The following is a 72089-nucleotide window of genomic DNA, read 5'->3' as shown; positions in this document are numbered from 1 at the left end:
CATGCTATTGCAAATATGTAAGGTGGATCTGGAGTTTGGGATCAACCTGAGCTTTATAGAAAGACCCTGTCAACACACATGCACAGCATGCACACACACAAGCACGCATGCACTCACATAGATGCATGTATACATGCCCTCCCCCAAACATACTCAAAGCACCCCCCCCCCCCCCCCCCCGCCCACGGCCAGCAGCAGTAGCAACAACAAAAACAACTTCTTGTAACAACAGATTTCCTGGGGAGCAGGTTGAGCATACGTCCTCTTCTAATGACCTTTAGAGGTCATTTTAGAGCACTCTTACCCTGACTGCCTGATCTACAATCCTTTATGTCAGTGGTTCTCAACCTTCCTAAGGCTTCAGCCCTTTAATACAGCTCCTTTTCATGTTCTGGTGACTTCCAACCATACAATTATTCCTGTTGTTACTTCATAACTGTAGTTTTGCTCCTGTTGTGAATCATAATGTAAATATCGGATATGTAACTACCGATATGAGAAAGGATCATTTGACATCCCTTCCCTGCAAAAGGGGTGGCCACCCATAGGTTGGAAACTACTGCTTTCTGGGTTTCAAGAAATTTCCATCTATGGGAGACTCCGGTTTTGGCCTGACATTTTTGCCTGAAGGTGGTTCAGGCAAAATAAAATGGTAAACTAAGCTGTGAGGGCCTCCTCATCCTTCAGGAAGCACCAGCAATTGAACGTTCTCCCTGGTATTGCCTCATTCCCTGCTACAGCCATGTTTGCCATGGAGGGGTTCACATCCTAGTTTAAGAGAATGCCAATTTCAGATCCTTCCTGTGGCTCAGTGTCCCATCTCTGGGCCGTTTCCCCAGCCCTGCCTGGAGCTCTCTGCTTGTAGTGCAGAGAGCTGGCACCTTGCCCATTCTCCCGCGGTAAGCCCGCCCTGTTCTGCATGCTTGTTTTGCATTTGTCATTATCTTTTGTATGCAAGGAGCCTTAATGTGCAATAAATGTAAACGGGCAGTGTATATTCTGCACTTTATTGACTCGTAGATGAGCCTGTTGTTGCTTGCAACTGCTCTGCCTCACCAGGTTTCAGAAGAGGGAACTCCATCCTTTTCCACTGTATGCCCCATCTCTCTTATAAAAGCTGCCTTACTTCATGGTCTGCACTACAGCTGGACACTCTTCTTGCTTTCATGGGATGAGCATACTTGCATTTCTGAGACTATTTAGTGCAACCATCAGCCAGATGAAGAAGTAGAGGACCAAGGTATTTGTTACTAGTGTCCTACATGTGAACCTAGAAATAATTATAACATTGAAAACATACTCCAAGTTCAGGTATAATCAAGTGTCACCACTCAGATAGGAGCATAAATCCTTAACCCCTGTGTAAACACTTTAAACAGACCCCCGTCTTGTAATAATTTTCATTCACTTGTAAATGTGTTCAATATGCTAAGTGAAATGATAATTCAATTTATTCTCACGGTAGGAGTCTTTCTAAGGTACAAGGGAGTCAGGACTGTGCCTACAAAAAAGGAAATTGAGTCTGTGGGGGTCGTGGGAAGAGCTTCCAGGGGTGTCACCACTCAAAAGTCACCGGGTTTGATGTACCTCCTTAAATTGTTACCTTATTCCTGGGGTTGCTTCAGTGAATGGAGAGAAATTGTCATTCTAACTTTTAGGTGAGATTTCAGAGTTGCCAATCCCAATCGATGGAGAATGTGTTTTCTATCAGAGAGTGAATCTATTAAAGCAAAGGTGTGGCTACATGCAGGAGTACAGGGAGCTCATAGTCATAAGAGGGCAAAGGTGTGTCTTTACATGTCTGGTAAGGTCTTAAAGGAAGGCACGTTCAGATTCCATTTATTTATTTGTTTATTTACTTATTTATTTTACAGATGGGGTCTTGTCATGAAGTCCTGGCCTCCTGCCAACTAGTACTCTTTCTGTCTTAGGCTCCTGAGTGTTAGGACTACCAGCATGTGCCACCACCATGCCTGGCTGTGTGTAGGCGCTTTTGGACAGATCCTCATATCTGCTATAACATGGTTGGGAAGCCTTCTGAGTGGCTGAAAAGAAGAGGGGATATGGGTATCAGAAGAGCACCAGAGCATTCCAAACTCCACGAATTTTGACTGTCAACATTCTGGCCTTCTCCTACATCTTCCAAACACACAATTCAAATGATTTTATACAGCTATTCATGGAGTTTCTGTCTTGCAGTCAACATTTTCTTGAACACAGGCTTTGGGTGCGTGTGGAAAACCACACGCAACCTTCTTTGACAGAATCAGAACCCAGATCTACTAAAGCATTGCATAAAGTTACCTCACATTGTGTGTCTATAAAACACAAATGGGCCGGGCGTAGTGACACATGCCTGTAATTCCAACACTTGGGAGGCTGAGGCAGGCAGATTTCTGAGTTCGAGGCCAGCCTGGTCTACTGAGTGAGTTCCACGACAGTCAGGGCTACACAGAGAAACCCTGTCTCTAAAAACAAACAACAACAAACAAACAAAAAACCACAAATGGGTTTTATAGTTTGACTTAGACTCTGTCACCAAGATGAACAAGCACAGGAGGACATGCTTGTTCTAGTTAGGGTTTCATTGCTATGAAAGGACAAATGACCACACAGCTCTTATAAAGGTAGACATTTAATTGGGGCTGGCTTACAGTTTCAGAGGTTCAGCCCATTATCATCATGGCAGGAAGCGTGGCAGCATCCAGGCAGATATGGTTACTGGAGGAGCCAAGAGTTTTATATCTTGATCCTTAGACAGCCAGGAAGAGATTCTGATTCCACGTGGGAGGAGCTTGAGAATAGGAGGCCTCAAAGCCCACCTATACAGTGACACACTTTCTTCAACAAGGCCACACCTTCTATAGTAAAGTCATACTTCCTAATAGTGCCCTCTCTATAGCCAAGCACACAAACATATGAATCTACGGGGGCCAAGCCTATTCAAACAACCACACTCTGAAGTTTGAAAGAGTTCAGGGTCTGAAACACTTCTGATCTCAAGGATGTGATGCACACTGAAATCAGATAGCATTCACACACTCCATCTTGGGACAACTTGAAGTATATAGCTTGTTGCTTCTTCATATTCTTCACAGAGCTGGGTTAGCAACACACATCCGTTTTAGAATATTCTCAACACATCCATAGCTGGTAGCAGTTACCCCTCAGTTCCTGGCAGCTGTTAATCAACTTTCTGCCTCTATAGATTTGTTTATTCCTCCTCAGCTTCTTCCAGCTTTTCCCTAATTCAACCACAAGGGTCACCAGCTTCTGTCCATTGGTTGGGTGTAAATACCTGCATCTGACTCTTTCAGCTGCTTGTTGGGCCTTTCAGAGGGCAGTCAGATAGGCTCTTGTCTGTAAGCACACTATTTATTGTATCAGTAATAGTGTCAGGCCTTGGGGCCTCCCCTTGACCTGGATCCCAATCTGGGCTGTCACTGAACCTCCTTTCCCTCAGGCTCCTCTCCATTTTTGACCCTGCAGCTCTTTCAGACAGGAACAATTCTGGGTGAGAGTTTTTGACTGTGGAATAGCAGTCCTGTCCCTCCACTTGATGCCTTGTCTTTTGTACAGAGCCATATTGGGGCAGTCTTGCACTTGGTCAGAGTTTGACTTTGGTCAAGGTTAACTTCTCCCAGTTAGCCAGGATCCTGCTCCACCTAGGGTGGAGTGCACGTAGTAAAGGTCAAGCTCATTGTTCCTCCGTGTATAGGGATTCCTGAATTAAACAGGTGACCCACCCAGCTGCCGGAGCAGTCAAGACGAAGACCTCCAAGAGAAGCTAGACAACTTCCACCGGAACTCAGCCTGGAGTCTGGGGGGAGGGTTTGCCCAAACTGTTAAAAGGTCCGGCGCCATTAAAGTTTAGGGCTTTGATCAGTGAACATTGACTTAGCCGTACTTTCTTTTCGCCGCTCTTCCCTATGACCCCAAAATTCTCTCAACAGGTAACCCAGTTCACATGTAGCTGCTGGCGGCTACATAGTGGCGCCTGAACGTGGGAAGACCTGGCACGAGAGAATTTCTTGAGGTAGCCCTATCCAGCGAAGCTTCGCAGAAAAAGGTGAAAATTAATGGTGTCCGCACGGTAAGCAACATAGAGGGCAAAACTAGCGCTAGTGAATTCATGTCTATTGTTGTGAGTGCAGGAATGGATACAGTTTTTCAAGCATACTGCGTGGACCCAGCGCAGAGACTGCTTGGGTTGATAAGATAGGGAAATATGGGGAAGGAATTTGGTAGGCATTTGCCCAAAGCTCGTAAGAGCTGATTTCGGCGAAAAGAAAGGGGTTTTTAAAAATAGGCATATGTCCACAGCTTCTAAGAGCTGTTTAAAGAGGAAAATGGATGCAATTGCTTAACAAGCACGCTTAACTTTCTGTGTATCTTTCCGTGTTTGTCCCGGTGCACCGACTGTCTATGTGTATGTTTATGTCCTCTCTGTGTCTTTGTGTGAATGACTGTTTCATGTTAAAAAGAAAAAATTGGTAAAGATTACATCTGCTGGTAACCTCTTGAGCTAGCCACAGTTTGTGTGGGGATTGATTCAAAGCCACGCTGCAGCAGCGTAGCTCACTCACCCAAGACAGAAACATGGCTGGGGAAAAAGCCGCTCTTAAAGCCCAGAAACCTCGAGATTTGGGAAGACCTTGGTTTGGCTTGTGAAATTCATGTAGTCGCTTTATACTTGTTTCTAATTGGTTTTAATGATATAAGGCTTTACATTTCTTGACTAAAAAGTTATAAATTAATTGGTTATTATGTAAAAGGTATAGTGTTATTAAGAAAAGGTTAGTTTAAAACTGGTGATTCAGTGTTAGAGCTATCTTAACTAACTACACGTGGCCTAACGCCACTCATGCCTTGTTCTTGTTTATAATTGGATTTAAAGGTATATTTTGCATGTCTTGACTATAGAGTATTGGCTTAAGTCACTGCACATGATTTAAAAGGTATAATGTTATTAACAAAAGTTAGGTTAAGGCTGGTAGTTTAGGGTAGTCGCCATTTTGAACACGTGGCATGACGATTAAGGCTGGTAGTTTAGGGTAGTCGCCATTTTGAACACGTGGCATGATGGTTAAGGCTGGTAGTTTAGGGTAGTCGCCATTTTGAACACGTGGCATGACGATTAAGGCTGGTAGTTTAGGGTAGTCGCCATTTTGAAGAACACCACGTGGCATGACGCAATCCAGGAAATACAGGCCTTTGGGACGCTCCTAAATTGGCATGGTGTTTCATGTGAATCTTGGCCTGGAGATTAGACTTAATGAAGATTAAGATTTAAAATATTGTCTCTTTAATAAGTTACACTGTCATACACTTGAACATAAGAACTGGCATACAAACCTTGTGCTGTAAATATGTGTTTGCCATTGATTTTAAAGAAAATAGATTGTTTAAAATTGAGATTTGCTTCCAAAATTACAATTGTGCTCTAATATTGCAAGAAAACATTGAGTTACAATAAAAATCAGTGTGTCATTGGCTACAGTTTTCAGTTTGCAGGCTCGTAATTGTTAACATTTTGTAATTAAGATAATTTTGAGAGTGATGCAGCTATGGGTTTTAGAGGCCCATTGCCACTTTTCCACAAGTTTATAGGCTACAATGGTAGGAGCAAAATTTAACCCTCCAAGATTAAAAAGGATATCTCTGTAGAAATGTATTTGATATCAAGTAGGTTCCCTTGACCATGGAATTACTGGTTTCTTTTGTTTAATCCTCAAAATGTCCTTGCAGGACAGATAGTTTGGGTCTGGTCTTAGATAAAAGGCTCAGATTAGAAGATATTTACATTTGAGGAATCTCATACAATGTCCTTGCCAAGGACTCGAGGTGGATCCTAGGGCAGAAAAAAAAAAAAAAATTTACATTTGAGTTAATGCAAAGCTTAGAGCTGCCTCAGGGGAAGCTAGTGAGGAAGTTTTGAGAAATTGTTTCTGCCTTACAGGCCCCACCTAGGGAGTTTTTGGCTTTAAAAAAAAAAAAAAAGGTTTTTGACTTATCCAGGTGTGGGTTAAAATGCAGTTCAAATCTATGAAAGGTCAAGGAGGCTATAAAAGCATTAACATTTGGCCTGTCTACTCCCTATAAAATTATTGTAAATTTAAAGGGTTGGTTTTTTGCTTTACATTCTGATAATTATAAAAGCATTTGCTTCTAATTTTAAAGAGACAACAAAACAATTTCATTAGAAAGTTTTGCCTCAAGGAATGGCTAACAGCCTTATGTCTTGTGAGAAAAAGTGTTTTGTCTCTGTTTCAATACTAGAAGTTAAGATCTTAAAATTTTCAGTGTATAATGTTCATAGAATGTTTGTTACAGGCCCTTGCTCCTATAGACTTTTAGAATTTTTAGGTAAATGGCTTTCAAAGGTTGTTAAGATATATTAATTGGCTTTATCTTATTTACCTCATTTTAAGCTTGCCACAGAAGGTCTTAAACCTCTGTTTTCAAGGTAGGAAACATTTGTTCCTTGCTTCAAGCAACAATCAAATTTATTATTAATGGTTGGTCTATTACATGGTAAGCATTTTTAGGCAAAATTAATAATTGTTATCCAAAAGATAATTTGTACTATCAGATCACATGTTTATTCCTTTAAGTTTCTCCCTGCTTCAACACAGATACCTGAATTGGGTGCTATAGCAGCTATTTTTAAGATGTTAAAGGTCAAGCTTTTAATAATAGTAGATATACATAGCTCATGGTTTATAATTGCTTAAAATTGGTCCATTTTTAATACTGCTAATTCTTAATTTCTTCAGTTTGTACAAATGTGATTCAAATTTCTAAGAACAAAGGATATATTCTCTAAATGACTGTCCTTTAGGTATTTGAAATAATTTTATATTTTGTGCACATCAAATTATAAAGATTTGTTCTTGATGTCCTCAATTTCTACCTCTACCACGTAATGGTGTTAATCCTAGAGGACTTAGTTATTACAGATAAATGATATTCATATTTCTAATTTAAAAGATTAAAAAAAATATGTACATGTGACTAATGATTCATTTTTAGGCTGTCTAGTTGCAACTGCTCTAACAGAAAAAGCAACTATATTTTATATAATTACATAGTTATTGCCTATGTTATGGTTTATACTTTGTGTTCCAACTTAAATTAATAAAACAATATCTTCTTGGAAGAAAGAAGAGAGGGGAAATTGTGTCCCTGTGCATATAATTTAAATTATGCTTACATGTTTTTAAGAAAATTTTAAAATTTTAAAATTGGATGCCAAGAAACTCCTTGCTAAATGTATATGACATCTTGTAATTAGGCATATTGATGTCTAGGTGAAATGAAGGAATTCACTTACTAACATATGCCATGATCCTGATTTAATATTGGGGGAGAAGGCATGTCCTCTGTTTTTTCCACAGAATGCTGCAGAAGATATGCTGACTGTGCTTGCTGAATGCCCAGACCATGGTAACATAAGAGCTATATTGGATATATGTTCTTGACTTACCTCAATTGTTAAATGTCCCAGGTTAGATAAATTGCCTAGCTTCAAGCTTTTAGACTTTGTGGGACAGAACATGGAGACTGTTATGCTAGCTTAGGAAAAATTAATTAAGAAGAGTTAAAATGACTCTTCTCCTTATTGTGTTCAGCTGACTTAACCATAGACTAGTCTAGAAATAATCCCAATATTGAAGATTCCAATTTTGAAGATGGCTAACAATCTTCAGCCAGCTGTGTTAATTTAACATATAGTCTCCACTTTTCCTGAGAAGTAACAGCTTAATTCTTGATTCACAAGGCTACCTCTCCCACCTCAGAGGCCAAGCCTTGGGTCCTTAAAGTTGTTAATTTACAACTGAATTGGATACTTCTGGGACAAGTTAATCCTATTCCACCTTTAACTCTTGACCTTGTCTGTTAAGCAGACTGGCTGTCTCCACCCAGGCTCACCTGGATGGAGAGATTACATGTCTGTTAAAGACACTTGCAGACCCCCCTGGCTTCAAAACTTACACAAGTGGATCTCCAAAGAGGGAGCCACATAGAACTCAGATCTATGTGTGTTTGTTTGAACAAACATGGGTACCAGCGAGACGTGCGAGGCAAAGCACTGCATGGGGAGGTGAATTTCTGCTTCTGAGTCCCCAGGAAGTACACCTAATTGCATAGGGGTTAACGTCGAGAGGCTGTCCTTAAAATAATAAGGGAGCCTATTACCCCTCCTCTGAAAAAGACGTTATACAATATTTAAGAGGAATTACGGTCAATGCTTCCCCTCCTGGTTAAGGCCCGCCTTCTTATGAAGGATATTTATCCACTTGTTTTCTACCTCCTCGTGTTCAAATTAATAAAAAAAGGGAGGACATGTACAGAGCCATATTGGGGCAGTCTTGCACTTGGTCAGAGTTTGACTTTGGTCAAGGTTAACTTCTCCCAGTTAGCCAGGATCCTGCTCCACCTAGGGTGGAGTGCACGTAGTAAAGGTCAAGCTCATTGTTCCTCCGTGTATAGGGATTCCTGAATTAAACAGGTGACCCACCCAGCTGCCGGAGCAGTCAAGACGAAGACCTCCAAGAGAAGCTAGACAACTTCCACCGGAACTCAGCCTGGAGTCTGGGGGGAGGGTTTGCCCAAACTGTTAAAAGGTCCGGCGCCATTAAAGTTTAGGGCTTTGATCAGTGAACATTGACTTAGCCGTACTTTCTTTTCGCCGCTCTTCCCTATGACCCCAAAATTCTCTCAACAGGTAACCCAGTTCACATGTAGCCGCTGGCGGCTACAGTCTTTCTACAGGAGTTGGACTCTACAAGTTCCCTCCTCAGTCCTTTCTATGTATTCTGAGGAAGTGACAAACTGCTTTTCAGAGTGGCTGCAGTATTGTGCACTGATGCCGGTAACTCACGAGTGTAACTGTTGTCAGGTTCTTATCAAGGCTTGTGCACGTCTGTCTTTTTGCTGAAGCCTTCTATTGGGGATCATATGACACCTCTGTGTCTCTGAGGTTCCTTGTAATGGAGCAACATGTGTTTATTGCCATTTACCCTTTAAAACATGTCTTTTAAGACCCTTTTCTCATTTTAAAGTGGGACTATGTATTGTTACATTAATTGTTGAATTATGAGTACTTTTTATATTGAAGATACAAAGCCCATATCTGGCACAATTTGGAAATACCTTTTCTCATGCTGAATTTGAATGTTTCATTTCCTTGAGGTGTCATGAAATTATAGCTCAAAAATTTTAAATTTTGATAAAATCTAATTTATTTGTTTGTTTTTTCTTTGTTGTTTGTGTACTTCATGATGTGTATGAGGGGCAGCTCATAATTAAGAGAAATAGTGCGCCCCCCTCCACACACAGGAAGGGTACACTGGAAAGAAGCTGAGGCACCAGGGAGGCAGAAGCCCCCTGGTGAGTGAACAGCTTCCTCAGGTGGATGAGTTCCTGCCTGTTGTGTGAAAGGCTGTGTTTTTCAAAGGCTTCTGTGGTTAAACATACTTTAGATTCATACAAGGATTTTGTTTGCACGTGTTATTTTTTCATTTGAGGAAAGAGGAAGTGTTTAAATGTTATATATTTACCTCTTACTCTGTCAAATCAACTATGATTTAAATAAGACGTCTCTGTCTAGAATTTAAAGTTCTTTCCTTCTGAAAATCAATTTCATGATGCTCTTTTCCTAGGAATGCCAATCTGCACCTCCAAGCTGTCCTTGTACCAAGCTCATGAAGGCTTCTGTAACCTTTGTTCTCTGGTGACTGAAAGGACTCAATGGCTCTGTGATTGTAAAAGTGGGTCACACCAGGCTAAGTCAAAATGTGCATATCAGATGGGAGAATTAAAATAAAAAAAAATCAAACTCAAACACTTAAAGGGTTTGGTTTAATACATTTGGAAACTATTTTGTGTCAATATAGTACAGAGTAAATAGAATTACTTCAAATTGTTCAAAATACACACACACACACACACACACACACACACACCTACACCTCCTCTCCTACACATAGTACATATATATTTGGTAGGAGTTTTCAATGGGAAAATGTTAAAAACAAAATCAATATTTTCAACCTATTTTATTTACATGTTTTGATGTTTTACCTGTATGTATGTCTGTGTATCATATGTGTGCCTACTGCCTACAAAAGGAGGAAGAGGGAATGGAAAATCCTGGAATTCCGGAGTTTACAGATGGTTGTGAGCTGTCAGGTAGGTGCTGGGATTCATGCCCAGTTCCTTTGGAAGAGCAACAAGTGCTCTTAATTGCTGAGCCATTGTCCAGCCCAGAACTGTTCAAAATCAATATCTGTTCCATGGTTATTTGCAGAACTGTGGGTGATCTACACTTTTTAGAAATTAGAATTTCTAAATCTCATTTAGACATTGCATGCGTGAGTGAAGGATTAGGTTGTGTTCATATCAAGATGAAGAACATGGCGTAACAGAGGCCAGAAAGTAACAAGATCCACCACAGTGTATGAGTTTGGGAGCCAACGGTGTTGATAGTGGAGTTCTAGGAGAATTCGGATGGCCGAGAGGCACCTTAAGAAGTGCTCAACATCATTAGTCATTAGGGAAATGCAAATCAAAACAACCCTGAGATTTCACCTTACACCAGTCAGAATGGCTAAGGTCAAAAACTCAGGAGACAGCAGGTGTTGGCAAGGATGTGGAGAAAGAGGAACACTCCTCCACTGCTGGTGGGGCTGTAAGATGCTACAACCACTTTGGAAATCAGTCTGGCGGTTCCTCAGAAAACTGGACATGACACTTCCAGAGGACCCTGCTATACCTCTTCTGGGCATATACCCAAAGGATTCCCCAGCATGCAATAAAGACACATGCTCCATTATGTTCATAGCAGCCTTATTTATAATAGCCAGAGCTGGAAAGAACCCAGATGCCCCTCAAAGGAGGAATGGATACAGAAAATGTGGTATATTTACACAATGGAATACTACTCAGCAATTAGAAACAATGAATTCACAAAATTTTTAGGCAAATGGTTTGATCTGGAAAATATCATCCTAAGTGAGGTAACCCAATCATAAAAGAATACACATGGAATGCAATCTCTGATAAGTGGATATTAATTAGCCCAGAAGCCCTGAATACCCTAGGCACAAATTGCATAACAAATGACTCCCATGAAGAAGTATGGAGAGGGTCCTGATCCTGGAAAGGACTGATCTAGCATTGGGGAATATAAGGACAGAGCAAAAGGAGGGATGTGATTGGAGAATGGATGGAGAGAAGAAGGTTTATGGGACATATGGGGAGGGGGGATCTGGGAAAGGGGAAATCATTTGGAATGTAAACAAAGAATATAGAAAATAGAAATATTTAAAAAAAAAAGAAGAAGGCCTGAGAAGAGGAAAAGTTGATGCTTTGAGTTCCAGCCAAGTTCAAAATCAGGAGAGGACCAGATACTAGCTCAGAGGAATGCTCACTTACCCTACTTGGATCTGTTCAGATCTTCAATTGGTTGGACACTCACTTACACTGGTGAAGGCAATCTGAGTTCCCCAGTCTAACAATTCAAGTATTTACATCATCTAGAAGTGACTGTCAGAAACACACCCGGGATAATGTTTAGCCAAGTATACATGTACCACATGGCCCAGCCAAGGTGCCACATAAAACTCACCACACCATGAGTGTGATCAAAAGCTTAGCTTCATTTTTTTTTTTAAAAACTAAAATCTCTAGAAAATAATTTCTTAAAAATCATCTGGAGTAAACAATGGGACGACATACCGTTATATCATGGATATGGAAGCCTTCTAAAGAAAGAAATAGTTCAAGGTGACAGGGTGAATTTTAATTGGATCTTTCTCTCCATCTATGCAGCCAACATCTGAGACCACTCCTTATAATAGATTCATAAAACGGGGTAAGGTTGGAACTGTGCCCAGGATGCAGGGCAGTTTATAAGTCTGCAAATCCTTTCAGTGGGCAATCAGGATCTCCTTCTGTACACATTTGGGAGTCAAAAGTTCTCCATGCAGTGATTGCTAGTGGTCCTGAATTTAATTATCACCAACCCTTGCATTAATAAAAGGAAACATGGCTTCAGTAGGCCAAGAACATAGCCTTCAATCTGTTCCCAGGCTTAGAAATCATGGCACCTTCTGAGAAGCCCCCTTCATCTCACTACTGTTGCCATTTTGGAAATGTCAACGGCTGCTCAGTGTGTCCCAGGGAGGGTTTTGGCTCTGGGATGTGAAATAAGAGCTGGCCTCCATTCTGCAAGCCCGCGTATAGCGTGGCTGCTCTTTCTGCCCTCGTATCTGTATGGTTTTGAGTGTTGTAAGCTCCACTGGCAGCTGAGTGTTCCATTCTCTGTAAAGTATTAAAGGGTGTCATAAACAGAGAACCAGGAAAAGCAATTGGAAGGAGAAATGTGTAGGTAAATAACTAGCTACAGTTCAGAGGAGGGGGCCAGAGAGGCAGCATACAGTAAGGCATGGTGACATTGTATCAGATAACTCTTAGTTCTTATTCCCTTCAGTGAATTTATAGGATGTGTGTAGGTGCCTACAAAAGCAAAGCAGCTGATTGTCATGGTCATTCAGTCAATTAACAGTGACTTCTTTTCAGGTTTGTTCTCTGAGGTGCAGCATAAATTATACAGGATATGGTTTGGGGCAGGGCAAAACTTTCCAGAGAGTGGTGTCTTAGTCCTTTCTAAATATATTATATGTTCAGTTCCAAAGCTCGTGTAGTGTTCTGTCATGCTGTGGTTTGGACACATCTGAAATCCTTTCTAAGTGTGTGTGTGTGTGTGTGTGTGTGTGTGTGTGTATAAATGCTAAGATTCTAACCCAGGTCTTGGGAAGGTTGGTCTAGTGCTCTGTCACTGAGCTCCTCCTTCCCTGGCACAACACAGCACAACACAACACATTTACACAACACAACACAACACAACACAATACAACACAACACATTTTCAGGAGAAAATGGATCCACTGGTAACCAGTGTAGCCATTGACCCATTTTAACCAGACAAACCTGGAATATGAGGAAGAGGTTAAAACACTTCTTGCATGTTTTAAAGACCAGGAGGTAGTAATTTGAGACTAACCCCAGCCCTGGTTGCTTTGAATTCCCTTGTAGTATGGAGTTGTTATCTTCATTACTTCTGGCTTTCCATTCTGATAATATAACTATATGAATATACTCTATAACAATGATTTTTTCATATATTTTACAAATGACTGAATGAATACATATCCAATTTAGTTTGAATCATAATAGATTACATATAGAATAAGAGAACAAATTAAGACTTTTAAAGAGGCAATACATTCTAAAACCTTGGAAACTGAATTGAATTTCAAAAAAATGCCATTTTAAACAAAAGTTTTCTCAACAATTTACTACTTATGTTTATATTATGTGAAGGACCTTAACATAATACAGTACCCCCTCTTCTGAACTCTGAACTGTAGCTAGTTGCCTAGCTACATGTTTCTCCTACCAATTAGTTTTCCTGGTTCTCTGTCTATGAAACCCTTTAATACTTTAAGGAGAATGTAACATTAAAAATTTGAATGCTTTTGTCCCAAATCAATCAATGTACCAAATATCTTTATCGCATGGCCTAAAGTTTGTCTTCTGAAACATGCCCTGTATGCAAAAGGGGTAGTAAAATGAATCCACCATTTCATTTCATTCATTACATGAATTTTATAATCATAGTTGAAAGTCCAGTGGTGGATTTTTATTGAACAAGGCCTTAATTGAAACTAGAAATAAATGATGCTATTAATGTATACCCAAGTCATTGAAAAGAATGACATGACACAACTCTCCATGTATCCCTATCCCTGTGGGTCTGCATTTTGCTTTGCTGTCGGGGTGTCGGTTATGTTTTTTTCTCAACGATGGGGTGCCGGGCTCGTGGAACTCTGACATGCCTTTCACGGGAGGCTAAACACAGCCTAGGATAGGGGTTAGGGTGGGGGGTTCCAGACTGTGTTTCTCCAGGTGAGAAACGGAGGCTGTGGCTCTCAAACTCTTGGGGACCCAAATGCCGCTTGGGAACTTGAGTTGAAAACAAGTGTGGGCAGGCCTGAGATAAGCAGGGTGCAGGGGAGAATTCGGCTTAGCTGAGAGTGTGTGGCAGGGGTGTGGAGGGGCCTTCTGCACCTCCAGTTCTGTATGACGAAGGTCTCTCCTTACCGTGGACCTTGATTAGAGAGACAGCCCTTTCTTGTCCAAACTGTTCATTCGTGGCAGAAAAAGATGCGTATGACTTATTCAGGGTGAACCAGAGATTAAATATCTTTTGCAGGAAGGGATGCCCAGGAAGGGAAACTTATTGGCTAAACCCTGAGGGCCCCATCTAGATACCTCATTATCAGGGAGAACTTTGGGTTTCTGTGCTACTGTGAGCAGCTGTCATGGTCCTCTTAGTGGAGTGTTGTAGTCACGTGTTGCAGGACAGGAACGTGGTCGGGAGTAGATTCAAATGTCTACTATTCTCAATTATGAGAATTGCTGGCTTCCTTAATCTGCTCGACCTTACCAGTTTCTCTGTCTGGTGACACAATTTAACTGACCCCACTATACCTGAGTGTGAAGTACACTCAATCTAGAGGTCACTCTGTGCTCTCCCCTCAGACTTCCCACCATGCACCCTCTTTCTTTTGCTGTTGCTTATACTTTTATTTTCATTTGTATCTCTATGAGTGCACACCTGTGAATAAATAAATAGCAAGGAGGTATTGCTTGGCATCTTCTAAATCATTTACAAATAATGTTCCTGGCTGAAAGAATAGTATAATAACAGCATCATTTATTCCTGGTTTGAATTAGAAATGTTTTAAATTTCAAAATAAAAAATCTCCTGTGGAATTTTAAAATATGATCATAAAATCTGTGTAGTATATAAAAAGCAAAAACTGCAAACGCTTGTGAACATTGGAATAACATGTATGTGGATACATGGGTGCTTTGCCTTCCAGTTGTCAGAACAAGTAGACTGGAAAAAAAACCATTGCTGTATAATAACTTGATCTAAAGGCCACTCTGCAGACCACAAAGAAGGAATGGAACTACCTAGCAAACAATCATCCACATGGACAAAAACAAACTTATGTCTCCATTCAAATCATGCACAGTCCTGCATACTTATTTAATGAACAGGGATATGAAAGCCAAGAAAGTTAAAATGCTTAAATTTGAGAAAATATAATGGAATGTCCTAATGATGTTGGGTTATTAAGGAGTTTCTTCACAAGTTTAATGAACAAACACAAAACTAAAGGAAAATAGATAAATAAATTCAGCTTAATTAAAAAATAAAACTCCATTTTTGAACACATCCTATAAAGAAACAGTAACTCTCAAATATGCTTGGAACAAATGTAATAGATAAAGATTTAATGGCCTGAATGTTTTAAAGACCTTCTATGAGTAGCCAAGAAAAAGTCAGCTAAATTTAAAGATGTACAAAAGACATGCATGTAAATTAAAAAAATCTATATCCATAAACATAAAAACGATGTGCAACCTTGTTATAGTTTGTGAAATGCAAATCAATATCACAGTGAAACCATTTCATGTCTTCTGTATGATATGAAAGGGATGCTTCACCAAATACTTTTGAAAATGGAAAGAAACAGAACAGGGTCTCAGCCATCTGTGATGGGACATAATCTAGTTCGGAAGTGGTGATATGCAGAAACACAAAGTCTGCATATTGTCATGTTTGTTTGGAAGCTAAAATTGCTGATCTCATAGAAATAGAGAATAGAAAAGCGTTTACCAGAGAATGAGAATGATACAGAGGAGAAAGTGATGCAGAGAAGATGGCTTACAACACAGGGGTTCAGACATAGTGTGTAGCAATTTCCTTCAAGATAAAGCATCCCACTTTGGAGGAGAGACACTGGACATCAAGAGGGAAGAGAACGACTCTGTTGCAGAAAGAGAGTCTTTAAGACATGGGATGTATACTGGCTGGTTTTGTGTGTCAACTTGACCCAGGCTGGAGTTATCACAGAGAAAGGAGCTTCAGTTGGGGAAGTGCCTCCATGAGATCCAGCTGTGGGGCATTTTCTCAATTAGTGATCAAGTGGGGAGGGCCCCTTGTGGGTGGTTCCACCTTTGGGCTGGTGCTCTTGGGTTCTATAAGAGAGCAGGCTGAGCAAGCCAGTAAGGAACATCCCTCCATGGCCCCTGCATCAGCTCCTGCTTCCTAACCTGCTTGAGTTCCAGTCCTGACTTCCTTTTGTGATGAAAAGCAATGCAGAAGTGTAAGCTGAATAAACCCTTTCCTCCCCAACTTGCTTCTTGGTCATGATGTTTGTGCAGGAATAGAAACCCTGACTAAGACAGGATATTAAACAGGAGATGAAGTGGCAGGATGTTCTAAGGGAGATGAAGCATTCCATCCTGAAAACACTGACAGACAGACAGACACACACACACAAACAACAACAACAACAACAACAGCAACAAAACATTTGTTAAGTTTAGGAAGTGAACAACTTAAAGGCTTCGGAAGTCCCTGGAACTGATCGGATACACTCTGTCCTTCCCTCCCCAAGCATATATACATAGTAAGGTCTGTCAAGAGATACTCTTAAGACAGGTTAAGCTTCCCCAAAAAAGGAAAATCAGCCAAAGTGCCTGGAAGAAGCAGAATGAAGATGAGATGCTTAGAAGAGGTTCTGAACAACTGAGCTTCCTGCAAAGGGCATTCTCCAACCAACTGAGTTGCCTACGGACTGCACAGTGCTCTTCAGGTTTCTAGCTTTTGTGAGCCATCACCCATGGCTGGGTGGGCTTTGGTGAGATGGCTGTGCTTGAACCATTTGTGCCTCTGTAAGTAAACCCTCACCTTACTCCTCTAAGTGACCCCTCACCCATATTCTTGGAAGTAAACCCATGAAAACTCACTGGTTCACCAAGTTGGACTTAGGTGCTATTCTTGCTTTGGTCTGTTGTAGGCTCCCTATCTGGTGTGACTGTTTATTCACGTCTTCTCAGGAAGTGTTACATAACACATATAAAAAATGTTTTATAACACAGTAGGATAACCACTATTGACAAAGTTGGTTGTGTATTTCAAAACAGACAGTACAGATAGGTTGAATTTTCAAAATTATCTATTTATTTCAAGTGTGTGTGTGTATGTGTGTGTGTGTGTGTGTGTGTGTGCAAATGCACAGAACTTGTGGGGTTAGAGGACAGTTTTGGGTATTAGTTTTCACCTTTCACCTTGTTTGAGACACACTCTATTTGGGGTTCATCCCTGCGTATGCACAGTTCTATTGCACCAGGCCTTTTATGGGTTCTAGGATTTGAACTCAAGTCCTCACTTTTGCTTGTGGTTGATGTAAGAACTAGAGTAGAGCAATCAAAAATGTATTTTTGTACCTACTGTTAAGAAAAATTGTAATACTCTCTGTGAGACAAAGGAATTGAAATGGAAATGGCAAGCACTCACAACTAGTGTGAACTGATGGACATTTGAAATAACCATTTCTCATGGAAGTAACTAGCGGTCCATGGAAAGATGCCAAACTCTGAGCACGAGTGAGAAAATGCAGAGGGTTAACCTGGAAAGTCTTGTCTGAGAAGATAGCAAGGAAGCTCCCCAAATCCACTGAGGCTTTGCCAAAACATTTCAGAAGATAGCTTACATTTGATCAGATGAACTTTAATAAGTGTAATACATTTAAATGAAAAGATGATTAAATCCATGAACTCATGAGTTTCTAATCTTTCTATGAAAAGAGACATACCTGGTTACCATAGAAGGACAAGAGGGAACCCACTCACAAATTTCAAGACTGAAGCATGAAGGGAAAAGGACATACATTTATCCAGATGTTATCATGACATATGTTATTGGGAAATTGAACATTAGACAGATGGAAATTAACCTTTGTAGAAGAATTTCTGTGAATAAATGAAGGGATATCTTAATTAGAATATTGCCATTTAACCTCTCCTGTTGATCTCTTGTATCTACGCATCAAACACTAGTGAGTATATTGACATTATAAAAAGAGAAGTAACGCTATATATATATAGCCTTAATTGAAGAGGCCATCACTGTTCGTGAAGTCAAAAGCAATCAGATCTGAAGCAAAGAAACCCTCCATATCTGCCCGGAAATATAAGAGGAAAAATATGGATAAAGGCACCATGGGGAAATGATCAGAGGAGTACAGATAATTGGAAATTGTGCAAATGACATGGTTTCTTTCCTTAACAGATAAATTGCACAAAAGAGTAAGAGGGGACATTTATAAATTCAGCATGTCAACCATTTGGCAAGTGTGAGATTCACTTGGGTTTTTGCAGCAAATAAGCAAACCAAAAAGTTAAAGAAAACCACTACCTTTGCTTGATTCAGTGTTCCAAAAAAATTCGTATCTTCCACAAATGTCAGGTTTCTCCTGTAGACAAAATAGAGTTTCACCAACATGTTTTCTTCCTGTGTCTTAAATTAGGATGAAATGAAATTATGTTTGGGAAGCCTTTGACTCAACACCAACGGGATTGTAAGGACAAAATAAGTATGTTACTATTTTTATTATTATGGTTGTCACTGAAAGCTTGGTAAAAGTCTAGCTTCTGATGACCATATATAAAACTGGGGGGAAAAGGAGAGCCAACTTGGACTGCTAATCAGGTAGGCAATAGGAGTGGCAGATGAAAGGGGGGAAATAAACATTGCATGTACCAGAAGGAAGGGTAAAGAACACCTTTGCCTAGAGTGTTCAAATTATTCCCAGTCTGCTACCAAGTATTCAGGGCTGCTGGTATGACTTTGCTAAAGGCAGAGGATACAGCCACAGAGGAGGGGCCACAGCATCCAGCAAGACATTTGTTCAAGGCCAATGATCAAGACTGATAAAACAGAACTCAAATCCAGGTCTCAAGGCTGTTTGAGGTCAGGGCTTGCTTCCCTCCTCAATCCCTCCATCCTCACAGGCAGATTTTCTTAATGTCAAAATGACAAAGTGGGGGTTGGTGCATGAAGAACAAGTGCTGTCTTCTCTGCAATGTCTCCAGAAGGATCTTGGGACAGGAAAACATGCCATAGGTTGTGTAAAGAGGGAAATTGGCTGCCTTCTATTCTAAGACCCTGGCTTTACTCATTTAATGTTTCCTGAAGAGTAAGACCAGACTAAAGTTGGCACATGAATCTCTACACATCTAGCAGGAAGGATGGGTGCATCTATAATGTAACAGCAAGGGATGAGTATGCATGCTTTAGTCCTCGAAATGCCCTTGAGGACCTGGTAATGTGACTACTATAGTAAATTTTTGTTGGGGAAACTGAGTTATTAAAGTGAAGGACTTACTAAGAGCAAATATGCAGAAAAGGTCTGAGCATGGTCTCAAACTAAGCTGTGCATACAACATCATTGCTGAGATTTAATGGAGCCTTAAAAGGGGGAAGGCTCTAGAAGAAAAATCTTTCTTTCTAGTTAAGGAAAACCATGTGGTTCTCAGTATTTCCTTCTGCCATTTGCAAGCATGATTGTGAATCCTGAAACTGGCTAGTTACTTGGCTGGAGGTCCAGCTGGATGATAGTACACTCACCTGATATGTGCACAGCTCTGGGCTCAGTCTCCAGCACCACAGAAACAAACCAGGTGTCTTAGTCAGGGTTTCTCTTCCTGCACAAACATCATGACCAATAAGCAAGTTGGGGAGGAAAGGGTTCATTCAGCTTACAGTTCTGCATTGCTGTTCATCACAAAAGGAAGTCAGGACTGGAACTCAAGCAGGTCAGGAAGCAGGAGCTAATGTAGAGGCCATGGAGGGAAGTTTCTTACTGGCTTGCTTCTTCTGGCTTGCTCAGCCTGCTCTCTTATAGAACCCAAGAGCACCAGCCCAAAGGTGGAACCACCCACAAGGGGCCCTCATCACTTGATCACTAATTGAGAAAATGCCCCACAGCTGGATCTCATGGAGGCACTTCCCCAACTGAAACCCCTTTCTCTGTGATAACTCCAACCTGTGTCAAGTTGGCGCACGAAACTAGCCAGTACACCAGGAAAGAAAAAGTATTTCATGGGAGCTAGTGACCACAATATGATTTCAGTTCTTCCCACTTTCAATTCCGTGTGTACCTCTCCTTCCTTTAAGACCCTCTCCACTGCTTGCATGTGGTCTGTCTGACATGCTCCGCTGGGCTGGCCATTCTTCCTGTTCAATTCCTTACTCATCATTATGCGGCAGGAGATGGCGATCCATCTCACTGAAGACATTACCAGTGTTCAAACAAATTTCTCTCTTGTTCTTGTAATTTGCTGTTATAATCATTATGGAAATCATGCCATCTAATGACAGAAGGAAATTTTCATTTCTGGTGGTTTTAAGAAAACAGATTCCCAATTGTTATTTGAAACTGGATTTAGAACTCCACTTGGGTTATGAAGTTAGAAGGGACATTTCCAATCTTGAGTCATGTTAATGGGACTGCTCAGATGTGGTCACAAACCACTCATTTTTCCCCCTTTTATAGATCTGTGATAAGGGCAGCAGTCAGAACACAAATGTTACCTCTCAGGCTGCATTTCTTCTTCCTACAACACTACTGTATTGGTGGCTGTTGTGTTAGCTCCTCATGATGGAGGAAGGTTTGTTCTGGCTTATAGTTCAGGGAGTCATTCCACCATGGTGGGGAAGGCATGGTGGCAGAAGCTGCCATGAGGTTGGCTTGTCACACTACATTCGTACTAAATAGAACAGAAAAATTTGGGAAAAGGGGGATAGGCCATAAAACACCAAGGTCTATTCCCAGTGAGTCATTTCTGTCAGTAACCCCCCACCATTTACAGGTTCTGCAGTCTTCTTAAATAGAAACATCACCTTGGGACTAAGTATTCAAATCCATGAGCCTATGGTGACGTTTTACACTCCAACCGCATGAACCATTAAATGGTCAGGAGCTATTTTTGGCTTTGCTTACAGCCATCCACATTACTGAGTTCAGCCTCTACACAGGGATTGTATCTAGCTTGATCGTATTGTCAGAATTGCTGTGAGTTCATACAGACAACTGTTCTCTTGTGTCCAGAAATTTCCTTGAAGTCAATCACTGTTTCTATTACTGAATTTCCCACTGTTTGAGAGAAAAATCTTACAAAGGAAACTAGAGATGCTAAGGAAGAAAAGCTTTTCTAACTTTCCCTTCCGATGGTCACAGATGGCTGTCGTGTTATCAGGCACCTCTGGTGATTCTTTTCCATGTCTTAATGCTAACACACTAAGTATTCTAAGCATTGAACTAGACTCTGTCTTCAACTTATGGCACTTTCTCAAAAGTTGAAAGTAGACCTTTAAAATTCAATATGTTTTTATTATGATTTTCTCCCCCTCAACTCTGCCCAGATACCCCCACTTCCTTACTTCCTCAAATCCACAGTTTTTTAGCCTCTCATTAAGATACAAACAGCATCTAAAAAATTAGATAAAATAGTAGATAAAATAGAAATCAACCAGAACAGGACAAAACAAACAAACAAAAACAAAAAAACAAGGAAAAAGTTAAAAGGAAACCATATAGATGCAGACACACACACATTTACATGCAGAGAAATTCCATAAAAACACAAAATCAAGTCTGGGAGCCCACAGCTTGCTCCGGTGGCACGGAGCTTAGGTTCCAGTCAGGAGGCCTCTGGCGGGAGCCCTCAGATCTCTCTGCTTCCGGATCCAGATCAGCCTGGGCGGCAACACCACATCCCCAGGTCCTGCAAGAGGCAAGAGGGGCTTCCAGGAGGCTGGCTGGGAGAAGTCAGTGTGCTCTGGTGAATCCAGCGGGCCCCGGCAGGAGCCTTCAGGTGCCTGCTTTGGGATCTGAACAGCCTGGGCCACAGCACTTGGTCTCCAGGAAGTGTGGGAGACCTGGTGTGCACCCAGAGGCAGTCTGGGAGCACACAGCTTGCTCCAGTGACACGGAGCTTAGGTTCCAGTCCTGAGGCCTCTGGCAGGAGCCCTCAGATCTCTCTGCTTCCGGATCCAGATCAGCCTGGGCGGCAACACCACATCTCCAGGTCCTGCAAGAGGCAAGAGGGGCTTCCGGGCCAGCGGGGAGGAGTCAGTGTTCTCTGGTGAATCCAGCAGGCCCCAGCAGGAGCCTTCAGGTGTCTGCTTCGGGATCTGAACAGCCTGGGCAACAGCACCCTGTCTCCAGGCAGTGCAGGAGGTGAGCTGTGCACCAGAGGCCCCCTGGGAAGGGGCAGCTTGCACTGGTGAGTCCAGCATTGACAAGACCAACTAATACCAGTGAGAACTAGGTGGCAAAAGGCAAATGCAGGAAAGTCACTAACAGAAATCAAGGCAATATGGCAACACCTGAACCCAATTCTCCTTTACCAGCATGTCCTGGATACCCCATCACACCAGTAAAACAAGATTTGGATTTAAAATCACTGGTCTTGATGCTGGTACAGGAACACATGAAGGACATACTTAAAGAAATTCAGGAGAAAATGGATCAAAAGTTATAAGCCTTTGCAAGGGAAACACAAAAATCATTGAAAGAAATCCAGGAGAATACAAAAGCCAATAATGAGGAAACACAAAAAACACTTAAAGAAATACAGGAGAACTTTGGACAACAGGCTGAGGTCATGAAAGAGGAAACACAAAAATCTCTTAAAGAATTACAGGAAAGCACAAACAAGCAAGTGAAGGAGCTAAGCAAAACCATCCAGGATCTAAAATCAGAAGTAGAAACAACTAAGAAAACTCAAAGGGAGACAACTTTGGAGATAGAAAGCCTTGGGAAGAAATCAGGGGACATAGATGCAAATATCAACAACAGAATACAAGAGATAGAAGAAAGAATCTCAGATGCTGAAGATACCATAGAAACCATGGACTCAACAGTTAAAGAAAATGCAAAATGCAAAAAGCTTGTAACCCAAAATATCCAGGAAATCCAGGACACAATGAGAAGACCAAACCTAAGGATTATAGGCATAGATGAGAGTGAAGATTTACAACTTAAAGGGCCAGCAAATATCTTCAATAAAATTATGGAAGAAAACTTCCCTAACCTAAAGAGAGAGATGCCCATGAATATACAAGAAGCCTACAGAACTCCAAACAGACTGGACCAGAACAGAAATACTTCCTGTCACATAATAATCAAAACACCAAATGTTCTAAACAAAGAAAGAATATTAAAGGCAGTAAGAGAAAAAGGCCAAGTAACATATAAAGGAAGACCTATCAGAATCACAGCAGACTTTTCACCTGAGACTATGAAGGCTAGAAGATCCTGGGCAGATCTCATGCAGACTCTAAGAGAACACAAATGCCAACCAAAACTACTATATCCAGCAAAACTCTCAATCACCATAGATGGAGAAACTAAGATATTTCATGACAAAACCAAGTTTACCCAATATCTATCCACAAACCCAGCCCTACAAAGGATAATAGGAGGAAAACACCAATACAAGGAGGGAAACTTCACCCTGGAAAAAGCAAGACAGTAACTTTTCATCAAACCCAAAAGAAGCTAACCGATCAAATTTAAAAAATAACAGGAATTCAAAAATGACAGGAAGTAACAATCACTATTCCTTAATATCTCTTAACATCAATGGACTCAATGCCCCAATAAAAAGACATAGACTAACTGACTGGATACGTAAACAGGGTCAGCATGCAGAAGAATGCGAATTGATCCATCTTTGTCTCCTTGTACTAAGCTCAAATCCAAATGGATCAAGGACCTCCACATAAGCCTACAGAACTCCAAACAGACTGGACCAGAACAGAAATACTTCCTGTCACATAATAATCAAAACACCAAAGGTACTAAACAAAGAAAGAATATTAAAGGCACATAAAGTCAGACATTCTGAAGCTAATAGAAAAGAAACTGGGGAAGACCCTTGAGGACATCGGTACAGGGAGAAAGTTTCTGAACAGAACACCAATAGCGTATGCTCTAAGAGCAAGAATTGACAAATGGGACCTCATAAAATTACAGAGTTTCTGTAAGGCAAAGGACACCATCAAGAGGACAAATCGGCAACCAACAAATTGGGAAAAGATCTTCACCAATCCTACATCAGATAGAGGGCTAATATCCAATATATATAAAGAACTCAAGAAGTTAGACTCCAGAAAAACCAAACAACCCTATTAAAAAATGGGGTACAGAGTTAAACAAAGAATTCTCACATGAAGAACTTCGGATGGCGGAGAAACATCTTTAAAAATGCTCAACTTCATTAGTCATTAGGGAAATGCAAATCAAAACAACCCTGAGATTTCACCTTACACCAGTCAGAATGGCTAAGATTAAAAATTCAGGAGATAGCAGGTGTTGGAGAGGGTGTGGAGAAAGAGGAACACTCCTCCACTGCTGGTGGGGTTGCAAATTGGTACAACCAATCTGGAAATCAGTCTGGTGGTTCCTCTGAAAACTGGGCACCTCACTTCCAGAAGATCCTGCTATACCACTCCTGGGCATATACCCAGAGGTTTCCCCACCATGTAATAAGGATACATGCTCTACTATGTTCATAGCAGCCCTATTTATAATTGCCAGATGCTGGAAAGAACCCAGGTATCCCTCAACAGAAGAGTGGATGCAAAAAATGTGGTATATCTACACAATGGAGTACTAATCAGCCATTAGAAACAATGAATTCATGAAATTCTTAGGCAAATGGATGGAGCTAGAGAACATCATACTAAGTGAGGTAACCCAGACTCAAAAGGTGAATCATGGTATACACTCACTAATAAGTGGATATTAACCTAGAAACCTGGAATACCCAAAACATTATCTACACATCAAATGAGGTACAAGAAGAAAGGAAGAGTAGCCCCTTGTTCTGGAAAGACTCAGTGAAGCAGTATTCAGCAAAACCAGAACGGGGAAGTGGGAAGGGGTGGGTGGGAGGACAGGGGGAGAGAAAGGGGCTTACGGGACTTTCTGGGAGTTGGGGGGCTAGGAAAGGGGAAATCATTTGCAATGTAAATAAAAATATATCGAATAAAAAAAAAGAAAAAAAAGGTGAATCATGGTATGCACTCACTAATAAGTGGATATTAACCTAGAAAACTGGAATACCCAAAACATAATCCACACATCAAATGAGGTACAAGAAGAAAGGAGGAGTGGCCCCTTGTTCTGCAAAGACTCAGTGAAGCAGTATTCGGCAAAACCAGAACGGGGAAGTGGGAAGGGGTGGGTGGGAGGGCAAGGGGAGAGAAGGGGGCTTACGGGACTTTTGGGGAGTGGGGGGCTAGAAAAGGGGAAATCATTTGAAATGTAAATAAAAAATATATCGAATAAAAAAAAAGGAAATGGAAAAAAAATTGACTTTCAACCCAAAGTCATCAAAAGAGACTCTGAGGGACACTTCTTGCTGGTCAAAGGAAAAATACAACAAGAAGAACTCTCAATCCTGAACATCTATGCTCCAAATGCAAGGGCACTCTCTTTCGTAAAAGAAACTTTATTAAAGCTCAAAGCACACATTGCATCTAACACAATAATTGTGGGTGACTTCAACACTGCACTTTCCTCAATGGACCAGGAAAACAGAAACTAAACAGGGACACAATGAAACTAACTGAAGCTTTGGACCAATTAGATTTAACATATATATAGAACATTCTATCCTAAAGCAAAAGAATATACCTTTTTCCTAGCACCTCATGGTACCTTCTCCAAAATCGACCATATAATTGGTCACAAGACAGACCTCAACAAATATAAGAAGATTGAACTAATCCCATGCCTCCTATCATATCACTATGGAGTAAAAGTGGTCTTCAATAGCAACAAAAACAACAGAAGACCCACATACACGTGGAAACTGAACAATATTCTACTCAATGATACCTTGGTCAAGGAATAAATAAAGAAAGAAATTAAAGGCATTTTAGAACACAATGAAAATGAAGACACAACATACCCAAATCTATGGAACACAATGAAAGCAGTACTAAGAGGAAAACTCACAGCCCTGAGTGCCTCCAAAAAGAAAATGGAGAGAGCATACACTACCAGCTTAATGACACACCTGAAAGCCCTGGAACAAAAAGAAGTTACTTCACCCAGGAGGAGTAGAAGGCAGGAAATCATCAAATTCAGGGCCGAAATCAATCAAGTAGAAACAAAGAGAACCATACAAAGAATTAACAAAACCAGGAGCTGGTTTTTTGAGAAAATCAACAAGATAGATAAACCCTTAGCCAGACTGACCAAAGGGCACAAAGAAAGTATCCAGATTAACAAACTTAGAAATGAAAAGGGAGATATAACAACAGAAACTGAGGAAATTCAAAAAATCATTAGATCCTACTACAAAAGCCTATACTCAACACAACTGGAGAATCTGGAGGAAATGGACAGTTTCCTAGACAGATATCTGACACCAAAACTAAATCAGGATCAAATAAATCAACTAAACAGTCCCATAACACCTGAAGAAATAAAAAGGGTCATAGAAAGTCTCCCAACCAAAAAAAGCACGGGACCAGATGGCTTCAGTGCAGAGTTCTATCAGACCTTCATAGAAGACCTAACACCAATACTCTTCAAACTATTCCACAAAATAGAAACAGAAGGAACTCTACCCAACTCGTTCTATGAAGCCACAATTACGCTGATACCAAAATCGCACAAAGATCCAACAAAGAAAGAGAACTTCAGGCCAATTTCTCTTATGAATATTGATGCAAAAACACTTAATAAAATTCTTGCCAACCGAATCCAAGAACACATCAAAACGATCATCCACCATGATCAAGTAGGCTTCATCCCAGGGATGCAGGGTTGGTTCAATATAAGGAAATCCATAAATGCTATCCACCACATAAACAAACTCAAAGAAAAAAACCATATGATCATCTCATTAGATGCAGAAATAGCATTTGACAAAATCCAGCATCTTTTCATGCTAAAAGTATTGGAAAGAACAGGAATTCAAGGCCGATACCTAAACATCGTTAAAGCAATGTACAGCAAACCAGTAGCCAACATCAAACTAAATGTAGAGAAACTTGAAGCATTCCCACTAAAATCAGGGACTAGACAAGGCTGTCCTCTCTCTCCATATCTTTTCAATATAGTACTTGAAGTTCTAGCTAGAGCAATTAGACAACATAAGGAGGTCAAGGGGATACAAATTGGAAAGGAAGAAGTCAAATTATCACTATTTTCAGATGACATGATAGTCTATGTAAGTGACCTGAAAACCTCCACCAGAGAACTCCTACAGCTGATAAACAACTTCAGCAAAGTGACTAGTTATAAAATCAACTCAAGCAAATCAATTGCCTTCCTATACTCAAAGGATAAGCAGGGTGAGAAAGAAGTTAGGGAAACGACCCCCTTCAAAATAGCCACAAACAATATAAAGTATCTTGGTGTGACTCTAACCAAACAAGTGAAAGATCTATATGACAAGAACTTCAGGTCTCTGCAGAAGGAAATCAAAGAAGACCTCAGAAAATGGAAAAATCTGCCATGCTCATGGATTGGCAGGATTAATATAGTTAAAACGGCCATCTTGCCAAAAGCGATCTACAGATTCAATGCAATCCCCATCAAAATCCCAACTCAGTTCTTCACAGAGTTAGAAAAAGCAATTCTCAAATTCATCTGGAATAACAAGAAACCCAGGATAGCTAAAACTATTCTCAACAACAAAAGAAATTCTGGGGGAATCAGTATCCTTGACTTCAAGCAATACTACAGAGCAATAGTGTTAAAAACTGCATGGTATTGGCACAGTGACAGACAAGTGGACCAGTGGAATAGAATTGAAGATCCAGAAATGAATCCACACACCTATGGTCACTTGATCTTGACAAAGGAGCCAAAAACATCCAGTGGAAAAATGATAGCCTTTTCAACAAATGGTGCTGGATCAACTGGAGGTCAGCATGCAGAAGAATGCAAATTGATCCATTCTTATCTCCATGTACTAAACTTCACTCCAAGTGGATCAAGGACCTCCATGTAAGACCAGACACACTGAAACTAATAGAAAAGAAACTGGGGAAGACCCTTGAAGACATGGGCACAGGGGCAAAGTTCCTGAACAGATCACCAATAGCTTATGCTTTAAGATTAAGAATTGACAAATGGGATCTCATAAAATTACAAAGTTTCTGTAAGGCAAAGGACACTGTTAAAAGGACAAAACGGCAACCATCAAATTGGGAAAGGATATTCACCAACCCCACATCTGATAGAAGGCTAATATCCAATATATACAAAGAACTCAAGAAGTTAGACCCCAGGGAACCAAATAACCCTATTAAAAATGGGGTACAGATCTTAACAAAGAATTTTCACCTGAAGAAATTCAGATGGCCGAGAGGCACCTTAAGAAGTGCTCAACATCATTAGTCATTAGGGAAATGCAGATCAAAACAACCCTGAGATTTCACCTTACACCAGTCAGAATGGCTAAGGTCAAAAACTCAGGAGACAGCAGGTGTTGGCGAGGATGTGGAGAAAGAGGAACACTCCTCCACTGCTGGTGGGGCTGTAAGATGGTACAACCATGTTGGAAATCAGTCTGGAGGTTCCTTAGAAAACTGTACATGAGACTTCCAGAGGACCCTGTTATACCTTTCCTGGGCATATACCCAAAGTATTCCCCGGCATGCAATAAAGACTCATGCTCCATTATGTTCATAACAGCCTTATTTATAATAGCCAGAAGCTGGAAAGAACCCAGATGCCCCTCAAAGGAGAAATGGATACAAAAAATGTGGTATATTTACACAATGGAATACTACTCAGCAATTAGAAACAATGAATTCACAAAATTTTTAGGCAAATGGTTTGATCTGGGAAATATCATCCTAAGTGAGGTAACCCAATCACAAAAGAATACACATGGAATGCAATCTCTGATAAGTGGATATTAATTAGCCCAGAAACCCTGAATACCCAAGGCACATATTGCATAACAAATGACTCCCATGAAGAAATATGGAGAGGGTCCTGATCCTGGAAAGGATTGATCTAGCATGGGAAGGGAATATAAGGACAGAGAAAAAGGAGGGATGTGATTGGAGAATGGATGGAGAGAAGAAGGTTTATGGGACATATGGGGAGGGGGGATCTGGGAAAGGGGAAATCATTTGGAATGTAAACAAAGAATATAGAAAATAAAAATATTAAAAAAATAAAAATGCAAACAAATATTGTAAAAAAACCCCACAAAATCATTAGAAGCCCTAATATCAGCATAATTGTGGCTTTGTAGAATGAGTTGGGTAGTGTGCTCCACTATGTTCATAGCAGTCTTATTTATAATAGTTAGAAGATGGAAAGAACCCAGATGTCCCTTAATGGAGGAATGGATACAGAAAATGTGATATATTTACACAATGGAATACTACTCGGCAATTAAAAACAACAAATTCATGAAATTCTTAGACAAATGGTTGAAACTGGAAAATATCATCCTAAGTGAGGTAACTCATTCACAAAAGAACACACATGGAATGCAGTCACTGATAAGTGGGTATTAGCCCAGAAACTCTGAATACCCAAGATACAACTCACATATCAATCATTCCCAAGAAGAAGGAAGGAGAGGGCCCTGGTCCTGGAAAGGCTTTCTGCAGCATTATAGGGCATTACCAGGACAGAGAAGTGAGAGGGGGTTGATTGGGGAATGGGTGGAGGGAAGAGGGCTTATGGGACTTATGGGGAGGGGAGAACCAGGAAAGGGGAAATCATTTGGAATGTAAACAAATAATATAGAAAATTTAAAAAAATTTAAAAAAATAAAAATAAAAGAAATAATATGTAAGCAAAAAATCCTGGCAAAGCATTACAAGACAAATGATGTCCAAAATACCATTGAGTTTTGTGTTGGCCATTTACTGTTAGACATAGGACATGGCCTTTGTATGTAAGAATGCCTTGTATGCAAAGAATGCTTTGTATACCCAGTGAGACTACATTGGAGAAGCAAATCTTTCATTTGTGAGGAGCTTTCAACTGGAAATAGCTTCTGAGTTAGGGATGAGGGCTTATGTCTACACCCACTTTCAGCCAGCTCCATCTGTCTGAGACCCGTGCAGGCCGTATGTGTGCTCTGTGAGTTCTCTGTGAGTTCACGTGTGTATCCATCTTGCTCTGTTTAGATGGCCTTGTTTTCTTGGTGCACTCCATCTCCTCTGTCTCTTAAAAATCTTTTCTCTTTCTCTTCTGCAGGTCTCTCAGCCTTTAGGAAAAAGAATTAATAGAGACATCCCACTTAGGACTGAATGTTTCAAGGTCTCTTGCTCTCTGCATATTGTTCAGTTGTGGGTCTTTGTATTGTGTCTACTGCAGGGAGAAGCTTCTCTGATGATGATCAAGAAAGACACTGCTCTATGGATATAGGAGAATATCATAGGAGTCGTGATATTGCTATGCTCCTTTAGAAGAACACTGGTATTTGGTCTTACCCTAGGTCTCTATCCTATGCAGTTTCAGGTTCTTGGTCAATAGTGTTAGGAATGGGTTCTGTCTCACATAGTGAACTTGAAATTTGATCAGATATTGGTTGGTTACTCTCAACGCTCTGTGCCACCATTGCACTAGCCTATCTTGCAGGCTGGTCACTGTTTTAGATCAGTGTTTGTAGCTGGGTTTGTGTTGACCTCCTTTCGTAGTGTGCTGCTATGAATGCTAGACAGGGTTCTATGTAGGCATCAGTTCTACCTCTTCATGTTCAATGAGTCGTGTGGGTGTTGAATATAGAAATAGAGTCTTACCATCAGTTTGTAGAAAACAGCCAATAGCCTTTGCAATAGACTGGGCTGTTAGAGGTTCTATAGGATCCCTTTGGCTAACAGCTCAATTAGACGTAACCCCATTCCTGGAACTGGAGACTTCATTTAGTGAAGAGAGATGTCCAGTTAAGGCTCTGTCTCCTTCATTACTTCATGATTCCATTTAGATCTTCTTCGCATATGTATATATTTTAGGAAGCTTCTGTTGTATTAGGTTTCCATATAACCTCTCAAATGGCCTTTATTAGTACCTATCTCTCCCCGATCTACTTTTCTACTTCACTTCCTCATTTGACCCTCCCATTCAAGGACCCTGTTTATTTCATTCTTCTAAGGAGATCCATTCCTACCCCTGGTTCCTTCCACTATGCTTTACCTCTGAGATAACATAGCTTGTCGATAATATGATTCCTTATCAAAGACACAAGAGCGACCATCTACATATGTGAATATATACTGTATTTCTCTTTCTAGGTCTTCTAGGTCTGGGTTTTCCCACTCAGCACAGTGCCTTTGTAGCTCTATTCATTTACCTGTGAATTTCATCTTACAACATGGCTGAGTGATATTTCTTTTTGTAAATGAACCACATTTCCTTTATCCATTTTCTATTGATGGGCATGTAGTCTGTTTCCATTTTCTAGCTATTATGAGTAGAGTACAAAGAACATGAATGAACAAATGTCTCTGACGTAGAACTTGAGGAAGATCTATTCCCATGTTTCTGAGAAGCTGCCACACTAATTTCCACAGTGGCTGTACAAGTTTGCAGTCCTGCAAGTGATGAGTGAATGTTCCCCTTATTCCAAGTCCTTACCAGCACGAACTGCCACTTATTCCATTGATCTTAGACATTCTAACTGGTGTAAAATGAAGTCTCAACGCAGTTTTGATGTGTACATCCCTGCTGACTGAGGATGTCAAACATTTCTTTAAGCATATTTCAGCCATTTGTAGTCCCTCTTTTGAGAATACCCTGTTTAGATCTGTACCCAACTTTTAATTGAGTTATTTGTTTTCTTGGTGTCCAGTTTTTTTTTAGTTATTTATGTATTTTTAGACATTGGATGTGTAAGTGGTAAGATCTTTTCCCATTTTGTAGCTTGTTGCTTTGTCCGAAAGATGGTACCCTTTGTCACATAGAAGCTTTTTAGTGTCATGAGGTTTCATTTCTTATTTGTGGTTCTTAGTGCCAGTTGGTGTCAGTGTTCTGTTCCAGCGCCAACAAGTTCAAGACTCTTCCTCACTTTCTGTTCTAACAGATTCACTGTGTGTGTGGCCTAATGTTGAGGTCTTTGTACCATTGCACCTATGTTTTGTGCAGGATGGTAACTATGGATCTATTTGGATTTTTCTACATGCAGACATACAGTTTGACCAGAACCATTTGTTGATGAGACCATCTTTTTGCCATCGTGTATTTCTGGTTTCATTATAAAAAAAAGTAGGTATCTATAGGTGTTTAGATTTTATGTTAAGGATTGTAAACTTGATTCTATCTATCAGTGTGTCTGTTTTTATGCCAGCACAATGGTATTGTTATTGCTGTAGTTCTGTATACAAGTTGAGGTTGGGGATGGTGATGACTTCCTGCAGTTCTTTTATTATTTAGAATTGTCTTAGCTATTCTGTTTTGTTTGTGTGTGTTTCCATATGAAGGTGAAGATTGTCTTTACAAGTTCTGTGAAGAATCATGTTGGAATTTTGATGAGGATTGCATCTAATGTGTAGATTGCTTTTGGTAGGACAGCCAAAGCTGAGCATGATATATCTTTCAGTCTTCTGATATCTTGTCTTTCATGTGCTTGGTTAGAGTTAACCTGAGATATTTAGTTTTTGAAGCTATTGCAAATGGGATTATTTCCCTGATTCCTTTCTCAGTCTATTTGTCATTTGTATATATTTTGTTATGTGTTTTAATTCTGTATCCAGCTGCTTTGCTGAAAGCGTTTATCAGCTATAGGAGTTTCCTGGTGGAATTTGTAGGGTCACTTATGTATACAATCATATAATCTGCAAATAGAGACACTTCAACTCCTTTCTTTCCTTTTCATATTCGCCAATCTCCTTCTTATTTCTTGTTTTATTGCTCTAGTTAAGACATCAAGTACTATCTTGAATGGGTAAGAAGGAAGTCTTGTTTTGTATCATTCCTGATTTTGGTGGATATACTTTGATTCTTACCATTTAGGTGGATTTTGGCTATGTGCTTGCTGTAAATTTACTTTATCATGTTGAGGTAAGTCCCTTATATGCCTAGACTCTTTGGCCCATTTATTATGAATTGGCACTGGATTTTGTCTGAGAATTTTTTGGAATCTAATGAGATGATCATGTGGGTTTTGTCCTTCACTTTGTTTATATAGTGGGTTACATTCATTGATTTATATATATTGAATCATCCCTGAAGGTTTGGGATGAAACTTACTCGATCATGGTGGATGATCTTTTTAATTTGTTCTTGGATTTTGTTTGTAAGTATTTTCTTGAGAATTTTTGCATCTATATTCATAAGGGAAATTGGTCTGTAATTCTTTTTCTTAGTTGGCTCTTTATGTGGTTTGGTATAAGGATAACCATGACTGTATACATCAAATTTGGCAATGCTATGTGTCTCCCCCTATTTTGTGGGATAATTTGAATAGTATTGGGGTTATTTCTTTGAACGTTGGATAAAATTCTGCTCTAAGATTTTTTTGTTTGTTTTTGTTTTTGGTTTGGTTTGGTTTGGAGACTTTTGATTGCTACTGTTTCACTAGGGTTTATAGGTTTGTTTAAATTGTTTATCTGATCTTGTTTTAACTTTGGTAGATAATATGTATCAGGGAAATTATACATTCCTTTTAGTTTTTTTTTAATTTAGTAGAGTAGAGGTTTTTAAAGTGTGACTTAACAATTTTCTAGATTTTTCTCTGTGTCTGATGGTCTTCTTTTCATTTCTATTTTTATTAATTTGGATATTCTTTCTTGGACTTTTAATTAAGTTGCATAAGGGTTTTTTAATTATACTGATTTTCCTTAAAGAATGAACTCTTTGTTTCATAGTTTTGTTTTTTAAAATCATATTGTTTGTTTATATTTTACTGATTTCAGCCCTGAGTTTGATTAATTTTTTGCCATCTACTCCTTTTGGGTGTATTTATTCTTTTTGTTCTAGAGCTTTCAGTTGTGCTGTTAAGTTACTAGTATGAGATTCCCCCCCCCCCCCCTTTTTTTTTTAAATCTAGGCACTTGGTGCTATGAGCTCCCCTCTTAGAGATGCCTTTATTATGTATCATAAGACTGAGTATGTTATATATTCATTTACATTCTAGGAAGTCTTTAAATTTCTTCTTATTTTTTTCTTGAGCCAATTTTTATTCAGTAGTGAGTAGTGAATCAATTCCCATAAGTTTGTAAGTTTTCTGTTGTTCCTGTTGTTGATGTTTATCCTTAATCCATGATTGTTATATAGAATGAAAGGTGTTACTTCAATTTTCTTATGTCTGTTGAGACTTGCTTTCTGGCCAGGTATGTGGTCATTTTTGGATAAAGTTCCCTAAGGCCCCGAGAAGAAGATATATTCTTTTATATTTGGGCACGGTGTTCTGTAAATATGTGTTAGGTTCATTTAGCTTATGATGTCAGTTAGCTCTAGCATTTTTCTGTTTCGTTTTTTGTCTCTGAGTGAGAATGAGCATAGAAGTCTTCAACTATCAGTGCATGAGTGTAAATATATGATTTTGCTATAATAGTGTTTCTTTTATGAACTTGGGTGTCACTCTGTTTGGTATATAGATGAGATGTTTAGAGTTGCAGTATCCTCAGTGATTTTTTTCCTTTGATGAATATATAGTGCCTCTCCCTCTCTCTTTGGATTAGTTTTAATTTCAAGTTTATTTCATCAAATATTAAAATGGATATACTGGCTTATTTCTTGGGTCTATTTTCTTGGAATATCTTTTTCCATCCTTTTACTCTGAGGTGATGTTGCTTCTTGATGTTAAGAAGATGTTAAGGTGTGTTTCTTGTATAGAGCAGAAGGATGGTTGCTGTTTCCATATACCTTCTGTTGTGTGTCATTTTATTGGGAATTGAAACTCAATTGAGAGTTACTAGTGAGCAGTGTTTATTTACTCCCACTATTTTGTTGTTGTAGTTTGGGATTTCTCTCCCCCGTTTTAAATTGTGATCATTTATTCCTCCTGTTTTCTTGGATGTGGTTACCCTCTTCAAATTGAAGTTTCCTTTCTATATTTTATGTAGAGCTGGATTTGAAAACAGATACTGCTTGAGTTTGGTTTTTATTGTGTAATGTCTTTTTTCTCCCTCCATTCATTTTGTTTGAAAGTTTCATAGTAGCCTGGACTGATGTTTTTGGTCTCTTAGAGTCTGTAGAACATTTGTCTAGCACCTTCTTGACTTTGGAGTCTCCACTGAAAAGTGAGGTGTCACTGTGATATTCATAACCATTGTATTCACTTCAGGACTGGAGATGAGACTGTGGAATTGGAATTGAAGGAGAATGAAGGTTGCTTAGCTGCCTTCCTGGCTGCCATGGTCATCAGGTTCCCTGAGAGACTGCCGGGTTGTTGGCTGCTAAAACTAAGGGGTGGCATGAGGGGAGAAGACTTTGGAGGCTCTGCCTAGATCCTTCCCTGGCGGGGGAATAGACAGGAGAAGCTGCAGCAGGTGGCTTGTTACAAAGCTGAGGATAACACTGAAGAGTTGGAACTGGAGAAGGGGAAGGTGAGTTAAGATCTTCCTCCTCACTGCTTCATCAGTGTGGCTAGCAAATTCTCAGGGTGAGAATTGTGACATTTTCGAGGACTGAGATTTGTCATAAATGGTTCAGAAACAACTGAAAGGTATTAAATTATGTCATAGGGTGATCAAGCATGTCAAAAGGGATTGTTTGGTGGGAAGGAAGTGGATTTCAATACTATTATTATGATTAAATATCTGTAACTCCCATAGTGTTGTCATCTCTCAGAAGCCATTGTTGAGAAATTAATACTAATTAATTTTCAATTCTGAACATTTTATGAAATACCGGGACTCACAGGATTCTAATTTGCCACAGGTAGGACTTCAGGAAAATGTTCCAAGTTTATTGAGTGAGTCACAGTAATATACCCAAATAAACAAACTTCCCTAAACATTGGTTCCTTTGTGTGGCAGGCGTAGAATCTCTAGGAACTTGTCTTTCATTTTGCAGCATCAAAATTAGGGCACAGATTTGGAAGGCTGAAGTGCTAAAGCAAGAGAGTAAAACCGAACTTCTGGACTCACTCTGAGTGAGTTGTGTTTTATACATAAAAAACAAAGCATTTTGCAGTTAATTAATGCCAGTTGCCAGGTGTGTCAGCATGTGTCAATCTGTTTCAGCAAAGAGACCACCTCTGGATCAACAGACTAATTTTCTGATTAACTTGGTAATAATTTACACTCTTTCGTCAAGACACATCTGCTCTTTGCTCAAGCCAAACCAGAGCTGAATGGGATTCTGGGAGTTAACATCTTGCACATCTCATGGCTTCCACACTAGTGCTAATTTGTTCAGTTCTTGGGATGAGGCTTTGGCTCTGGTTTACTATGTGAGAGGGATATGAGGCTCAATGGCCTCTTGAAGTTCTTCTTGTGCTCTGATCATTGTGCCACTAGGCTAGGGAGCTAGTGTAGGAGGTTTGCTATTCATGGAGCATACCTACTCCAGACATCTATTTAAGCAGCCTAGAGGAATTGATCGTGGGTTTAAAGCTGATCTGGAGCATCATGAGAAAGACTGTAGACAACACTGACCAAGGTGCTTATAGATTCCAGAATCATCTTGGATGATAAAAATTTATTCAATGCTGGTGTGCTCAATAGACCCTAAAAAGGCTGTTTACCCCATTAACTTAGAAACAACCATGCTAGAAGTACCAACAGGTCCCTTTGTGTTAGACTGCAAAGATTTTTTTAAATTTTATTTTTATTTGATGTGTATGGGTATTTTGCTTGCATGCGTTTCTGTGCATTGTGTATATACAGTGCTCACTGAGGTCAGAAGATGGCATTGAATCTCCTGGGATGGGATTTATACACAGTTGTGAGTGATCGTGTAGATAGGTGCAGGAAATCAAGCACAAGTCCTCTGGAAGAGCAGCCACTTCTCTAAACTGACCAGGAAGAATTTTGGCAACACATAAATGTTGGTGTATTATATGGGCCTGCCTCAGTTATACAGAAAGTTTGCATTATTCTTGAGTCTATATCAATGAACAAATCAGGAATTAGAGAAGGGAGTCAAATTAAGCAGCTGGCTTCTTGGTTTCAAGATGTTCCATAGCTAAACCAAACAGTTAGGATGTTAGAGGTTTGTTTTTTTTTTTTTTTAAAGTTACTTAATTTGTGTGTGTGCAGTACACACACACACACACACACACACACACACACACACACACACACACACAAGCACATGTACACATTCTACTGTATAAATGTCCAGGTCAGAGGACAATCTGTGGAGCTGGTTCCCTTCTTTTACCACGTTGGTCCTGGGGATGGATTCAGGTCCTCAGGGTCTGCAGCGAGCACCACTGCCCAGGGATGGATTCAGGTCCTCAGGGTCTGCAGTGAGCACCACTGCCCACTGAGCATCCCACAGGCTCATTTGTTTTCTTCCCTATCTATTATCCACTGCCAGAAATACCTTGTCGAGCCTTTTGACCTCTGCAAAGCCCTGATGCCTGTTTTGGTGGTTGTGCCCACCTGACTGTAATAGTGACATTTGCCTTCTACCTGGCTTTAATTCGATCTCCACAGCAATATGAAAGCTAATTTCAATGGTAGTGCCTCTCAACTTTATCTATGGCCAGCAGAGTGCAGCCAACATAGTATTTCAGAGGATTTCAGAGTTCCAGTCTCAAAACTGTGATAAAGGGAGATCCCTGTGGCCCTCGTAGGAAAATGTGGTGAGAGCATAGAGAAGCAGACACCTGGGATAAATCCATTTCTATGTGTACTTCTCCCTCTCCAACATAGCCAGTGATTCTTAGCAGCTCAGCGTCATTCCTTACAGAACACACAGTGTAAGTTTTTATCACACATTTACATAGACATATGTGTTACATACATAAATAATAGGAGTGGTCACTACTTCTAGTGGTTACAGGCTCACCAGCCTTTAGAATGTAGATGGGAATGAAGTTATCAAAAACTGTCAAATATCTTTATTCAAATTCTGAAGGTACCATGCTTTAATATAAGGGTTTATAATGTATCTTGGGTAATGCAAGATGGAGTGTTCAATTTGAATGGATGCCAGTCATAACTAGAAGAGAGAAAATATCTGAAGAACATAGATATTATAGATCTTTGCATTGAATGCATAAAACATGTCTCCCCTTCCTTCCCTCTCTCCTTGCCTTCCTTCCTTCTTCCCTTCCAAGCTCTGCTTTCTGCGTGCTATTCATCATGATCTATGGTACTTGTTCTGCAGTCCTTTAGTCTTGCCTTAACTGGGCACAACATTCCTTCATGCACAGATGGCTACTTAAATAACCGTTTTAAAACACGATTTATTTATTTTTTAAATAAATATCATTATTTATAATAATAATTATTTATTATAATTATAATATCACAGTCAGATCCCATTACAGGTGGTTATGAGCCACTATGTGGTTGCTGGGAATTGAACTCAGGATCTCTAGGAAGGGCAGTCAGTGCTCTTAACTGCTGAGCCATCTCTCCAGACCCTTAAATAACCATCTTTATCCCTGTGTTCTACACAATGCCAGTAGCTCATTCTTGAGGGTACCATAGGTGTTCACTAGCTTGAAGACCCCAGTTGACTCAGGAAGCAGAGTGATGACTCATTTCCTTGAGGCTTTCTCAATAGCCTTTTATGTTATAAATATAAGCACAAATCAAGTTGTTTCAGGGAAAAATGGAGACTCCCTCATATACTGTTCAAATACAAGATAATTAGGTCATTATCATTTTCTGCTCAGTTATGCATACTAATGCATGATGGGGCAATTTTACTTCTTTTCTTCACTAATGTACACTGAGTGCCTAGGATAGTGTTTTGATGACTGTACAATAAATACTGAATGAATATTTTTAGAAAAAAAGGAATAAATGCATTTAAAATAGGATTTATGTCATGTAGGAGAGAAAGACAGGAAACATACTACTTCCCAACTGAAATAGACATTTGAGTCTGTGGTGAATTGGGTTGAGTTATTCTGCTATCAAGTCAGTTTGGATACAGATGATATCACAACCTCTTCATTATTTATTATTTGTAGGATTGCTTTCTCTGTGGGCTGTGGACTAGACAGAGGTGACAGCTCTATACTTCTCCACAAGCACCTTGCAGGCTTCCCTTCTGCAGATTAGCTTCTTTGGTTTCCTGGGTTTCTGTGGAAGATATAATCTTCTCACCTCTTCTGGACCTCAGGAGAACTCTCCACTGACTTCCATTTGAGTCGGGTAACCCGTTTCCAGATATTCACTTTCCAAGCCCCATTACAACTGATGTGAAATTCCCATTTTAGACTCCTTCCTCTGTAACACTCAGACTTTGCTTCTCAGGGGAAATGTAAGAGATGTGGCAACTTTGTGTGGAGATTGGCTATGAAGAGGGCTGTCTGAGCGAGGGATGTTTGGAAGGAAGGACAGTGGGAATGATAATAAAAGCAAAAGACATAATTAATCAAAAGAAACAAAAATATCCAGCTCAGAGAAAACAGAATACTAATTATGGGGAGTGCAGAAACAGTCAGGGAGGAAGGCTAGTGTGAAAGCAGAGAGGTAGAATAGTGTCATGGTGGGGGAAGGGCAAGATAGTAGGAGGGATCAGGTTACAGAACACTTAGAAAACCACCAGGAGGATGTTAGGTGTGTGACACATGATCATATCTATATTGTATTAGTGTTTCTTCAGCATCACCATGGATAATCATTACAAAGGGCAAGGATGGATTCATGCGGACCAGTTAGATGTGTTTATTTTTTTTCCCTTGGGAGTAGACGATTATGACTTGTCTGGTTATGGTAGAGATAAAGAGTATTACCTGGTCTGAAATGATCATGATTTGGGGTGTGCTATAGTTAGTTTGGATCCTTATTTATATATTTGCAGTGTTGGAGGGAGTCACAACTAAGCCTCATACAAGTTACACAGCAAATATTGCACTACTGAGATGTATTCTCTGTCAAATTTTGGTTGATTTAGGGGGTATTCAATAGAAACTTCTATTTAAAGAGGTGCGATCTGGCTTTCAGCCCTCAGGTCTGAGCAGGAGACACAATTTTAGGAGGCAACTAGATACATGTAGTTCAGGTGAGGTGGCCAGGTTCTACTAGGAAATTTCACTACAGTTAGTAAGCCAGAACAGAGAAGTTTCTTTCCCTATGAACAAACAGGGGATCTTGGCACAACTTTCTTCTCACTTTTCCATTCAGGAAACCACACCTTATACTGAGCAAGGCTTCAGAGATATGAATCAGCTGTTTATTACTTTAACACAGCTTCTACTGTGAATTGTTTCACTATGTTGAATGTAACTCTCATATCTAAAACATAGCTTTCATATAACACCTAAATCAAGCCAACTTCTTCAGAAAATAAAATATCTTCCAATATTACACAAAACCAAATCTGTGCTGAGTTTGCTGAAAGATCACACACCAATTTTAACCAAACAATTCCTAAGTGTTTCTTATTTTTTTACTGTATCTTACTACAAGGCTGATATTGGATGCTAATCTTTATATGAGGAAACAGCATGGCTGCCAAGAGGCAATGAGATCATTGAGACAATATAGAGAAAATGGAGAGTCTCTATGGTCAATCCTTGAAATGTTCTAGAACTTCTCAGCCTGACAAATGTGCATATGTTTGAAATACAGGAGTCCTGACCTGAACCAGAGGGACCTCAAAGGTGCGACTCCTGGTGTGAGCGGAAGCAAAACCAAATGGTACACCTAAGCAAGACCTCTGTTCCTCAGGTAGAAATCTGACAGCAAGACATCTTGTACTTTCACAAGCTGGGTTGGGTTGAAAGATCTTAGATAGCTGGTGAGCATCTTTTTTGTGTACCTGAGACTGACATTTGATTTGATAGATTTCATGAAGCTTGTCTACTTTCAGAAAAGTATTATGTAACCTTTAAAAGGACGAAGAATCTGTTCTCTCTGCTTAAGACACAATATTTGCCTTTCCCTGATTGTGGTGGTTTGAATAAAAACGGTCCTCATGGGTCCATAGGGAGTTTCACTCTTCAGAGACTTGTTGGAAGAAGTATGTCTCTGTTCATTTCCTGCTGCCTATGGATCAAGATGTAGAATTCTCAGCTCCTTCTTCAGCACCATGTCTCTCTGCATGCTGCCATGTTTCCCACCATGATGATAATGGACTGAAGCTCTGAAACTGTAAGCCAGCCCCAATTAAATGTTTTTCTTTATCAGAGTTGTTATGGTCATGGTCTCTCTTCACAACAATAACACCCTAAGACACTGACTGGATTTTTGGGTAAAGACCAGGACTTACAACGTCAGCCCAGATTTTAGGCCTTGGATGCAGTCTGAACTATACTTCTAGTGTTCCTGCTTTCCTGGTTTACCCTTCTCTATCATAGTTGACCAACTAGCTTCTGTATCCACCACTTCTCATTCATATTCCCACACATTCCATTGGTTCTTTTGCTCCTCATAGATCATCTAGAGGGAGACAAACCGAAGAAGATGTTTTGGGGATTTTGGATGATTGAGCTCTTTTCTGAGGGTAGAAAACAAGTATGTGTGTGTATGTATGTTACAGATACCTATATGTCTTCGATTTTGTATTGTTGCTGAAACAGTACCATCAACAAAAATGGGCTAAACTCGTACACATTTATCCTCTTATAATTCTGGAAATTCAGATATTGACTGAATCTGGAAGTATTGAAGGAAAATATATTTATTGGGCCTTTGAGCTTTCAGAGACTACATATATATCTTGTATCATGGCAATTTCCTTGTTCTTCAAAGCACACTAGTTTAACTTCTGGTTCCTTTGCCATGCCTACCTTTTAAAACTGACCCAAGAAACCCTTCATATCCTAATATCATTAATCATATCTACAAAGTCCCCTTTATCACATGAAGTAACTTACCTGCTAGAGATTAATGAGATTTTGGGGAAGTTATATTCTTTCACCTGTCACACTACTTATAAATGTCTAAAGAATGAAAACAGTAGAATCTCAAAGGCTATGAGCTATAACAACCTGTGAGTAACCACAAATATTTGAAAAATAACTAAATGTAATTAACAGTTAAAAGTTAGAAATAGAACTTATGGGTTAGTTCAAATAACAGTACAGGGAAAGGTAAAGGGAGAATTCAGGTCTGGAGGACAGAAGTAAAGACTTATTTCAGATTGCCACACAAGAAAGCTGTAATGGAAGGAGATGTGGAGAAAAGTGTGGGAACATCTAACAAGATTTACTTAAAGCCCCAGGAAGAGAGAGTCAAAGTGTTTGGGGGAATTCATGTTCCAAGACACAGTGTCTGCGAGTGGAAGACAGGCACGAAGCCATGGATCTCAGAAGGATGGTTTGCTTTCCAGTCCTGGGGAGGGATCAAACTTGAGGCCCCTGGCGTTCTCTGCAAGCACTCTACTACCAAGCTACACGCCATGCCCCGTGGGAGAGACAATGTTTTTTTTTTTTTTCATTCTTTTTTTTTTATTCGATATAATTTATTTACATTTCAAATGATTTCCCCTTTTCTAGCCCCCCCCCACTCCCCGAAAGTCCCGTAAGCCCCCTTCTCTTCCCCTGTCCTCCCTCCCACCCCTTCCCAGTTCCCCGTTCTGGTTTTGCCAAATACTGTTTCACCGAGTCTTTCCAGAACCAGGGACCACTCCTGCTTTCTTCTTGTATCTCATTTGATGTGTGGATTATGTTTTGGGTATTCCAGTTTTCTAGGTTAATAACCACTTATTAGTGAGTGCATACCATGATTCACCTTTTGAGTCTGGGTTACCTCACTTAGTATGATGTTCTCTAGCTCCATCCGTTTGCCTAAGAATTTCATGAATTCATTGTTTCTAATGGCTGAATAGTACTCCATTGTGTAGATATACCACATTTTTTGTATCCACTCTTCTGTTGAGGGATACCTGGGTTCTTTCCATCATAGGGCTGCTATGAACATAGTAGAGCATGTATCCTTATTACATGGTGGGGAATCCTCTGGGTATATGCCCAGGAGTGGTATAGCAGGATCTTCTGGAAGTGAGGTGCCCAGTTTTCAGAGGAACCGCCAGACTGCTTTCCAGAGTGGTTGTACCAATTTGCAACCCCACCAGCAGTGGAGGAGTGTTCCTCTTTCTCCGCAACCTCTCCAACACCTGCTGTCTCCTGAATTTTTAATCTTAGCCATTCTGACTGGTGTAAGATGAAATCTTAGGGTTGTTTTGATTTGCATTTCCCTAATGACTAATGAAGTTGAGCATTTTTTAAGATGCTTCTCCGCTATCCGAAGTTCTTCAGGTGAGAATTCTTTGTTTAACTCTGTACCCCATTTTTTAATAGGGTTGTTTGGTTTTCTGGAGTCTAACTTCTTGAGTTCTTTATATATATTGGATATTAGCCCTCTATCTGATGTAGGATTGGTGAAGATCTTTTCCCAATTTGTTGGTTGCTGATTTGTCCTCTTGATGGTGTCCTTTGCCTTACAGAAACTTTGTAATTTTATGAGGTCCCATTTGTCAATTCTTGCTCTTAGAGCATACGCTATTGGTGTTCTGTTCAGAAACTTTCTCCCTGTACCGATGTCCTCAAGGGTCTTCCCCAGTTTTTTTTCTATTAGCTTCAGAGAGTCTGGCTTTATGTGGAGGTCCTTGATCCATTTGGATTTGAGCTTAGTACAAGGAGACAAGGATGGATCAATTCGCATTCTTCTGCATGCTGACCTCTAGTTGAACCAGCACCATTTGTTGAAAAGGCTATCTTTTTTCCATTGGATGTTTTCAGCCTCTTTGTCGAGGATCAAGTGGCCATAGGTGTGTGGGTTCATTTCTGGATCTTCAATCCTGTTCCATTGATCCTCCTGCCTGTCACTGTACCAATACCATGCAGTTTTTAACACTATTGCTCTGTAGTATTGCTTGAGGTCAGGGATACTGATTCCCCCAGATTTCCTTTTGTTGCTGAGAATAGTTTTAGCTATCCTGGGTTTTTTGTTGTTCCAGATGAATTTGATAATTGCTCTTTCTAACTCTGTGAAGAATTGAGTTGGGATTTTGATGGGTATTGCATTGAATCTGTATAGTGCTTTAGGCAAAATGGCCATTTTAACTATATTGATTCTACCGATCCATGAGCATGGGAGGTTTTCCCATTTTTTGAGGTCTTCTTCCATTTCCTTCTTCAGAGTCTTGAAGTTCTTGTCATACAGATCTTTCGCATGTTTGGTAAGAGTCACCCCAAGATACTTTATACTGTTTGTGGCTATTGTGAAGGGGGTCATTTCCCTAATTTCTTTCTCAGCCTGCTTATCCTTTGAGTATAGGAAGGCCACTGATTTGCTTGAGTTGATTTTATAACCTGCCACTTTGCTGAAGTTGTTTATCAGCTGTAGGAGCTCTCTAGTGGAGTTCTTTGGGTCACTTAGGTAGACGATCATGTCGTCTGCAAATAATGATAGTTTGACTTCCTCCTTTCCAATTTGTATCCCTTTGACCTCCTTATGTTGTCGAATTGCCCGAGCTAGTACCTCAAGTACAATATTGAAAAGATAAGGAGAAAGGGGGCAGCCTTGTCTGGTCCCTGATTTCAGTGGGATTGCTTCAAGTTTCTCTCCGTTTAGTTTGATGCTGGCTACCGGTTTGCTGTATATTGCTTTTACTATGTTTAGGTATGGGCCTTGAATTCCTGTTCTCTCCAAGACTTTAAGCATGAAAGGATGCTGAATTTTGTCAAATGCTTTTTCAGCATCCAATGAAATGACCATGTGGTTTTGTTCTTTGAGTTTGTTTATGTAGTGGATTGTATTGATGGATTTCCGTATATTGAACCAACCCTGCATTCCCGGGATAAAGCCTACTTGATCATGGTGGATGATCGTTTTGATGTGTTCTTGGATTCGGTTGGCAAGAATTTTATTGAGTATTTTTGCATCGATGTTCATAAGGGAAATTGGTCTGAAGTTCTCTTTCTTTGTTGGATCTTTGTGTGGCTTTGGTATCAGCGTAATTGTGGCTTCGTAGAAGGAATTGGGTAGTGTTCCTTCTGTTTCTATTTTGTGGAATAGTTTGAAGAGTATTGGTGTTAACTCTTCTTTGAAGGTCTGGTAGAATTCTGCACTGAAACCATCTGGTCCTGTGCTTTTGTTGGTTGGAAGACTTTCTATGACTCCTTCTATTTCTTTAGGCTTTATGGGACTGTTCAGATGGTCTAGTTGGTCCTGATTTAATTTTGGTATTTGGTATCTGTCAAGGAAATTGTCCATTTCCTCCAGATTCTCCAGTTGTGTTGAGTACAGGCTCTTGTAGTAGGATCTGATGATTTTTTGGATTTCCTCAGTTTCCGTTGTTATGTCTCCCTTTTCATTTCTAAGTTTGTTAATTTGGATACTTTCTCTGTGCCCTTTGGTCAGTCTGGCTAAGGGTTTATCTATCTTGTTGATTTTCTCAAAGAACCAGCTCCTGGTTTTGTTGATTTTTTGTATGGTTCTCTTTGTTTCTACTTGATTGATTTCGGCCCTGAGTTTGATGATTTCCTGCCTTCTACTCCTCCTGGGTGAAATAGCTTCTTTTTGTTCTAGGGCTTTCAGGTGTGTCATTAAGTTGGTAATGTATGCTCTCTCCATTTTCTTTTTGGAGGCACTCAGGGCTATGAGTTTTCCTCTTAGCACTGCTTTCATTGTGTCCCATAGATTTGGGTATGTTGTGTTTTCATTTTCATTGTGTTCTAAAAAGTCTTTAATTTCTTTCTTCCTTGACCAAGGTATCATTGAGTAGAGTATTGTTCAATTTCCACGTGTATGTGGGTTTTCTGTTGTTTCTGTTGCTATTGAAGACCACTTTTATTCCATAGTGATCAGATAGGAGGCATGGGATTAGTTCTATCTTCTTATATTTGTTGAGGTCTGTCTTGTGACCAATTATATGGTCGATTTTGGAGAAGGTACCATGAGGTGCTGAAAAAAAGGTATATTCTTTTGTTTTAGGATAGAATGTTCTATATATATCAGTTAAATCTAATTGGTCCAAAGCTTCAATTAGTTTCATTGTGTCCTTGTTTAGTTTCTGTTTTCCTGATCGGTCCATTGAGGAAAGTGCAGTGTTGAAGTCACCCACAATTATTGTGTTAGGTGCAATGTGTGCTTTGAGTTTTAATAAAGTTTCTTTTATGAAAGAGGGTGCCCTTGCATTTGGAGCATAGATGTTCAGGATTGAGAGTTCTTCTTGTTGTATTTTTCCTTTGACCAGCAAGAAGTGTCCCTCAGAGTCTCTTTTGATGACTTTGGGTTGAAAGTCAATTTTATCTGATATTTAAATGGCTACTCCAGCTTGTTTCCTGAGACCATTTGCTTGTAAAATTGTCTTCCAGCCTTTTACTCTAAGGTAGTGTTTGTCTTTGACCCTGAGGTGTGTTTCCTGTAAGCAGCAAAATGTAGGGTCCTGTTTACGTATCCAGTCAGTTAGTCTGTGTCTTTTTATTGGGGCATTGAGTCCATTGATGTTAAGAGATATTAAGGAATAGTGATTGTTACTTCCTATCATTTTTGACGTTATTTTTTAAATTTGATTGCTTAACTTCTTTTGGGTTTGATGAAAGGTTACTATCTTGCTTTTTTCAGGGTGAAGTTTCCCTCCTTGTATTGGTGTTGTCCTCCTATTATCCTTTTTAGGGCTGGGTTTGTGGATAGATATTGGGTGAACTTGGTTTTGTCGTGAAATATCTTAGTTTCTCCATCTATGGTGATTGAGAGTTTTGCTGGATATAGTAGTTTTGGTTGGCATTTGTGTTCTCTTAGAGTCTGCATGAGATCTGCCCAGGACCTTCTAGCCTTCATAGTCTCAGGTGAAAAGTCTGCTGTGATTCTGATAGGTCTTCCTTTATATGTTACTTGGCCTTTTTCTCTTACTGCCTTTAATATTCTTTCTTTGTTTAGAACATTTGGTGTTTTGATTATTATGTGACAGGAAGTATTTCTGTTCTGGTCCAGTCTGTTTGGAGTTCTGTAGGCTTCTTGTATATTCATGGGCATCTCTCTCTTTAGGTTAGGGAAGTTTTCTTCCATAATTTTATTGAAGATATTTGCTGGCCCTTTAAGTTGTAAATCTTCACTCTCATCTATGCCTATAATCCTTAGGTTTGGTCTTCTCATTGTGTCCTGGATTTCCTGGATATTTTGGGTTACAAGCTTTTTGCATTTTGCATTTTCTTTAACTGTTGAGTCCATGGTTTCTATGGAATCTTCAGCATCTGAGATTCTTTCTTCTATTTCTTGTATTCTGTTGTTGATATTTGCATCTCTGTCCCCTGATTTCTTCCCAAGGCTTTCTATCTCCAAAGTTGTCTCCTTTTGAGTTTTCTTAGTTGTTTCTACTTCTGTTTTTAGATCCTGGATGGTTTTGCTTAGCTCCTTCACTTGCTTGTTTGTGCCTTCCTGTAATTCTTTAAGAGATTTTTGTGTTTTTTCTTTCATGACCTCAGCCTGTTGACCAAAGTTCTCCTGTATTTCTTTAAGAGATTTTTGTGTTTCGTCTTTCATGACCTCAGCCTGTTGACCAAAGTTCTCCTGTATTTCTTTAAGTGTTTATTGCATTTCCTCCTTGTTGGCTTTTGTATTCTCCTGGATTTCTTTCAATGATTTTTGTGTTTCCCTTGCAAGGGCTTCTAACTTTTGATCCATTTTCTCCTGAATGTCCTTCATGTGTTCCTGTACCAGCATCATGACCAGTGATTTTAAATCCAAATCTTGTTTTACTGGTGTGATGGGGTATCCAGGACTTGCTGGTAGAGGAGAACTTGGTTCAGATGTTGCCATATTGCCTTGATTTCTGTTAGTGACGTTCCTGCGTTTGCCTTTTGCCATCTAGCTCTCACTGGTGTTACTTGGTCTTGTCAGTGCTGGACTCACCAGTGCAAGCTGCCCCTTCCCCGTTGGCCTCTGGTGCACAGCTTACACTCTGCACTGCCTGTAGACAGGGTGCTGTTGTCCAGGCTGTTCAGATCACGAAGCAGGCACCTGAAGGCTCCCGCTGGGGCCCGCAGGATTTATTGGAGCACACCGACTTCTCCCAGCTGGCCGCCCGGAAGCCCCCACTAGCCTCTTGAGGGACCTGGAGATGTGGCGGCCACCCAGGCTGATCTGAAGCGGAGAGAGTTGACCTGAGGGCTTCTGCCTGAGGCCTTGCCCCAGATTGTGTCTGTGGGCCAGATGGAACCCGTGTGCACCCCCAGGGAGCTCCGAAGGTGTATGTTGCTGTGACCTCCCCTGTGTTCTGCTCACTCCGCTGGGCAGCCGATTTCCCCAGCCAGGCTGGCGCACACTAGGTTAGCCTTGTAGCTCTGGCCCTGAGTCCAGGCAAACGCCTGGGAGGCCAAGGTCCGAGCAAAGTTCCCCTAGGGCTATGACTGTTATTTGGGTCCGCCAGGTGACCCGGATGGCGGGCGTGCGCGTCCGCGCTCCCCGAAAGCACCGGGAGAGTCTGTTGTGCTAATAACCTCCTGGGCGGGTTGACACACAGATGGCCCACCAAGCCGCCCAGTTCTTGGGGTCAGTCCTGTGCCTTTTGGGGCCTAGACCCCCGTTTTGTTAGCCTCAGGCTACGCTTGTTAGCAGTCTCTGCCCTCCCGAGCACTCTGGCTCCTGTAGGCAAAATGGCGGCGCGTGCGCCGGCCGGGGCAAAAAAAAAACTCCTGGCTGGGTTGGCGCCCCGATGGCCACTCGAACAGCCCAGGGCCTGGGTGCAGGCCAACGCCCGTCTGGCTCAGACCCCTGCGGTGTTGGGCCTAGGATTATGTTTGTGTACCTCAGTCTGACCGATCTCTGGAGCCCGGGATCAAGATGGAGGTGAGTCTCTCCTGACTGGCGGGAAGCCGAGTTCTGAAGTGGCTTCCGTGCAGCGAAAGGCTCCGCAGAACCGCAGCTGCTTGCCGCCCGGCTGGTCAGCGAAGGTCAGTGGTCGTGGGCGCAGGGCCTAACTGGACCCTGTGTCGCCTTGGTTCCACCGCTGATGGCCCTTCAGCTGGAGCAGCCACTGCTACCGCCGCCGCCGCCGCCGCCGCCGCCCTCCCCCGTCCTCTCGAGACAATGTTTAAAGTGGTTACTAGAGTGTATAATTGAGACTATCATTGATGAAAAGGCCCTAGATACATATAGATAAGGCAAAAGAAAATAGAAGTAAAAGACAAAGACAAAGAAAAAATGATAAAAAAAAATAAAAGATTTCATTCCCCAAAACATAACCAAAAACTGTAGCCATCCTCATAAGGATAAAATGGTATTGATATCTCAGTGTGACTTTTATTTCTATTTCCTTAGTGACTTGTGATGTGAGGATATTCGTTGTCTGCTTGGTGGTCATTAGTGTATCTTCTCTGGAGCAGTGTGTCTTCAGTGCCTTTGCTCATTTTTATTGGGTAGCATTTTTGCCATTGAATTATAAGAATTCTTTATAAAGCTGGAAGATAATACTCCTAAATGAATGGCAAACATTCTCTGCCTTTCTGTGGGTTGTATTTTCACCCTCTTGATAATATCCTTTGATAAATAAAAGCATTTAACTTGATGACATCAAAATTTTTTCTTTTGTTGCTTATGCTTTTAGTTTCATGTCTGAGAAGCAAATCCCATGTCATAAAGATTTATTCTGACATTTTATTGTAAGATTTTTATGGTTCAGCTTCTTAAAATTTAGATCTCTGTATTAAACATGATTTCCTAGAGGAATAGAACCAAAAGAATATTTGTGTGTATTACACACACACACACACACACACACACACACACAAATATACAACTTAGGTTGAGAAGCTAGATGTGTCAGGAGTCCCAGTGTGCTGCTGAAGTCCTGGAAGCGTCTTGGAGAGTTCCTGATCTTCAGGCCACTGTTGAAAACTGAGAAATCTGCAGTCTGGTGTTAGTAAGGCAGGAGCAACAACAGTAGGATCTACACTAATAATTAGAGATGAACTCATCAGCAAGAAGCAAAGGCAGACAGGTAATAAGATGGATTTTTGCTTCGACCTCTTTGTATCTGGACTACCTGCTGTAAGGTGCTATTCATTCATTCATTCATTCATTCATTCTTTTTTAAAAAGATATATATTTGTTTTTTCAAGACAGGGTTTCTCTATTTAGCCATGGCTGTCCTGGAACTCACTCTGTAGACCAAAGTGGCCTCAAACTCAGAAATCCACCTGCCTCTGTCTCCCAAGTGCTGGGATTAAAGGTGTGTGCCATCACTGCTCAGGTGCTATTCATTCTAAAAGAGGTTCTTGCAGCATCGGTTAATCTTTCTTGGATTCTGAGTTATATCCCTTACTTGATTCCAGAGCCCATCAAGTTTACCGTTGTAAGTCTACCTTTTGTCAACTTGAGACCCAAGCATACTTTATGTCATGCTTAATTTCTGGATGATGACTATTACAAGGTCATAAACCTACTTCACATTTAGTACCCTGTATTACAACTGAAAATATGCTAGCTTTTCTCTTACAATAGATGCCAAAGTCCTTTGTATATTAGCCTTCTAATAGCCCCTAACTTAAATATGATTAAGATTTAATAACACTTAAGTACTGATATTGTCTCAGCCACTGTTACAATGAGAAAAGGGGCTGGAGAGATGGCTTAGAGAAAAGTTAAGTGCACTGGCTGCTCTTTCAGAGGTCTTGAGTTCAATTCCCAGCAACCATATGGTAGCTTATAACCATCTATAATGAGATTTGATGCCCTCTTTTGACCTGTAGGCATATATACAGGCAAGATGCTCTGTATATATATATATATATATAATAAATAAATATACCTTTTAAAAAACATGAGAATAAAGGAAACAGATTTTGTATCGTCACACACATTGTTAGTAATATAGGGTGGAGACATTTGTGACAATTACAACTTCTGTCTCTGTAACCAGCCACATGGATTTAGCTGGTATTAGTAACCATACGCATATCACCTACTTCACAAGTTCATCTACTGTCAACAAGCTCCTCACCCTATCTTGATTCTTTGCTTGATAGAGTTACTCACATCTTCATTCTGGTGGGGATGCTTCATTTACTATCTTGTTTGGATTAAGTTGTGGTTTCTCATTGACCTTAGCCACTGTTGGACATAGTAACACCAAAAATGCTATACAAGATATCCAGCACTCATGACACATGTTTTCTTCCTCTGTGGAGAAACAGTTCAACTTCCTCTGGTAATCTGTATTAATCATCATGTTAGCATTGTAATTTCTCCCTTAGTCTGTTGATTCAAAGACATCAGAAGCACAAACTAACTGGGCCAAAAAATTTTTTTTATTTAAATGTAATGCATATTATAATCTTCTGGAAGAAACACTCCTTGTGTTTCAAAGTATGCTTTGGATCCAAGTCATACTGGCCAGCAGAGCATGAGGTCATAAGAAGTAGAAGAAAATTGTGCTAGGAGGTTGTCTTAGTTAGGGTTTGTATTACTGCACTAAATATCATGACCAAGAAGCAAGTTAGGGGAGGAAAGGGTTTATTCAGCTTATACTTCTACACAGCTGTTCATCACTAAAAGAAATCAGGACTGGAACTCAAGCAGGTCAGGAAACAGGAGCTGATGCAGAAGCCATGAAGGGATATTACTTTCTGGCTTGCTTCCTCTGGCTTGCTCAGCTTTTTTTCTTATAGAACCCAAGACTACCAGCCCAGAGATGGTACTACCCACAATGGGCCCTCCCCCCTTGATCACTAATTGAGAAAATGCCTTACAGCTGAATCTCATGGAGGTATTTCATCAATGGAGGCTCCTTTCCCTGTGATAAGTCCAGCCTTATCAAGTTGACACACAACCAGCCAGTACAGAAGTTTGTAGGTATGATGCCAAGTAGCTACATTTGTTCTTACCCCTTGATTCTTGGACCCCTGCATCCTGTCTATGGGAGAAACAGTACCATATATTAGATGCTAACTCAGAACATATACAATTTTCTGGAAAACCCTGCCCAATCTTTCAGAATATTGTCACCTCACTGACACTGTACCTACGTCTTTAAAGGGCCATTCATCATCCTATCAAGTTTACTGATTCAAATTGGGACAGGGTGCACATTAATGTCAGTTGAATCCTATTATCATGAGCCAACTGTCTGTGTTCTTTGTCTGTGAAATGAATTTCTTGATCAGAAGCAATGCTATGTGGAACACCAGGATGGTTGGTAAGGAATTTTGTAGGTCTCTGGATAATAGTTTTAGCAGAAGCATCATGCATACAAAAGGCAAATTCATATCTCTCCCAATAAGAAAGGACAAAGTGTTCATTTCTAATTTCTGTGATGGAGGTAATTCAACATAGTCAACCTTCCAGCAGATGTCTGATTGGTCATCCTAGAGAATTATGATATATTGGGGACTCAGTGTTGGTCTCTGTTTCTCACATAGTTAGCACTCAGCAGCAGTAGTAGACTGAGTTGTGTTATGTTCGTGTTGATAAGCTCATTCACAAGCTCTATCATTGTTACCATGACCATTTTGTTCATGGTCTCATTGGATGATATCAGAGATGGCCAGTGAAGGAGGCTGACTACGTCTACAAAAGAGATCATCCTACCTACTTGATTATTGAAGTCTTCCTCTGTTGAGGTCACATTTTAATGACCATTTACATGGGACACAAGTATTTTTAAATGCTTTGTTCATTTGGAGAGCTTTATCCACATATTTTCCCTTTCCAGAAAGTTTTTCTCAGCATCTTTATAATCTATGCCTTCCAAGCCCATGGCCACCCAGCGAAACCATTGGCTACAGCACATAATCTCTATATAGCAGCACTTCTACTTTTTCTTCTAGGCAAAATGTAAGGACATGTGTACTACCCAAAGTTCGAGCCACTGTAAAGATCTCCCTTTACCAGTTTGCTTCAGAGTCGTCCTAGAAAGGGGTTGTAGATGTTGTAAGCTGTTCACTTCTGGGTGGTGCTGCATAGTGTGTAAAACCATGTGAAGAATAATGTCGAGATCCTTTGCTTCTCAGTCAACCAATCATAGAGCACACACCACGAAGCATTAACTATATTCTTGGGGACAGAACGCATTGAAGTAGGAGTAGTAACCATAGGCAACAGGACAGCTTTATGTAACTTATCTATGTCTTCAGGACCTGCTTGAACCTTTTTTTTTTTTTTTTTTTTCTGAGACAGGATTTCTCGGTGTGGCCCTGGCTGACCTGGAACTCACTCTGTAGACCAGGCTGGCCTCGGACTCAGAAATCTGCCTGCCTCTGCCTCCCAAGTGCTGGGATTAAAGTCATGCACCACCACGCCTGGCTGACCTGCTTGAACTTAATCTCTCTTTCTCTCTCTCTCACACACACACACACATTATCTATCTATCTATCTATCTATCTATCTATCTATCTATCTATCTATCTATATATCTCTTCCATCTAACAATGGATAGTAGCTGCACATGTCCAACCTTAATGGCTTGGTGGTTCAAGCAACACCTAGCTCCCATCTAATGACAGCAGTTCCTATTACATTATAACTTGATGGCCTGCTATTAAATGATCAGTTTTTTTACTAAAGCCTTATAGTAATCCACGAGTTTCCTTTATACGCCAACAAGGCATTGCTCCAAACTTTCTAGGGCCTCCACTGTGATTCACCAATGAAGGACTACCAGAGGCTCCAGAAAGCATCTTTACCTGCCACTGTCATTGCAAGTGCCATTGGGTCTCATGGGCCATATTGCCAGTAGCATCAGAGACAGATGCTCGCTCGGCACATGCAACCACTGAAGAATGTGTGTTTACAATAAGGTTTAAAAGTTAGGTAATTTTCTACTTTAAACAAAGTCATAAAGTAGTTATATGAGGGGGATTCTTAGATTTAAGAATTAGAGGAGAGAACTAAAAACTGAAGGACATAGATAATTTTGACCTCATGTTAGCATGACATTTAATTACTATGTCTTTCAGAAAACACACATGGTCTCTGTAAGCAGCTTTGGTTTAATAATAGTATCTGATGTTTCCTTCCTCTGTCATCAGAAATGAGAAACCCTAGAACAGCGGTTCGTTACTCAAGCCCATGTGCCAAGTGGCTCAGAGATGCTAGCTTTGAGTGGAGTTCAGAAACCTGCCAGAAGCCCAGATGATATGAAGGCCTCTCTGCCACTTGGGCTGTATTGAGACAGGGTGGAAGACAAGGAAATATGAGACACCATGGGGAAAGCATGGAAAGGAAAAGAAAGTCCTTCCTCTAGACCAGGGTTCTCAACCTTCCGAATGCTGCAACCCTCATGTTGTGACACCCAACTTGTTGCTACTTCATAAATAATTTCGCTACTGTTATGAATCATAATATAAACATCTGATATGCAGTATATATATACATACATACACACACATACATGCACACATACATACACACACATACACACATACTTATACAACCCCCAAAGGGATGCTTCCAAGATCCTAATAGTCTCAGTAAGCACACTTCTTGGTGGTTCCTGGGCACACCAACACATTGTTTGTATTAGAAGGAATAGATTCCTGCTAATCTTGATTCTTTGAACCTGCTTCAAAGATTCAGACTCTTGGGAAGTTTATATTATATACTTATTTATTTTATTCATTTATATTTATTTTTATGGGTATGTATGTGTGCCTGAGTGTATGTATGTGTACCACAGGCAGGATCCAAAGGAGGTCAGAAGAGGCCATTGGATCCTCTGAAACTGGAGTTTCAGGCTGTTGTGACCCATGTAATATTTGGGAACTGAATCCCTTGTCTTCTAAATCAGTAAGAGCTTTTAACTGTGGACCCATCTCATCAACTCTTGGAATTTTAATACTGAAGAAATCCCCTAATTTTGGTCCAGTCCCCTCCCCCATTTTCTGATGTAGATGTGTTTTACCAGAAAGTCCAGAGTGGTTGCTTCTTATTGGGTGCAATCAACTTGGCTTATCCATGTAATAGATAAGTACTATCTTTATGAAGATTAGTGATAAAAATCTCTGCAAGATGAGTTATAAACCAGGACCAGGGAATGAATGCAGCCTTGAGGTGGGGCAGTTTGGCTGTACTGCTGGCCTTGACAGGTGAAAGCAGATTTATTCTGGGACTTACCATGGACAAGGATAGGTAGGGTGTAAAGCCCTTGTGAGATCAATAGCTGCAGATTAGATGGTAGGAGATTTTTTAATTCTTTCAAGCAAGGAAATCACATGGTGGTCTGAAGCTGCAATTGGACTCACTACTTGATTGAGCTTGAGATAATCAACTGTCATTTTCTAAGATTCATCTGTCTTCTGTAGAGGCCAAATATAAGAGGTAAAGAGAGATGTGCTGAGAGTCACTACACCTGCCTCACTTTTATGTTATCAACGGTGGCACTGTTCCCAGCAATCCCACTAGGGGGACGCTATTATTTTGGGCCCACTATTTCTTCTGATAGAAGCAGCTTTAATGGCTTTGGCTGACATTTCCAACCATAGCAGTTCTTACTCCACAAATCAAGGAATCAATCCAACCAACTCCCAAGTATATCTATCCCATGTATGCATTTTGGGACCAGCATAATACCACAGGATGAGTTCAGAGACTCAATGGACTCACTGTATGTCAGACTTTAGCTAACACTCCATTGATCACCTGACCTCCCAAACCTCTATCTGACCGGAGGGACACAAATGCTTTTGGAGATCTTTTAGAAACCATGTGAATTCAGAGGCCTCAAAGGTCTGATTAGTTCCCATTTCCCCAAGTATTTAGGTATCTTTGTGGAGGGAGTGCAGGAAGATCAGCTGTAAACTTTTTGGTTTTTTGTGGCAAGGTCCTTCTTCAAAAGTTCCTGTCCTTCCTTTGTTTGAGAGGTTCTGGGTTTATAAACTGTCTCAGGTCTTCAAATTGTTTGAGGTTATGATTCAAGGTAGCTTATCATTTATTTGCTCTGGAGTTTTCTGCTTATGGAACCTAAAGAAGAATTAGTAGACTCCCTATGTATTTCAATCCTATGAATGTCATATTAGCCAGCATAGAAGCTCTTCAGTGAGCCACACCATAAGGAACATTGGCTGCCTATTAGGGCAAGTAACCTTACTCTGCTGTCACTTCAGAGCTATACTAACCCTTGCTATTCCAAGTTCCAATTAGACCCATTGCATCAAAGTTATCCTGCTGAGCAGCTGTGGTTCCTACTGTAAGATCACAGAAAAGGGCCAGGACCCAGTTCTTCAAGGATGTTAGTGTCCCGCTCACCTACCTTCTGGAACTTACTATGGTGGAAGAGCACACTTTACAAGACAAATCTGCTCCTGTGTTCCAATTTTCTTGTGTTTTTCAATCCTTATTTAATGTTAAGTCGATATCACAGCCATCTCCATCTCATTCACAGCAGACTGTCTTTTGACCCAGACTTCAGCAATCAAGTAAATTATTAGCACCTGCTTCAACTGTGCAACGCCTCTACATCAAAGTTCAGGTTCTCTGCTGCACAGACCCATCTTGTTAAAGTCAGCCCGATTTAGTTTTGAGTTCCTTTTGTCATTGTTCCACACTCTTAAAATCATTTTTCCAAATATATTTTCTACTTCTCTGTTTGTATGGATTAAAATGTTAAGACATCCTTTAGAGATGTGGTATATTTCCTCGTGTATCACACTGTACTTCTAGGAGTCTGTCAAGACTAGAGTCTGGTTATAATAGGAGAGGTGGAGATGGATGCCGGGGCGGGGTGGTTGGTTCCTTGGGGGCCATCAAGATTGTTTTACTTGACATCTTCAGGGAAGACCATCACCAATTCCATAGATAGTGCATGATTATCTCTTCCAAGAATGGATGGAGAGGCCTATATGGCAGGGGTGAGAGTGAATATACCTGCTGTTGAAGGAGAAGCTACTTCATCAGTCAAAATAAACCAATCTCTATTTGAGAGTTCATTGTTCTTGGCCTCATCAGGAACATATTATTACACTCTTAGCCATTGACTTCCTCCCTTCCAGTTGCTGGAGTCCTCTTCAGGTCAGGGATTTAAACTTGTGCTGCAATGTAGCCAATCATTCAATGAAGACTTGGGTTTGGTTCATGATAGTTTCAGCTTTCTGAGTGCTGAAGAAAATGTTCCCTTTTGGAAAATCCTTCAGAATGTACCCATCTGGAGGTGGGAATTTTTCATTTCTGTCCTCATCCTCTTTGCTACTTTATCTAGAGATGCTACAAGCAACCAGACTGCATCATTATAGTCCTTTTTTTTTTTTTACAGAAATGCTCATCAAATTTTGTTTTTAATACAGTCAGTAAATGTTTTGTTTCTCATGAGCGTTGAATCAAACCATCAAACATATCACCTTTCATATTTCCTTAAACAGTCCACATGATGGATTATTAGCACTCTCTAACACCAGGAGAGTCCTTAGCAACTACACCAAACTTAGGTGTTGAAGTTGATCTAGAGATCCAACTTCATGTACCATGAAGACCATTGGATGATTTTCTCCTTGTAATTCTGTTTCTCTAGAACAGTGGTTCTCAACCTTCCTAATGCTGCAGCCTTTTAATACAGTTACCAAGGACAAAATTATTGTCATTGTTACTTCAAAACTGTAATTTTGCTACTGTTATGAACCATAATGTAAATCTCTGTGTTTTTTGATAATCTTAGGAGACTCCTGTGAAAGGTTCATTTGATCCCAAAGGGGTCATGACAGACAGGTTGAGAACCACTGCCCTAGAACCACCCCTGATGTTACAATCTGTATTAGTCAGGGTTTGCTATAATATAGAGGAACAGAATAGGTTTTATATACCACAAACAGACATTCACTAGAATGGTTCACATGATAGAGACAAGTAGTCCAACAATGGACAACTGCATATTGGAGAAACTGAGAGCCTGATCGTTGTTTCATCTGCCTTGTTGACTGCATCAGCAGTTCCTATGTAGTGCAGAAGTCATGGGAGATTCCTGGTTACTGGTTTTTACATGTTGGAAGGCTAAAGAAGGAGTCTGATGACAGTGAAGCAAAAGGTATCATCATCAGTATCAGCAATAACAATAAAACAAAGGGGATAGACACACTCCCCTAAACCCAGTGATAGGCAGGCAAGCAATGTGGCCTTTCTCCTAGGACCATTTTTATATCTTGGATACTCTATTAGAAGGGACCATCCACTCTGAAGGAGGGTATTTTCTTCTTAGTTGATTCTTGTTGGAAATGCCATAGCAGACTTGCCCAGGGATGTATCTCTTAGTTTATTTCAGATCCCATCCAGTTGACTGTCAAAGTTAATCGCCATGGTCTTCTATTCCATTTGAGTTAATTTTTGCCCACTGTATATGAGAAATGTCTCTGTTCTTCCTTTTGCTTGTGAATATATATCTTTTGGTATGATTTTAAAAGTATGTTATTCATTATTATTGAGCACATGTGTGTGTGTGTGTGTGTGTGTGTGTGGGTGGGTGGGTGTAAGAGCCAGAGCCTTCTATCATGTTCTTGAGGCAGAGTCTCTCTTGTTTCTGCCACACTGAGTATTCATAGCTACCAACTCACAAGCAGACAGGACTTTCTCCTCTCTCTCTCTCCTATCCTGCCACAGCGGTGCCAGGATTGAGATGTGTATCATCACACTCTGCTTTTTACTGAGGTTCGAGGAACTGTACTCCCATCATCTGGCTCACTCAGCGCTTTCACTTGCTGAACTCTTTCACCGTGAAGCATTATACTTTTTTCCAGAAGTCTATTTTCCACGTTGAATTATATTTTAAGGAAATGTAATCAAATAAGGAAGGTGATAGTAATCCAATCAGATAAAGATCAAATGTAATCTTCGAGTTTTATAATGAAAACATTGCAATAGTTGGGGAAGGCCCTGAAGGGGAAAAGACAGGACAGAAGCCATCTTACAATGTATTTGCAAGCAAGTGGGCAGTTATGGTGGAGACCAAAGGTCTGGCCTTATTTCTGTGTGTGTGCCCAAGTCTCAGTTAATATGCAGCTATGCTTTGGCTTGTGTGGGGGCACAAAGGATGACAAGATCTATGAGGCTTTACTGCCCATTTACATTTTAATTCATCATATTACTTAGTACTGCTGGTAAGACAAACTGCTATTCAGGGCTCAAATATCTGGCTGGATCGAGTCACCAAACTTCATGTCTATTCTTCTAATGCCAAATTGTATAGTCCAATAAAACTGTCATTGATGATGCAGAGAACTGGAGATTTCCAGTCTGGGCTTTTTCTTGGTAAAGATTTGTTCTCATCCTCCAGAAGATGCCTCTAAGGGAGTCTAACTTTCTTTTAACAGTTAACTAGTTACTGGACATAGCAGTAGGTTTCCCAGGAACTGAAAATACATCTGGAAACTAAGCCGTTTGCAGTAACTGCTTCTGTCTAGAATACTAGGTTTGGCAAGACAGACAGCGTTGCTCCCTCTGAGTTTCTAGAAAGCCTCCTCCCTCCCTCTAGATACTCTCATTACAGTTCTCCATGGTGATTCTTCTTTGGAGCCGAAATATTTTGGTTTGACAGGGCAGCCATAGCAGTGTTCTCGGTGAGCTTGCAGAGAAGGTCACAGCACTAAGTCTATTAATGAGATGATCCCCAAAACTGGAGTGAAGGAAAACATCCCTCTTGAGACAGGCATTAAATCCTTTTATAAATAAAGTCCATGCTTGCTTAAAAATGAAGGTACTTGGCTCCACTCAGGAAGTTAGTTTTGTGGATAAAATTCAAGAAACTTAGGAGACAATGGTACCTGCTTTGTTTGTTCCCCAGAGATTTTTTTTTGAGAAGGTTGGAGTGGCACAAAGTGATTTATGTAGGTCCCCTGAGGATGAACTCAGGCAGACAGCATCTGATGAGGTGCCCACCTGCTCCTCCACGATGCCCTCTCTTCCTCATACTGTTTGATTGATTCATTTTCTCAGAATTTCTTTTCCTGGAAAAATAAAGCCTTGTTAGCCTGATTTCTGTTCTCTTTCTCAATAACAATGCATTCCTCTCCAGAGTGAGGACACTCAGTGTTGATGAAAACTGGAGAAAGGCTCTTGAGGATCTAATGTCAATATCCCGAGTCAGGACCCTGGGCGCAGGGTCATCAGGAAGGCAGAGTAACAGGAAGTGCTGGCTGACAAGAGGAGTTCGGCTATGATGTCTACTAGTGCTTCTGTGTCCTTTCTCAGTTTTGATTACAACAGGAAGTACGTGTGCCTTGTGTTAAAATAGGTTGATAATTGTTTTGGATAAACCAGGAATATGCTCCATTTGTTAAAATCTGTTTATAAGACAAAACATTTCTAATAGAACAGAGAATGAAAGTGTTCAGGCATGTGTGCATAGCATAGTGCACATAGAGACATGTGTGTGTGTGTGCATGTCAGTGTGTATGCATGTGTGTGTATGTACATGTAATGTGTATGCATATGTATATGTGTGCATGTCAGTGTGCGCATGTGTGTGTCTGTCTGTCTCTCTCTCTCTCTCTCTCTCTGTGTGTGTGTGTGTATCCTCAGGAGACGTCTATTTTATTTTCTAGGAAATAGAAAATAACTCTACTAATTAGGCTAAGTGGAGTCCCAGAGATCCTCCAGTCTCTGTATCCCCAGAATTGGCATTATAGATGTATCCTACAACACCTGGATTTATTTTATTTTATGTTTAAAATAGGTACAAGGTTTCCAGGTATTGGTCTCAGGTCCTAATGTTTGCAGAGAACACACATTACTAGCTGAGCAGTCACTTCAGTCCCTTCCCCCCATATAGGTTTGACTGGCTAAATTCAGAAACCTGCTACTCTATATGAATAGTTAGTATCCATCAAGTTCAGGCCAGATGAACAGTAGGCTATGTGGTCAACTGATTTCATAACGATCACCAGTAAATCACATGCCCCATTGTTACTTATGTATTCTTTCCCATGTCGATTCTGACTGTCTTTAGCCAATGGGACATCACAGTTGTGGCAAGATTAGGATTTAGGATATGTCAAACATCTATTGAAATGGTGCAGTGTTGATTTAACTATTGCCATATTGAGAGAGAGAGAGAGAGAGAGAGAGAGAGAGACAGAGACAGAGGGAGAAAGAGAGGGAGAGGGAGTAGAAGAGGGAGAGGGAGAGAGAGAGGGAGAGGGAGAGGGAGAGGGAGAGGGAGAGGGAGAGGGAGAGGGAGAGGGAGAGAGAGGGAGAGGGAGAGGGAGAGGGAGAGAAGAGATCATTTATGAGAGGGAACTATTCCTGTCTTCATACCTATGAGAGATTTAAACCTCTTGAAGATTCTGGTATAGATGCTTGCTTCTTGTTAGATACAAAATATTAGAAGCAATTTTAATCAAACACTTCTCAATGCTTCCCTAATTACCTTGCTATTATAACACTGATAGTTTCTTAGGAAGAAGTCAATCAACCTGAAGCAAAATACTCTTTGCCAAATGCCCTGTGTGAGTCACCAGGTTAGACAGCAGCTTTCTTTCCAGAGAATGGGGACAGCGGGAATGTACAGGAAAAAGGCGTGGTCGCTTGTCTGTCAGATGCTCCTGGGGTATACAATGCCTGCCACTGCATTGAAGGGGAGCACCAGTGGTCTGGTTTCTAAGTGATTAGCTTAAGCACTCTTCATTTCTGAGCACAAAATAAATTTTATATTTCGACCTTCCCGTCAAGTTCCACCTCTAGCCTGTCCCACCGCCCCCACCGTATGCTCTGTGAAATGCAGGACCCAGTCAACCTGCATTGAAGTTGAAGGGGAGCTTGTTCAATAGACCTTTCAATGAACTGGGGTTAAACAACTGTACTTTTATTTTTAAAGCGGTGTTTCTTAGAGTGTGGTCTGCAGGCCAGTGCTTTAACAGGGCAAATAGCACCCAGGGGCAATGCAGGGTTTGTGCTTGCTCTCTTAAGGCCGTGCTAGAATTCTCCTGGGAAATAAATAAATACATAGTGAAAGAGGTTTCTGTGTTTCTAGGAGAACAAGTTTGGAGATAAATAGGTTAATAAATCTAGTTCTCTGGGAACCTTTTTAGCAGCTCAACTTTCACGCTACCTTCTTTTTGCAGATTAACACCAGGACAACTTAGTGAAGTTGCTTCTGGAAACATGGAATTCTTGGACGTTTTCTGATCAAAAGGTGCTGGGGAGGGTGGATCATGTGTCTTCATAAACTTATCTCTGCATACTGACTATCCATCATCACTAAATAGAAGGGTCTTTCTTGTTAATTATTCCATCAAAGCAAAGTAAATTAAAACTATTTTTTTTTGTGCTTTTAGGGCATTATGGAAAACGAATCTTGTGAATTGAAGGCATTCACCACCACAATTACATTAGTCTCCTCACTAGGCAACACTTTCGTGGCGACTTGGTATACGCAGGCTGCCAAGTGGGCTGGGTATTAATTATAAACGTGCCATTGGACATTGGGTTTTAGCCAAGCAATTAACATTAGTTGATACAAGCTGAAGTATAGACTACTTATTGGGAGTTCTCTGTTGTCTGGTTTTGAAGCTGGCCATGTATGTAGTCTAATGGAATAGAGGTTTTGTTTTTGCTCATCCTTATTACTGCAGTTAGGAGGCATCCTATTGCTATGTTCTGAACAGTAGTGTATTCATGGAAGAGGCACATGCAAATTAAAGGTAGACAAGGGGTCCGTGTGAACTAAGGGAGATGACATGATCTATTTTTTTTTAGCATCTTTCTTGAGAGTGTGGAGCTGTGAGAACTGGCCTTTGAGACACCACCTGTGCTGTAGAACATGTGGCAAATAAAGCATTATGATGAAACTTGGGTGCGGCGATCTTCGTGGCTATGAATCTGTCCCCCATCCAGCTCTCATGTATGTGTGTGAAAGAAAATTTTATTTAATTCCCTTTATTTTACTTTCTATCGCTTTTAGCCACTTAAAATCCAAACCAACTAATGTTACCTTACAATTTATTTCTTTAAATGTCAAGTATGCTATGGTTCTGTTAGAACTTTGTTTAGGTTAACTTCATATCTGCTTCATTGAGACCTGTTGTAAGATTTTAATGATCCTACTGAATTCTTTGCACTTGGGTATATATATATATCAATGATCATTCATGTGTGTTAAGAAGACATTGTACAATGTTAGCGTTGGCTTGAGTCCGTATGAGAAACATGAGTAATTATTACTGTACTCAGGACACACACCATCTTTCTGTGGGTTAGTCATGATAATCATCTTGACTTGACTGAGACGTGCATCTGGGTCAGTGAAGCACTTTACTGGGCATGTCTGTGAGGGTGCTTCCAGGGATGGTTTGATCATAAGGGCTCTGGAATACCAAATAAATTGTCTTAATCCATGAAATTCATCATGCATTTTACGTCTGGAAAGATTTGAAATGTGGCAGAACTGTGTAAGATAGGGATGGGTTGGGAGAATATGTCATGGGAAAGTATGTCATGGGAGACATGTCCCGGGATATATGTCTTGGTCTAGCCACTACTACTACTGGCCAGCAGTGATTCCTATCCTCTGTGAGGTTAGCAACCTTTTCTTCCATATTCTCTGGCCACTAAGGTTTCTGCCTTATCATTGGCTCAGAACCAAAAGAACTGCTTGGTCCTAATGGGTGATGAGCCAAAACTGTGAGGTAAGATCTTCCCTAAGCTCTTAGTGCTTGGTGTCCTCGGACGGCAGGAAGAAAGTGAACTAATAAGTTTTTTTATCAACTTTTCACTATTGCTGGCCAACCTTCTTTTATTCTGACATCATCTGTCTGGTTCTTTCTGATGTCTTCATTGTAACTGCATATATTCAACTCAAATCTCTAGAAATCTTTAGAATTAGAAAGTTGCATGGTGGAATTGCTTTAATTTGAGTCTTCCTTATCAAGACTTCTTTATTGACAAATCGTTGGGGAAAACCACTGATATGGGTACTATTCAATGGATTCTCTTTTTTGTTGTTGTTTAAATATTTATTTAAAATAAAATTTATTGAATGGTACCTATATCAGTGGTTTTAGAAAAAATAAAATATAAAATATAAAATAAATTATTATCATTATTGGAAGTTGGGGAGAATCATTTTAATTCTAGTGTGAAACATTTTTTTTTGATTGATCTTGCAAGGATCCAACATCATGAATGTGAGGATTTAAATCAGGTCAGTATTAAAAAATAGGAAATTTCAATGGATTCTCTTTTGCCTCAGCTTAAGATTGAATTAGATGAACAGGAAACATCCTAAGGAGCGGGAAGAAAAGTGAGGTTTTGTCTTTTCTACATTGATTACTACATTTGGCTGTGTTCCTTGATTAAAAGCTTACATCAGTCAACTACCGCTATATAACAAGCATTTACCAGCATAGTGACTAAAGGTAATTTTTTTGTTGTTTTTTGGGGGAGGGGTTGTTTTTATTATTATTATTATTATTATTATTATTATTATTATTATTATTTTGGAGACAGGGTTTCTCTGTATAGCCCTGGCTGTCCTGGAACTCACTCTGTAGACCAGACTGGCCTCGAACTCAGAAATCCGCCTGCCTCTGCCTCCCAAGTGCTGGGATTAAAGTCGTGCACCATCACCGCCCGGCGACTAAAGATAATTGTTGTAGCTCATAACTTTGTAGGGTTCAGTGGATTCACTTTTCTGCTCTGTCCTGCTTGGCTGTCACATCAGAAGCTTCAGCAAGTTTGTAGGATGACTGGGTGATCAGCGAGTTAAGGTCGATTTCTCTTCAGAATCTTGCTGTTGCCTGGTTGTTGCCTAGGACAACATGGTGGGTGTCTTTAGTTATCCAGCAAGGTTGTTAGCTCAGGGTTAGCGTTCAAGAGCGTGAACTGAAGTTTTTAGGAGCGTGGAGGCTTCATCCTAGATTCTGACACATTTCTGTTGTCTAGGACAACACATCGTTGTTTCAAATTCTTGAGATGGTTGAAGTGACCAACATAGATTCTAGCTTTCAATGAAACAAATAATACTGTGTTATGGAGAGGATAGATATAGGAAGAAAGTGAAACATTGCTGCTATTGAGTCAAAATTCTATACGGTTCTGTGTTCTGTCCAAAAGCTTTTTCCATGAAATGTTTCCAGTGGGTCCTTTATTGTTCATTACTCTTGGGTTTAGTAATGTCTCCACACTGCTATTAGCCTGAGTGCCATTCCATCCCTGTACATGGCTCTTTGAGTAGACTCTTTGTTACAATTGCTTCGGTTGTCTTACTTGAATTTATTATATGTCTCCTACCAAGACCAGGACTGATACATTGGAATTTTTGTTAAGCACAGCAAAATGGAACATCTGTTTCTATCTTGGGCAACCCCGCTTTTGTGGGAGAATGATTTAAATCAATATGGATAAAACTAATGTGGGAGAGGAAATAGAGTTAACTTGGCAGCACTGCCAGAATTTAAACACTGAGTTGTGGAGCAGAGACATGGAAATGAAGAATGTGGAAGAGAGCTAAGACAATGGGCAGGCTGATTCTCATCGCAAGAGCCATAAAAGGCCTGGGGAATCCATGTGGTGCCAGGTACGTCTGAAAGCATAGACAAAGGGTGAGGTGGGAAGCAAGATTGACTGAAGGCCTGGGAAGGACTTGGAATCCTTGCTGAAGATGGATTTCTCTACATAAATGGAACATGCGATTTGCTGGCTTCTGATTTGGTGGTGAGCAGGACAATTTCCTAAACAAAGACAGGACAATGAAGTGAAGGGATACACACTGGAATGGCCAGATGCACCAGCTCCCAGTGTACATTTCTGTCTCACAGTCATGCCATTGCATATGGCCAGGGACACGATGCCTCTACTATAGGGGGACAAAATGGACATTCTCCTCATAGATGTCAGATGACTGGGATAATCCTCTACTGCTCATGTTTGGATGTCTCCGTGTTGAAAAGGTTATGCTATGACAGGTGGTAATGGAATATGCTTACTGGTGCTCTAGCTCCACACAAAGTTTCTCTGTTTAGCATTTTAGTGCCTCAGTCTTTGCACTGGCTGTTTCTGTGTGTTAACTTGACACAAGCTGGAGTTATCACAGGGAAAGGAGCCTCCCTTGAGGGAATGTCTTAATGAGATCCAGCTGTAAGACAGTTTCACAATTAGAGGTTAGGGGGGCAGGCCCAGGCCCAGTGCCATTGTGGGTGATGCCATCCCTGGCCTGACTGTTCTGGGTTCTATAAGAAAGTAAGCTGAACAAGCCAGGGGAAGCAATCCAGTAAGTTACATCCCTCCATGGCCTCTGCATCAGCTCCTGCCCTTTGTGAGTTCCTGTCCTGACTTCCTTTGGTAATGAACAGCAATGTGGAAGTGTAAACTGAACAAACCCTTTCCTCCCCAAGTTGCTTCTTGGTCATGATGTTTGGTGCAGGAATAGAAACCCTGACTAAGGCACTCCTAAATATTCCTTCCCCCCTCCCAGGATCCCTACACAAATAAGAAAAGCCACAAACATGTGGCATTGGCCCTTCTGCAAGAGACTAGTGAGTTTGTGAGTGGGAAGGGCTGTGTAAAGATGGAGGGCAGTAGGAAGCCACAAGGCAGAAGCCATAGAAACAGACTGGATTTTACAAGATAGAGTGGGCAAGGAAATGGATTACCTTGCCTTGGGTCACCTAGAAGCAAAGTTCCCTGTCTGTTTATTTACATTTCTGGTCTCTTGAGGGTTAGATAAATTTGTGTTTCAAGGTATGGGTTCCCCAGTAATCTATTACATCAGCAACAGAGAATAACAAACCCTCAAATCTAATCCATTGTGCGAGCCAAGGACAGTTACCACATCCTTAGTTCTTTTTGACTTACCCCTGACTCCTGTGGTAGGGAAGGTGTGATGGTTTGCATATGCTCACCCCAGGGAGTGGCACTATTAGAAGGCATGGCCTTGTTGGAAGAAGTATGTCACTGTGGGGATGGGCTTGGAGATCTTCCTCCTAGATGCCTGAGCATGCCCAGTCTGTTCCTGGCTTCCTTTGGATAAAGATGTAGAACCCTCAGCTCCTCCTGCACCATGCCTGCCTGGATGCTGCCATAATTTTACCTGATGACAATGGACTGAACCTCTGAACCTGTAAGCCAGTCCCAATTTAATGTTGTCTTTTATAAAACTTGCATTGGTTATGGTGTCTGTCTGTTCACAGCAGTAAAACCCTAAATATGACAGAAGTGATTCCGTTCACATCCAATAACAGAAAGAGTGTGATATTCAGGAAAGAAGGGGCATGACTGAGTGTGGCAAGATGAATTCCCTTGGGGTGGGAGGGAATGTAGTCCCCACACAGATGACTACAGACTTCGTAAAAACAAACACACCAGGCCTGGGCAGTGCAAAACAGGGCAAGAAGACTCTATGGGCCAAGAGTACATTTGCTTACCTTGGGTGATAGTTAAGAACTCATCTTCAGGAACCCAAAGCATCAGAGTTTCCATTCTCTGCAGTCACTCACCATGCAATCTAATTATTCAACTCAGCTTCCCCCACTTAAGCCTAAGGAGACATAATAATTCTCCCATGTAAGGTTGGCATGAGGGCAGAATTATTTTAATAACACATGTAATGTGCTTAAATAATTATAGTACATAGAGAGGCTCAATTTTTAGTTTTATTTTTACCTACTTCCACCTATGTTTACAGTGTTGGAGATCAAGCCCAGAGTCTAGAATATACATTCTAGACAAGTGCTCCTCGACTGAGCAACACTCAAAACTTCATGATCCCTTTTTCATTCTAAAGTTGTCTTAGTTTTCACTTGGATAATTTGGAGGCGAGTCACTAACAGATACAATGTATTGAACACATACTTCTTATGCAACAGTTACAAACAGAATTACAGCATGAGTTCAGCTTCCAGGTGTATTTATTCTCACAATCATGTGACTATTAACTGTGGACTCTGATCAACATGTGGTTTGTTTGGAGGGTGGCAGAGGAGGATGCATGTGTTTATATGAAGAATGGGATTGGCTTGTGGGAATCCGAGTGATACAGTATCAAATTGCAAAGCCAAGATGGCTCTTGAAACATATTTGAAACAGCTGGAAGAGTTAAATATTGATTATCCCAAGGACTGTAATATTGGTGTGGGGTAAAGCAGAACAAGGAACTATTGATTTCCACCATAGATCCCAAATCACTATTTGATATTTTAAGAGTATGTGCGCAATAAAATTAAAAATAAAACAAAACATTAAGCTTACATGCAAGGTTGGACACAGTCAGGGGAAATAAGTTACATAAACATCATTACCAATGGTATTAAATTCTTTGACACTATTGCCTAAGTGTGCCAGTTGAAGTTAGTGCTTTCAGCATTTCAAATGTTCAGTTCCATTTAGATCTTGTTTCTAATGGTGTTTCAAAGCCAGAGTGTGCTCATCTGGGCTATGGGTGGAGAATCCTTGTGGAGAATCCTTGGAAACTGTTTCAAAGTTTCCAGCGCTTTCTCTACTTCCACCAAGAGTGAGGAAATCTTGAAGCATTTGAACAGATGGCTACAATGGGGACAAAGCTTGCAAAGGATAGTGGGAAGACATTTACGGTGGTGCTTAGATGGCCTATTTGTGTTCATTGGCTTTGTAGTAAGTAGCATCCATGTCATCATCTTACTAAGAACAAATAGGATCCAGTAGAAGTAAGTAGAAAGTGTGTGTGTGTGTGTGTGTCTGTGGGGGGCACATGTGTTTACTAAATATTGGAATTTTGATAAGCACCACACTTGAACACCTCTGTGGTTAATGTCAACTAGCTTCAGGAACTTGCTTGTGTGTGTGTGTGTGTGTCTGTGTGTGTCTGTGTGTGTCTGTGTGTGTCTGTGTGTGTCTGTGTGTGTCTGTGTGTGAATTTGGTCTTTTATTGTATCACTAAGGCACTAATCATGTACCATTATGAATCATGTAAATCAAGCTGGGTGGCTTAATATAAAAAGTTACTGAAAACTTGAGTCAAACTTGCCCATCTTAGAGATTTCAATATTGACCATCATTGAAATACTCAGTCTGATCTTTGTGAATATCATGTATTAAGCACACTAATGAATAATAACCTACTCTTAATTACTGTGTAATTCATATTATAGTTCACAAATCCAATACAAAATCAGGTACCTGTAGGACAAGAGTATGCAATTACCTTGACTCCACATAGAAATTACAGTGTAATTTTGTTAGCAGTTCACATTACACACAAATGTAGAAAATTGCTATTATTTTGCAACTAGAAATTGTATGAAACTAGTTATATTATTACAGAACTAATGTAAGAATGAATCAATGTCTATGATCTTCACTCTAGCTTACAATTGAGAAATATTTTAAGCTTTAGTTTGTAATATGCCTAGTACTGGACTAATCAATACTAAAAGTACTTAACACATCTCATTTATATTTTACTGGAGAATGTGGTCCAAAGATTATTTCAGTTGAAGTTGACTTGGCCAACTTGACTTGGCAAGGGGGTGTAATGACTGGCTCAGCTACCTATAGTCAGGAGGCGGTGTGTATATGTATATGTATATTGTCTTTGTATGCAGGTATGTTTGTCTGTGTGTGTTTATGAGTATGTGTCTATGTTTATGTTTATGTATGTGTTTCTGTATATTTATGTGTATGTGCATGTGTGTATCGTGAGCTTGTATACATGTGTATGTATATGTATGATTATATATTTTTGTGATGTGTTTCTGTGTTTATGTACATGTGTTTTTGTATGTATGTGTATCTGTGAATGTTTGTGTTTATTAGTGTGTGCTGTTCACAGTGGTACTCTTTGCTGTCTTGTCTCCCTGCCACAGGGTCATGGGCCTGTCAGTTCCAGGATGGGGATTTTGGAGGACAAGAGGTCAACATGGAGGAGTATAGGATTATGTTCTTATATCTTGTTTTCAGAGTTAGCTTTTAACAACAGCAAAAACCAAATATAGTTTAGCAATGATTTCTGTTACTCAGTATAAATTGTGTAGTGAAAGCTAAGAGAAGGGTTCATGTGTGTGCATGATTATATATGTATACATGTATGCTTATATGTATGTATGTATATGCATATGTATATGCATATACATATGTATATGATTTATATGTATATTGTATGTGCATGTGCATGTGCATGTGCATATGTATATGTATATGTATATGTATATGTATATGTATATATGTATATGTATATGATGTATATGTACATGTACTGGCAACACACCATGCTGGGCAGATAAGGAAACATATCCAGGGGTAAGAGATGGAATAGAATTGCTATGGGATGAAGAAAAGTTGAATAATGTGTTTCTTTCTATTCAGAAAGGAGTTCACAATCTGTTCTGTCTGGAGAATGCTCTGTGACAGCCATTCTTTTGGTATCACATAAACAAGTTTATTAAACATGTATCAATCCAAAGTAAAATAATGCAAAGCAAGTAGCAGACACCAAGATCAAATCTGGCACTTACAATGTTGAGCAGAGACACCCAGAGTCACTCAATTGAGAGAGCAAGTAAAAGTGATATCATCAAGTCAGTGCCTACAACATCCAGTAGAAATTGATGGGGGAACCACCATTGAGGCAAACAGCTAGAGTTCCTGATGAGAATCTCCAGAGAACTGTATTGTTCCCCTTGGGTGGGACTTCTAAGTATAAGAACAAATATCAAATAGCAGGTAGGTAGCAAGACTTGGAGTCAAATGCTTACAGCATCCGGCAGAAATGACTATGAAAGCTTCTCTGACACATTCCTGATGGAGTTCCAAGTTGAGTGTGTCCCATCCAGAATGTCCTCTCTACAATGGTCTTCCATCTTCTTGTCACCACTGCAGGCATTGTTTATACCTTGGGACAAACAATAGTAACCTCATTTAGAAATGACTTCCTATCTAACTTGTCTTAAGTAGGGTAATTATTGATTTGATGAAACACCAAGACTAAAACAGAGGGGGAGGAAAGGGTTTATTCAGCTTACACTCCTATTTCAGTTTGCCGTCAAAGGAAATCAGGACAGGAGTTAGCACGGGGCAGGAACCTGGAGGCAGATGAACATGGAGGAATAAAACTTACTGGATTGTTTATCATGGCTTGCTCAGTCTGCTTTCTTATGGAATACAGTACCACCAGCCCAGAGATGGTACCACTCACAATGGGCTGGGTCTTACCCCATCAATAACCAATTAAGAAAATGACCTACAACTAGAACTTATGAGGGTATTTTCTCAGTCAAGTTTCCCTCACCTCAAATGAGTTTAGTTTGTGTCAAGTTGAATAAAACTATCCAGCATAGAGCTTTTCCCAAGGGTTCTATGTTTTTTGTAAACTTAGATGTTTCCTGTCTTTTCTTACTATCACAGGGCCCGAGGCCAGGGGCCAATCTGCTTCAGGACAGGGATGTTTGGAGGACACAAGATAAACAAGCTGAATTTTGAAGTGAGGGGCTGGTCTCTTGTTTTCTGAACCAGCATTTAACAAGAGGAAACAGCCCATGGTGACTTAGCAATTTGGTTTATGTTACATTGGAACCAAGGGTTCATGGACAGATTTTCTTTTCTTTTCTTTTCTTTTTTTTTGGTATAGAATAGAGTTTATTCAGAATAGGGGATGGGAGTTAGTGGAAGAGAGAGAGAGAGAGAGAGAGAGAGAGAGAGAGAGAGAGAGAGAGAGAGAGAGAGAGAGAGAGAGGAGGCCGGCCATGACCACGTGGAGGGGGGGAAGAGCCCCAAGGGCAGAGAGGTGAGAGAGTGTGGGAGAGCAGAGAGCAAAAAGAGCATGGACAGATTTTCAATGGATAACGTACACAATGATTGTGGTAATAACTACGCTCAATCACATCACAGATGTCATTAGAGTAGCCAAAAATGGTAATTCGACACAGAAGTGATTTTGTTGTCAGCACCTGCAGAAAGGAACAATTTACCACCAGTTTCCCAGAAGACAGATCCATCCTAGACAGGTGGGATCCAGGAAATGCTCAGAAAGGCCTGTCTCCACAGCAGGGCTCCTCAAGTCCTCAAGGTTGGCTGGGAGGATAATTACACAGAGCTCTGTAAAATGAGAGGCGTAAGTTACAGGAGTTTCAAGAGTTACTGAGTGTGAAGGCATGCTGCGACTACATACCCCACACCCCCCAAAGCGTTATAATGAAAACAGAGATGAGAACCTTCATCTTTTAGAAAACACGAGTGTGGATACATGAACAGTGGCCCCTCCAGA

This window comes from Apodemus sylvaticus, chromosome 18 (genome assembly GCF_947179515.1).
Source record: "Apodemus sylvaticus chromosome 18, mApoSyl1.1, whole genome shotgun sequence".
Classification (NCBI taxonomy): Eukaryota; Metazoa; Chordata; class Mammalia; order Rodentia; family Muridae; genus Apodemus; species Apodemus sylvaticus.
The sequence above is the reverse complement of the archived record's forward strand: the minus strand, read 5'-3'. Positions refer to the sequence as shown.